Raw genomic sequence first — 64,961 nt, 5'->3', positions numbered from 1 at the left:
CACATTATTCTTTCGTGGCAGGCATGGTTGAGGATCATTTGCGTATCCTGATGTGTGAAACCTACCTGAATTAATGTGTTTTTTTATGCGTTTCAACACCGACCCGCTCGCAGAGAAGGGTGCGCCGCCTCGCCCCGTACAGTACATAATGTGGATTTTGTTTGGCACCGGCTGGGAGGATGTTCTGTCGGGTTTCAGACGGCTGGCTGAATTTGAAAAAGCCCGCCTAGCGCTCCTGTAGGTTTGACTTGGCACGACACTGTATGCGCACCACTGTGATTTTTCCCCCCCCCCCTGCTTCCTGCATATTTGCCATGTCGTTGAAGCCAGAATCCATTAACCTTTAAACCTGAACTATTCCTGTTTTGGGAGTGACCTCAATGTTTGGGAGTTTGTTCCATGACCAGGTCAGACAGAGCATCTTTTTTCCTTCAGCAGAAAGACCTCCTGTTCTCTCCCGGTGGTGACTCAATGGAAATACACAACAGCAGCTCAACAAGCTGTTTGCTAAACTACAAATCACGGCCTTGTGTTTACGCGAGGCCCATTCATGTACATGAGCTAGGTGCCATCTGCATTCAGAGTACGGAGCAAGTTTTCCAGTTTAACACATTGACTGCCAGCCGTTTTTTTTTGCTGTAGGTAGCTTCTGCCAAGCCGTTTTTTGAGGATTATGGCTCATTTTACAAGAGCCGAGGATTCGTTTCAGCTTGGAGTTTGTGAACATACAATATCTCAAAAGTACTAATAGAATGTGTACTTTCTCTGTCTAAAAGAGTTAGTTTGTAGAGTTAGTAGTTATGTAAGCATTAGCAGTTGAATACAGCATGGTTTTAGCGTCAGAAAGAATATTCAGAGATAAACGGCTTTTTGTGAAATTGGATGGAACAGTCACTTTAACCATTCATTTTTGGCTCTCTCTCTCTCTCTCTCCCTCCCCCTCTCGCTCTCTCTCTCTCTCTCCCTCCCTCTCGCTCTCCCTCCCTCTCTCTCTCTCTCTCTCTCTCTCTCTCTCTCTCTCTCCCTCCCTCTCGAGTTGCTTCAACTCCTCCCTCCGTGGGCGGACAAGCTTGTCACCAGTCAGTGCTTTGCTGCTCTCCTGTGCCTGCATGTCTGCACGGCCGCTGTTTGAGGAAGTCGGGATGGACTCGCTCGTTTGGAGTTTTGGTTGAGAGAAGCTTTTGCGATTCTGGTCATATTTATGCTGCGTGTTTCAAAGTGTGTTCCTCCACCTGTAATCTATCACCCGATCATAGTAGATCGGCTGAATCTATTATGTAAATTTGCAATCCCGCATCGCCAGCAATCAGCGCGAAAAGGAAAGCGTTTTCCCCCATCCATTTTTCATGAGAATGGCGTGACAAGTTAAAAAAAATGCTTTCCTTCCTCTAGCCAGGAGAGCACTGTTGCCACTTAGTGGGTCGGTGGAATGGGTTGTAAACGTTCGGTGGCTCCAATAATTATATAAGAGATGTAAAAGGGTTAGATGCACAACCCACCGTCAAAAAAAAAAAATCGATGCCAAAAACGTGTAAACACGTTGTTGGCAGGCAACAGCTGGATTCTGAAAACGTGTTTACACGTTGTTGGCAGTGAATGTGTTAACTAACACTGATAGTTGTTTGGAGTTAACAAGTCGGCTATTGATTGGAGACTTTGTTTGCCTAAAGTGTTAGATTAACTCTGATGGCATTGGGTGTAGATTTATATGGACATAGCATGTTGATTTTTACACTGAGGTAATTTAATACACTGGTGACTTTGCAGTGTCGTTCTGAGATATTGAGCATCGAAGGTTTTGTAATACAATCCTTTTTCAGCTAACTGTAATTTGCCTTTAATCACCCATTTAGCCTACATAAATATTGCTAAAATGGCAACTTCAGCACTGACGCCCCCCTCTCTCATAGCAAGAGGAGCGTCACATCGTGGAGTCATACGCCATACTCAAACTGTTTATTCTGATTCAATAAAGTTTGTTAAAATGTCTTACGAGTCTCTCAAGATTGAAATCCATTTATAACAACCTGTTTGCAGAAATACGTCATATAAATACATTTAGATGAAGCCTCAGAATTCTAAAGAACATACAGTAACAATACAATTCAATTCTACGTGTTTAACGTAATTTACAAGTTTTGATTGATGTATTTAGATCTGATTTATAGGATTGACGGTACAGACTGCAGATGTGGAGTGTTTTCACCTGTTTTCACTCCATCTAAGTGATCATTTCTGGTTGGTTTGTTATGAAATGTGGTAGGGTGTGAGGGTTAGGTGTGAGTTACACTAAGCGCAGCTGTGGGCTAATTACAGACGAGATGAGTAAGCTTAGTGAAAGAGAATCCACACTTTGATATAATAACACGCCTCGCACACGCAGCCCAGACACGTCAACATGCTGGTGATGTGTGTAAAGACATGTTTAAATGCTCGCTTTACTCATAACTCTCCGACGTGTTTTGAATGACATGGGCTTAAACACAGGCCTCTCGCTGCTACTTTACAGCCACCTTCAAACCTTCTGCTGAGCAAGGCCATCATGATGAGTGTTTTCCTGCTGATCCCTCTGAAGCTACTAAATATACCGTCTGGCAGACGCATGTACAGTAGATCTCCGCAACCTGTGTTTATAGCCGACCCCAGGGTCATTTGGCGTGTGCCCAGCCCGGTGTCACCGTGTGTTCATAATGGTAGACAACATAGAAATGTTGCATTCAGAGAGAGAATGTAATGGCAAGATAATAAAGTTAACCTTTGACTTTGACCTTTGACCATTGTAGTCGTTTAGGCTACGTTCACACAGCCATCCTTAGTGCTTGAATCTAATCTTTTCCCCCCTAAGTGACTCAGGTCAGTCTTTTTCATGACTGTGTGAACAGTACAAGTCACATTGAAAGTGACTTTTTTAAAGACGACCTGGGCTACTTTCAAATGTGTAAAAACATCAGATTCGAATATGATGTTTTGGAATGTGACTCCGGTGACTATATATATATATATATATATATATATATATATATATATGATTTCTCCTTTCATTATGTAATATTATAGTGGCATTATTATACAGCCATGTTAAGTATGATGTCATATTATAGTGGCATTATACAGCCATGTTAAGTATTTGTAAAGCTGACTGTGTCTGCTCAGATCCCTCTGGAAAGCTGTTGATTTCTCTGATGAGAATAAATCAACCACACGTTCCTCTAATCATTCTTGTTCATATTGTCAAGATTTTGTTTACTTAAAGTAAATGAAATGGAGGATAGGAATTCATATTAATAAAGAGAATGCATCTTCATGATGCTTATAGGCCTAAGCAGTTAGTATTTCCACCATGTTGGCTAGTAACTGACAGATTTACACATTGAACGTGTGGTAAAAACTTGAATAGTTTTCAGACGACATGGTGCTCCCTCACCATTGAAGAATCTTAACTGCTATAGGCATGCGTCTAACTCGGGAGAATCCCTCTCACCAGAAATATCTTACATTGCGTGGTGTGTCAGTGGCACTGCTATGCTCTATTGATTGTGTTGTGGTTTGTTGCTGCGTCAGTGCTAATCTGTTTACTACACAATTCAATTATCCTCCAGATTGCCAAATAGCTAAGATGACCATGTCCCCACTCTTATTATTTCCTGTTATGCCACGAGATATGTGTCGGCATTTTCGGTGCCGAAACATATCCAGGGGAGAAGCTAGCAGAGTCTTCCCTCTTATAAGGAGGAGCACAGAAAGGATTTTTTTTAGGTCCTGAATAAAGCAACGTGAAGCTCTTGGTTGGCAACACTGCTAGGATGAGGGGCCCAGTTTCTACAGCGGCCACCAATGCAAAGCATGCGGTCATATACTTTTCTCTGAATGGATAGAAGCATTCAGAAGAATGTCATGCAGGACCGTGCTTTTGAGTTCGGGTCTTATCAGAATGAGACTCGTATAAAGAATGCTAATGTAGAAAGATTGTTGAATTATATTTGTCTGGTCCCGGCTTTGTTTGAGACTCAGACACTGAAGAAGTTAAGTTAAGTTATCCTTTATTTATCCCCATGGGGAAATTCATCCTCTGCATTTGACCCATCCTCTACTAGGAACCTTCCTAGAACTAGGAGCAGTGGGCAGCCGCAGTGCAGTGCCCGGGGACCAACTCCAGTTCTTTTGCCAGTGCCATGGTCAGGGGCACTGACAGGAGTATGAACCCTAACATACATGTCTTTGATGGTGGAAGGAAACCGGAGCACCCGGAGAAAACCCACACAAACATGCAAACTCCACACAGAAAGGACCTGGGACGGACCGGGGTTTCGAACCCGGGACCTTCTTGTTGTGAGGCAACAGTACTAACCACTGAGCCACCGTGTCAAAGGCAGTAGAGCTGAAACGCCTCGCTGTTCCTCGCTGTCCAATGTCAAATAAATATTGAAGGATGTATTAAACAGAGTGGTCCTGAGTGCTTATAGAGTTTTGTGCAATTCCTTGGAACCTACCACCAAGAAAAAGTTGGCTATAGTCCCTCTACCGAGCGTATTGTAAACACGTAATCTGGCCAATAATAATAATGTGACATTTTATTGATTGAAATTCTCCTTTTGCATTCCCTCCCCCACAGGGAGGTCCTCCCTTGAGACTGGGAGGTTGTGAGTTTGATCCCCGGCCGAGTCATACCAAAGACTATAAAAATGGGACCCATTTGCCTCCCTGCTTGGGACTCAGCATCAAAGGGTTGGAATTGGGGTGTTACATTAGATCACCATATGATTCCCAAGCGTGGAGTAATATTCTGGATGAGCTCATGATTGCATCCCTTCTGTAAGAAGCTCTTCTGTGTTGGTATGTGTGTGCGCAGGACACAAACCATTTTGATGATATTCTTCTTATCCTGAATGGAATCTGTCAGTATCTGCTCACAGTGCTGGTTACTTAAAATGAAAAACCACAGACATAAACACAGGAAATGGATTCGTTTCCTCCTTGTATTGAAGCTGTATCAGTGTCTTCTGAGGCTTTGATGTTCAGCCAAATTGCATCAGTCGTGGTTATTCTACTCTGCATAGTTTCTCAGGCATTTTGTATACAAAACATTAAGGAAATGGAATATTTGTGTGGATGTGCAATGACTGGACACATTACTACTAGATAGATGATGAGAAGCATGAGTGCACAGTAGCACTGGGCTCAGTGGGAAAATGGCCGTAGCTAAGGACAGGGAGGTAGTAGAGAGGGGCGTGTCGGGGGGCGAGGCCAGAGCGCCGCGCGGTGCGTCCATGGAGATTTTTCTATCAGCGCGTCAGGTTTTGGCACATTGTCAACATGGACGCTTTTGAGGGAAGACTGTCTATTGCTGTGATCACTAGCTGCATTGCCTACTGCACAAAGACAAATTCCTAATTTTTAATATTACCATGATGGGCAAGCTACTTGGAAAATCTAGTAAGCTAAGCTACTACATAGCTACTACATAGCTTCACTACACTGAAGCTATCGCCAGAGAAATGTAGCAACGAGCAACATGGGAAAAGTAGCTTGCTACACGCACTGACTATGTTCTGTTTTGGCCCGCGCAGAGTGCGCGCGCCCTCCACAGAGCCCCGCCTCCAACGCGTGCGCGAAGAGTATGCCAGACGCTTAAGGGTGGTGTTTGGGAGGGGGGGGGGGGTGGCTGTAGGGGGAGTGGCACCGTAGTGGGTTTAAAGGTTTGCACTTGTTTCATTAGATAATTTTCTTCTTGTCCGGGCAGGAATCCGCTTGAGATCTGGAATGCGCAGCAGCATCTATTTCTGTATGGTAATGATATTGGACTGAGACATTTAAACTGTCCCGGGCTCCCACAGTGGGACATCCTATCTACAGTAACGTGAGTGTAGCCATTTATTTCAGTGGCTGAGTGAGAGAGATCTGTGTGTTTATATACGGCCGTGTGAATGCACTGCAGCAGAATGTCAGCCTGCGTATTCTGGGCAGGGAGACAGACACACTCCAGATGCACTACATACTGAAGATGCACACGCAGATAAACACACATTAAAAAGCACACACGCACACAGACAGACACACACACACACACACACACACACACACACACACACACACACACACACACACAATGTACAGTAGCCATGCTGATGTTAATGCCCTTCTGCTACATGGAAGATTAAATTTCACTCTCTTCTTGTGCGCCCCACCTTGCCTCGCTGTCCAAGCCTTTGCACATTGATTCGTTTAGCGTGTATCTCCACTGCCAGAGGACCCAACCCAGCATCACGATTTATTTGGCTTCTTAAGGTCACAGTCATTTCAATTCCTCCGACCTCCCAGAGTCCCCACACCGACAACTGAGTGAGAACACAACGCAACCTGACCCTCGACCTCCCAGAGTCCCCACACCGACAACTGAGAACACAACGCAACCTGACCCTCGACCTCCCAGAGTCCCCACACCGACAACTGAGTGAGAACACAACGCAACGCTGACCCTCGACCTCCCAGAGTCCCCACACCGACAACTGAGTGAGAACACAACGCAACCTGACCCTCGAGCTCTCAGAGTCCCCACACCGACAACTGAGTGAGAACACAACGCAACCTGACCCTCGAGCTCTCAGAGTCCCCACACCAACAACTGAGTGAGAACACAATGCAACCTGACCCTCGAGCTCTCAGAGTCCCCACACCGACAACTGAGTGAGAACACAACGCAACCTGACCCTCGACCTCCCAGAGTCCCCACACCGACAACTGAGTGAGAACACAACGCAACCTGACCCTCGAGCTCTCAGAGTCCCCACACCGACAACTGAGTGAGAACACAACGCAACCTGACCCTCGACCTCCCAGAGTCCCTACACCAACAACTGAGTGAGAACACAACGCAACCTGACCCTCGACCTCCCAGAGTCCCCACACCAACAACTGAGAACACAACGCAACCTGACCCTCGACCTCCCAGAGTCCCCACACCAACAACTGAGAACACAACGCAACCTGGCCCTCGACCTCCCAGAGTCCCCACACCGACAACTGAGAACACAACGCAACCTGGCCCTCGACCTCCCAGAGTCGCCACACCGACAACTGAGAACACAATGCAACCTGACGCTCAACCTCCCAGAGTCCCCACACCGACAACTGAGAACACAACGCAACCTGGCCCTCGACCTCCCAGAGTCCCCACACCGACAACTGAGAACACAACGCAACCTGACGCTCGACCTCCCAGAGTCCCCACACCGACAACTGAGAACACAACGCAACCTGACCCTCGACCTCTCAGAGTCCCCACACCGACAGCTGAGAACACAACGCAACCTGACCCTCGACCTCCCAGAGTCCCCACACCGACAACTGAGAACACAACGCAACCTGACGCTCGACCTCCCAGAGTCCCCACACCGACAACTGAGAACACAACGCAACCTGACCCTCGACCTCCCAGAGTCCCCACACCGACAACTGAGAACACAACGCAACCTGACCCTCGACCTCCCAGAGTCCCCACACCGACAACTGAGAACACAACGCAACCTGACCCTCGACCTCCCAGAGTCCCCACACCGACAACTGAGAACACAACGCAACCTGACCCTCGACCTCCCAGAGTCCCCACACCGACAACTGAGAACACAACGCAACCTGACGCTCGACCTCCCAGAGTCCCCACACTGACAACTGAGAACACAACGCAACCTGGCCCTCGACCTCCCAGAGTCCCCACACCGACAACTGAGAACACAACGCAACCTGACCCTCAACCTCTCAGAGTCCCCACACCGACAACTGAGAACACAATGCAACCTGACCCTCAACCTCCCAGAGTCCCCACACCGACAAATGAGAACACAACGCAACCTGACGCTCGACCTCCCAGAGTCCCCACACTGACAACTGAGAACACAACGCAACCTGACCCTCGACCTCCCAGAGTCCCCACACCGACAAATGAGAACACAACGCAACCTGACCCTCGATCTCCCAGAGTCCCCACACCGACAACTAAGAACACAACGCAACCTGACCCTCGACCTCCCAGAGTCCCCACACCGACAACTGAGAACACAACGCAACCTGACCCTCGACCTCCCAGAGTCCCCACACCGACAACTGAGAACACAACACAACCTGCCTGTCTCTGACGTATTAAACAGTTGATGAAGCAGATGAAGCGGGTGCTTATTGTCACCAGGGTGAAATAATGAGCTGTGAACTGAATGTGCTTCCATAATGGTTTCAAAATGTGGTTTCAAAAGGCTTATGAGCCGACCATTGTCCTCGCTCTCCTGCATCTCTTAGGGCCATATGAAATCTGTTTTAGTTTTTTCCAAATTCTGCTTTATTTTTCCCAAATTCCATTTAATTTTAATTGAAGGGTTATTTATTTATATATTTTTTATGACTTGGCGCTCTCAGACAGCCTCTTCGACATGTTTCTCAGAGTGAAAACCTTGTGAGGTGACGTAAGGGTCCCACCCAAGACGACGCCCCCCTCTCAAAACACCCCAATCAAATGTTTTATTATTTCTCTATGCCTATTTTACAATTATGAAATAATTTAGGTTACTACAATAATTTGTTTGTTTGTTTAGATCAATAAGAGGTTGTTCTTAATTGACCTGCCTGGTTAAATAAAGTTTAAATAAAATCTCTAGTATAATAATTAGAGAGCCGATGGCCGAGCTGAAGCGGGCAAGACATTGAGGGCAAACCAATTGGGTAGGGTAGAAATGAACACTGCCAGTTCAGCGGGCGTGGCGAGGGATGTTAGAAAGGAGCGCGCTCTGTTTCTAGTAAAGAAAATGAAAAGGTCTATGTTGTATTTTGATTGGCCTACTTTGATCAATTTCAACCAAATGATGGAAAATTCTGCAATATTCCATTCCATGTTTCCATTTCTATGACCAAATTCTATGATTCCGCCTGTTTTTTCTGCATTGCGGAAATCATATGGCCCTATAGTCTCTATCTCCTCCTCTCCTTGACAACCACCAGCACCACCACCGCCCCCTGCTGCTATCATCATCACCTCCCTCCCCCTCCTCCACCTCATCATCACCATCACTGCTGTGCTGCGTCCCGGTAAGGTGTGGCAGGACGCACTGAAGAACTGAAGGCTCTGAGTCACAGTGACGTTTCTGCAAGTGTTGGAGCCGCAAACTGGCCCCGAGTCAAGTGTTGAAACTTGAGATGCTAACGTAACGGGACAGAGTCAAGTGAGTCAATGCCTTACAGGCAGAGACAGATGCAGAGAGACAGCAAAGACACAGGGGACAGAATGTGCAGGATAAGACACAGCAAAGACACAGGGACGGAATGTGCAGGATAAGAAAATCTTCCAAAGATAAAAAAAAAGAGTGCATTTCCTCCTCTAAAAGGTGCGGAGAAACGGAGCGCGGAGTTGAAGGCAGTGAGCCAATGATTGTCTGAGGAGACATAACTCATCGGCACACCCCCCGATACACCCTGCTGGCCTTTTCCTGACATCCCTGCCTGTCTTTCTTCATCTCTACAGCTGGGAACCATCGAGTTCTGAGGAATGATTCATTCAAAATAATCGAATGAGAACGACGATAACAATTCCTGGAATATGATGTAATATGGAAATGTACCTTATTGGACTCTAATGATGAGAGTCTAGTATTTTTCCTATGTTTTCCAGGTTATTGTCTTTATCTAGATCAAACTTGGGCATTATACGGCCCGGGGGCCAGAACCGGCCCTCATGAATGGTTCTGTCTGGTCCGGGAGGGTTAAGACAAACCACACCATTTTACTTATGAAGCTAAGAAAATCAAATGAGATGACATACATTGGCTTGTTTGTAGTGATTTTAATAATGCATGCTGAAGAATAAGTGCACCGTTTGTTTTCTATAATTTAATCTAGTGATCAAATTAGACATTATTTTGGCCCCCTGGCAACAATCTGGTAACCTGGCCCCCTAGGAAAAATAATTACCCACCCCTGATCTTTCACCTAAAATAATTATTAGTCCCAGGACAGCAAGACTTTAAAGTGAGAAAGAGTTAGGCTACATGTTAGCGTTGGTGTTTCTTTCCGGTATGCTGACACAGTTCTGTTCTCATAAATCCACATTGAACACATACCTGAACCAAGGCCGCCTCATTCATGGCCCGACCCTACATTCACTGCACTGCATAGGTTAACCCCCAGGTCTGCTGCCCCCTGTGGCCTTTGCCGGGCTAAATAAAGCAGGGCCCAAAAGAGTTCAGGTCAAAGGGAATGTGAAACCATAAACCAGCAGGAGCCCATAGCTGCTGTAGCCTTGAGAGCAGCCACCACACTCTGTTTACTTGGATGTTTCCTGTCCTCTCTCGGTGACCAAGCGAGTCGCAGCAGCATCAACAGGTTTCTGGCAAATGCTTACGGTGGCCTGTAGCATAAACAATAGTCACATCATCAATAGACCAGTACACTAGCTAATTAAAGCAGAGATGCAACAGCAACCTCTTGATAATACATATTACGGTATATCACAATGAAAACTACTGTAATAATATAATCATGCTTGGTCATGTGCTTTCTTTCTTCTTCTCTTGTGTGTGTGTTTGAGAACGAAATGTCTTGACGCAGGTGGCTCACTTGTAGCACTGTCCTCCATCCTTGAGTAGATGAAAATCCAAATAGCTGGGGGTGGGGGAGGTTTTTGTTCCAAAATTGTACGGGCCAGAAAGCGACTTTTGAAAGCCAGAAATGTAATTTAATCAATTGATATTGACCAACAAACAGATAATATGGTTGTTTTGTGGGACAGTAAAAACCTTTAATTCTGTGCATGTTTGTGTGCATATGAATTTGTGAGAGAGCAGCGTGGTGAAGTGTGAAACAGGTTGTAGATGTGCCACAGCACTTCATGCTCTACAGTCGTTGCTAATGTGGCACCTGGAAACCCCAGAGGTCTAAGGCTTCATATCAGCCAGTTCCAGGCTTCCATATTAGAAGACAGATAAATTACTGACTCGCAAAAACAAACACCATGCAGTCGTGCTTTCGCTTACTCTAACTGGCCTAAATAACAAGTATTGCACAATCTGCAAGTCACACAGAGACCCCATTTACACCTGGCATTAAAATGTGCTTTGGGCGATTAGATTACAATCGGATAGTGCTTGACTGCATTAACCTGATTTATGTGTCTCCAAGTGTCCACATTGAGATCCGATCAGGCAAGCTCCATAGGATAGAGCAGCAGAAAAACAGCGGTGACTGTGGTTGTAGGCTATGTGGATTGAGAACACATTTGCATGTGGTCACATGTGTCCTTGACCATCTGGAGGTGGTTTGGCCGATCGGATCACAATCCATCCTCAATGGGTCTTGGATGCATTTACACATGTACTTTCCTGTGGTCAAGCACTATCCTACTGCAATCTGATCACCCAAAACACATTTGAATGCCAGCTGTAAATGGGGTCACAGTAGGCCTGCCTACAGTGTAGTAGGTAGGTACTAGGTACTGCGAGGAGGTTATCAGTGGTGAGTTAGAGAGAAGGCGTAATGGAAGAAGACTTTTCTAAGTCCTGTTTTCTTTCTCCTTTGTGTTTTTCAGAACCCTGATTCTCTGGAGGGCTCCATCCAGAAGCTGCTGTCGGCCCTCTACCCGCCCTTTGAGGCCACCGCCCCCACTGTTCTCAGCCAGCTCTTCCAAATCATCGACAGCCGTTACCAAGGAGACGCCCTGCGGTGCCTGCTGGACTTCCTGGTTCCAGCCAAGCACATCTTAGACAGTGTGCAGCAGGCTGCATGTGTAAGCCACCAACGTCCAGTTACAGTCGAGGTCACACTACATCTTCATAAGGTTGTCATGTGAAAACCTCTTCACTCCGATTTTGGTGATTGTCATGTTTTCCCTTTAATTTAAGGATTCCAGGTTCCCCTGTGGGCCGAGAAAATTCTACCGCCCCTTGGGTTTATAAAACTTTTTAAACCTCCACTGAATAAACTCTAAAAGTCATGGTGGTCAAGCTGAAAACAATTCTCTATTTCTTAGTTTTTACTTGAACAGTTGGCATTTTGTAGATCAATGATTTTCAACTGACAGCAACGATGCCATAAATGGAACAAAAGCTGTATTAAATGCATTTTTATCATGATATTTCTAATAAAACCCTGTCCTGTCCCTTTCTCACTTCAGGCCCAGTACTCGGATGTCATCTTCCTCTGTGAAGGCTGGCCTCTGTGTTTGCGTGACCAAGTCGTCATTCACCTCGCTCCCATCAACCCCCTGATACTACAGCCTGGTGACTTTTACCTCCAGGTGGTGCCGTTCTGTGACCAATCGGCTCGCATCGTGGTCTGCAGCCTCCTGGAAGAGGAGGGGCTTAGGGTGGAAGTAGTGGAGGAGACCCCTCTCCCGGAAACGTCCTATCCGTGCATATTCAGCTGTGACTGGCTCGAGGAGATCAATCAGGGCCGCCATGCAACCCCTCTCAGCCAATGCCTGCTCGCCACAGAGCAGGGCGTGCTGAGGGTACCATGGGAGCGGGTGGCCGTGCCTGAGTTTGTGGACGTGCCACAGTTTGCTGGCAATAGTATGGCCTCTGTTCCTCCTCCATACGTCTCACCTCATCTTCCTCTTCGTCCTCCTCCGCTTCCTGATTTTCCTACTGCTGCTGCTCGGAATTCTCCTTCAAACCCTGCACTTCCTCCGTGTCCTCCAAGGGAATCCGCATCGAAACCATCTCCTCTGACCAGACAGAATTCAGCTTCAAAGTCTTCTGCTCACCCCTCTGCATTCTCTGTGGAGACCAGGATATGTCCGGCGAAGCACGGCATCGCTGTGTCGCTCCGCCTGGTGGATATTAGCAGCACTGCTGCTTCATCTAGGCTGGTTAAAGTGAATGAGACTGAGCCTGAGCGTAAGCCTATAGGCTGGGTGTCCCCTAATACTTGGGACAGCCGCTGTACTGGGACAGGTACATGTACAGCTAAAAGTACAAGCACAGGTTCAGGTATATGTGCTCCTGCAAGTATTGGAGATACAAATACATCTGCAGATCAAGGCGATTATATTGACGTACTGCAAGCAGCGATGCTTTTCGGTGGAGCTCAGGCACTGACGGAAGAACAGAAACAACAATTACAAGTGCAGAAGCAACGCTTCGCACAAGCACAAATGCAACTGCACGCACAAATGCAGACGCAACCAGAGGCACACGTGCAAGCACAAGTGCACCTGAGCACACAGATGCCACCTCAAGCACAATCGCAAGCACACGTGCAATCACCCACAAGACCACAAGCGCACGCCCATTCTAGATCAGGGGCTGTTACGTCTTTTAGGCCTAACATGCCTGGGGAAACTGGACCTCCATCCGCTCTCCGCCATTCCCTGCCCCACCACCCTCACCCCGACTCCCATGAAGCCTCCTCTCACTGTGTCCGCAGCGTCCGCTTCGCCGACAAACCCTGTACCCCGTGCATGCAGAGGAGGCAAGGCGAGAAGGTTTCCAGAGCGCAGGAGCTGAGGTGTGGATACAGGGAGTCCTACCAGGCTGCCATACAAAACCCTGTCGCCTCGGGCCAGGAGAAGGATAGAGGGAGTATGTTAGCCGTGGTGGAGGAGGATGGTGATTTCTCGCAGTGTGACGAGAGATGGAGGCCGCCGGAGGCTGACTGGGGGGATCCGTGGTGTCATGCCCAAGGAACGTGCTGTGATCCGGGGATGCAAAACCAGTCTGCCTCCCCTGTCAGTGGAGCTGTCTGTGAGGAGTCTGGAGAAATGAACACTGTTCCATATTGGAAACCAGGAGATAGAAAAAGTGCCCCCTGTGTGGATTACAGGGATACAAATGCTTTCAAATATGGACTGCCGGAGCAGACAGCTGAAAGGAACACTATGCCATTTAGGGAAGCGAGGGACCCACCCTCTGCCAAACCCTATGGCAATTTATACGATGTGAATGGGATGAATTTAGGGGCAGGAACAAGAGTAAACACTACTAAGTCCCATGGAGTTTGTAGCTCAAATGATTCTAAGCAGGCAGATGTGAACTCCACCAAACAACATGGATTCCCGGGGATGAACGTGAGCATCATTAAGCCTCTTGAAAGACTCCAGAACAGAACAGACTCCACAGCGATGCAGCTACACACTTTTAAGCCTCACGGAGTACCGCAAAACAGACGAGAATCCATTCAGTCGGATGGAAGAGGCTCCTCTCTGTCCACAGCGGTAGTGGACACCTCCGAGAAGTGTGAGCTGGTCATCGTCCAGGGGCAAAATGTCAGGAGAAGAGAAAGTACGGACTCCTGTGCAGAGATGGTTCCCAGGCTCCATGTGGTCAAATGTAAAAACACCACAGCCTTTGGACTGGTGTCACCCAAAATCAACAGGAGGAAGATGGTCATCAAAGGTATAGAGTTATTATTAAGGTTAATGTTGCTCATGTTATTGTCCGCTGTTGTGTATTTGTTGTCTACCACCGAGAGAAAAGTCAGTGTTCATCAGCTTCCCTACCCCAAACATGTTTCCCCTGTCTTTAGATGGTGCACAGCCTGCTAATCCTTCCATACCCAGTAGAAATGGCCACCAGACAGAGACCCAGAGAGAGAGTGACCCTCCTGCAGCAGCGGATATCCACAGGAAGCCCCATCCTGGCTCTGCTCGCCCCAGACCCAACCACCTCCCGCTGGGATCCCCGGACCCCAGAAGCCACCCCCTCTGCCTGGGACTGGCTTCTCTCACAGGTACATTCTGTTTGACAATCAATAAGAATAATCATAATAACAAACGCATAATAACAAACAGATGTATTCATATGACAGAGTTGACACAGTGCTTTACAGAGCACAACATGAACACAAAAGAGAGATGATAAAGATTTCCCAATAATGGATTAGTCAGTAATAAACATGAACAAGGAATTAAGAAACTAATAACGAGTTATTACAAAAATCAATTTTATAGAATGGGTTGTAAGAAGAGTTCCTTATCTACCTATTGTGTACCTATTGTAGCGGGAACTACCACAGAAGCCGTTTTGACTACTTTGCCATGTGTTTACATGTACTGTATGTCTGTGGACAGATTTTGTGAACATGATAACGTCAAAACCGTGCAAGATGCAGTCACAAAACTTTACAGGTGTGCAGTTAATATAAAAATGAAGGTTGAGTTTGAAAATGGGTTTGATCCGAGCAAGCCCCCCCCCCCACACACACACACTTTAGAGAGGCACACATTTGTTTTCAATCACGGGCGTCGCGGCTGGTGTGATCTCTTTTGCAAGATGGTCTCTAGTTTTCTTTCTTTTTAATGCTATTTTATTTTAGTTAAGAACGTCAGTTTAGCTCCTCGGGCAGGTTGTTCCAGAACATACAGTAGGGGCTCTCACAATGTGATTTTCCCCTGATGTCTGGACTCTCTAACGCCACCAGGTGGCAGAGACCGGACGGGCAGGGCCATAGTGGAGGTCTATGGAGAACACCAGGGATGGAGAGCATCTGTAACCAGCCAGGAGCTTTTCCACATGCTGCTCTACTTCCACTCCATCACCAGGTAAGAAGGAACTTCCTGTCATCAAGCAAACAAAGCAAACTGCACAGGATATTTAGAGGCGTTCAGGAAGGCATCTTTGTGGTGTTTGTGTTGTATTGTCTCATTGTACTGTGGGTTTCAAGTGTGTGATACTTTTTTTATTAAACTGCCGTCCACCATTATACTATTTTTTCTTTTTCATCACCGTATGCAGGAAAGAAATTAGGGAATCTGGGATGACGCTCATATTTGATGCAAGGAGGACGGCTCCTCAACCGCAGCTCTATAAGGCCTTGATGACACTTCAGGTAAGAAAGATGCAAACCTCCCCGCAGATTCAGTAGCACGACCGCAGGAGTTCAGACTGAATTGTTGATGGTTGTTTGAGCCTGGCTGGAGAGCTGGAGCGCTGGAGAGCTGCAGTGTGGCTGCTGCCCACGGACGATGAGCTGATGAGGGAAAATGCCAAGTGCTGAGTAATGTATCTGCTCCAGAGCATTGAGACCACATTCAACTGCTTCAGCTTTTCTTTCATTAGACCACTGATGGGTTCCGGTTTGACTGTTTTAATTCGATTAAAATACACTTCCTTAAAATGTTATCATTTCAAATGCTCTCATTTAGAAATCTTCTCATATCTGTAGATATCTCTAGCTATAATAGTCTATAAAAGTCTAGAAATACAATATAGAGATTTTTTTTTAATTATTATAATTGTATCATTAGTAGGTCAATTTCAATTTCAATTTTCAATTGGGTGAATTGAAAGCGAATGGTATAAAAGTGGTACTATTTTTTTTGCTAAGGTACCAGTTGTTAAGATGTTTTATTCAACAAATAGCCTATATGTCATGTTTGCGTGTGTTATACAGTATTCTAATTTTGTTCGCCACTGATAAAATACAATAAAAAAAGTGGTTGAGTTTTCTTTTGATGTATATTTTTTTACTCTTAAAGATTATAATAGTGATAAATAAAATTCAAAAACAGGCTAAATTAAAGATTTATGGAGATATCACAATATGTAGCCGAGTGTAATCCATGTTGTTGTGTTGCAGGAACAGACTCCCCAGGTGATAAACAGTCTGGTGCTGCTGGTGGACAAGGAGAGCAGCCATCGGCCTGAGAGCTGTCCTGAGGTCCAGGTCAGGCTTCTCGCTCGTTAGGGAGGCGTTGGCTGGAGAGTAGACAGTGCATGTTCAGTGTTGGCTGGAGAGTAGACAGTGCATGTTCAGTGTTGGCTGGAGAGTAGACAGTGCATGTTCAGTGCTTGGAGAATGCTTAATGTGGGGTTCTGGAAATCTCAGTGGGCGTTTTTGTTTGGGCCAGAAAGTGAGTTGTATAGCCTATAAGTGTATGTTTTTTTGTTTTTGTTTTTGTTTTTGTTTTTGTTTTGTTTTGTTTTGTTTTGTTTGTTTGTTTGTTTGTTACTTACCGTACTATCAACTGACTTTGCTGTGTTGAGAAGGTTGAAGGTCACTATTGTGTCATAGGAAAACCAAGGAGGAAATTAGTTTTTATGAATATCCAATAATAGCACATGGATGGACAATTAGACTATGGTTATCTTGTGCTATGGGACAGTACAAATCTTACTTATTGTACGTTTACGTTTCCAGTTTATTTCAGCACATCAAGAATATTAAAATGAATGTTCGAGTCACAATATTACAATATAACAGATTGTAAAGCCAGGATTTTAAAGGTTAATAAACAACAGCAGCATTATCTAGAGTCAAAGCAATTCATACGAGACAATATGGAAAGGATAATAATCTTTTTAGTAGCTGAATCACAGAAGAGTCACTCTGTAGTCATACTGCCATTTAGTGTTGTGGTTGAGGAAACTTGCTGATCTTACTTTGTCGTGTGTTACCTGGAAGCAGACTGAAGCGGTGAGCTCGATGAAAGCCTTGTACAAGCTAGTGGAGGCGAGTCAGCTGACCTCCTACCTGGACGGCACATTATCTCACAGCCGTTGTGATTGGCTGGAGCTGCACCAGGTGAGACACTTGCCTTATGGAAGCCATTTTGGCAAGTTATTTCTCTCTCTCTCTCTCTCTCTCTCTCTCTCTCTCTCTCTCTCTCTCTCTCTCTCTCTCTAATAAACACTGAATTTACCTGCTCATATCTATGTCTTTATTCCGTAGAAACTCTTCCCGTTTGTGTCAGATCTTCATGAGGCTTCCAGCCTGCTACTGAGAGCCATTAGTAAGTTAGAGGAGCCCCAGAGGATTGACACTGTACAGGTATCTCAATACTGTACTTTGCCTGCTTTCTTATGTCATTATTAGTGCTACAAAATATAGTGTTCCTCCTGGCACATTGTCAGTGTCCTTAAAAAACTTGCTTTGTGCTCAATTAGATCACTCTGTAAACATCTTAATTGCCGTATATAATGCTGTATGTGTGTTGGTATGATATTAGCTTGTGTAGCTGTGATATTGGTGCAGGTGCGTGGAAAAATGTACAGTAGCAAGCATGCTCGTTTTCTCAAGTGTAACGATGTTCTTCACACCAAAATTCCAGCTCGAGTTGTTTATATAATAGTGTTCAAAGGAGTTATGATTTGTCTTTTGATACAACAGACTGTCCAGCAGTGCATGATGGACCAGAGAACTCTGATGAGGGACGTCCTGGAGGACAGCCGATTGGTCAGTCTACAGAGGGAGGGCGGGTCCATCCTGGCCAGGCTAAGGAAAGAGAGCGACCTCAAATACCCCCACTGTGAGGACCTCAGGTAAACTTTGAGCAGCAAAATGCTGTCACAGACTGTGTTTACATGTACTGTGAATAGCAGGCCATAGTGTGGTTTCTGATTAAGCTGTTTACATGAACCTTCAATGCCCTACAATTGAATATCTCTGTGTTGCCATGGCATGGATAAATGAATAAACAGAATATTCCAGTCAACCTGTGGTGTCCTGTCCATAAAACAGTCCACCAGCAATAAAGTATAGGGGGGGGGGGTGCGGCCACCTCCTTGCTATTTCCTTGCAATAGATGTGTTCCTTGGCATGGGAAATAATGCCAAGTACTGCATGCCACCATGTTTGTTGTTGACATAAAATGTACCTATGGGTGAAAATCAAAATTGAAGGAGTAATATATTTATTACATACCTGCCAACACTCCCGATTTAGGCGGGAGTCTCCCGATTTGATTTGTGTGTGTGTGTGTGTGTGTGCGTGTGTGTGTGTGTGTGGCTGCATGCGTGTGTTGGGTTGTCGTGTGACAAATAAAGACGGGCTTGTCTGTCCAGTTCTTCTCTTCTTCTTCTTCTTCTTCTTCTTCTTCTTCTTCTTCTTCTTCTTCTTCTTCTTCTTCTTCTTCTTCTTCTTCTGAGGAGGAGGAGGAGGAGGAGGAGGAGGAGGAGGAGGAGGAGGAGGAGGAGGAGGAGGAGGAGGAGGAGGAGGAGGAGAACTGCTAACATATTCATGTTCCTCATGGAAGGTGTGTCGGGGGCTGAGCAAGTCAACAAGGCATTTTTTGTGATGTAAATTTTAGATGCTGACTTTGTACATTTTATATGTTTAATTTAATGTTATCATTGTTTTACTGTCAGCTATGAATTTAAGACTAATTTAAAAGTGATTTGCTTTGCGCTTGTATTTATTCTATTAATTTGTGGTGTAGTGTTATATGGCGGGGGGTGGGGGCGTTGAGGGTAGGCCATTCGGCGATACCCCAGAAATCTGCCTCTTTTTCACAGCCCAATGTTGGCAAGTATGTTATTACATTTATTTGAGATTAGCCTATCATTTCTTTGCCATGCCAAGTAACATGGCTATCACTAAGTCAAATAGCGAGGAGGTAGCTGCATTTTTTCATACTTTATTGCTGGTGAACTGTGTTAGCTATGGACAGGACCGTGCCTGTTGTTGACATCAAATGTACCAATGGGTGAAAAACAAAATTGAAGGAGTGAGATATTGACATGCCACAGTGCTGTTAAATATGTGATTGAGCCAGGCATCTTAGCCAGATGTGTGTATAAGGGAGCGTGTCCACCAGTCAAAGTGTAACCACAAACATCCAAAGCTCATAATCATGGAGATGAGGCATGAGTCTTACTCAGAGTGAAGGCTTTTGGCAGTCAAAATGTAATATTTTTAATCAAACAAAGATTCTGTTCTTATACTTGAAGTTGAAACTCCTCTCCATAATTATGCTCTTAACTGGGTTTTTCATAATCAGAGTATGAACACTTTGGTTATTCTAGGTTATGATGTGTACATGTCATCGTGTCAAACTAAAACAGGTTACTTGATTTACTTGGGTGGGTGTTCATTCATTTAATGAATGGACAGTTAAACTGGACACCTCTGATGCAACGGTATAAACCCCACTCTAAATTAATCTTTTTGTACGGCTTAAACACTGAGTAGGAGATTGACGCTGCTCTTTGCTTGCCTTATCATCCTCGGAAGTCCACAGGATGGCGACAAAGACATAGAAAAGCAGCAACACAGCACAATTATAATCCTCAATACACTATAATACTAATAATAACTAACTACTTATACTAATTGTGCTTGTATCCCTCATGTATCTGTCTCTTTACTGTGCAGTGATGCAGTGGACTCGGTGACCAGTCTGTACAACCATGTGGAGGAGCAAGCCCATGTCCTGGTGCAGAGGTCCAACATGTCGCTGGAACACCTGGAGTATCTGCTGCAACTCAGAGAGATGGAGGGACACTTCATGCAGGTGCATATAGGTTTTTAGTTTATCCCTGCTCTTCATCAGATACACGCCTTTACAGGAGTCAAGAAAAGGCCTTACTTTCAAAATCATTCCATACATGATGAATGGTTACAGTCCTTAAGGTCAGGAACACACAATGTTTATAATTGATTATATTTTAATGGTTGGCGCTAAATAAAATGCTATGCACTCAAGTCCAGAATTTAATAAGTGAATGGCTATTCAAAGTAAAGGAAAATGGAAAGAAAAATAAATATTTGATTGATCACAGTCTCAGAATCATCAATTGTCTTTTTGCGCACGAATCAGGGAGAGTGATGCAGTGTAAAAGCTTTCAACACTGCAGAATCAGGGAGAGTGATGCCGTGTAAAATCTTTCATCGCTGCAGATCCAGGCGTGGTTTGATGCGGAGGGAGAGCGCCACCTGCTGGAGACCGAAACAATGGAGGACTCACGAGATGCAGTGGAACACACGCTCAACAGCTTCACCGCTTTCCTTATTGAGGCCACTGTGAGTCTGTGTTTGTTTGTGGCTGTCTTTCTGTCTATTTATTTGTGTTTGTTTTTGATCTGTCCACCTGTCTCACTCATTATCTCTCTGTCTCTGTCTCTGTCTCTCTCTCTCTCTCTCCCCCAGGACCGTCAGCAGCATGCCATGTCTTTGGTGTCAGAGGCAGAGAGGCTCCAAGGAGAGGGACTGTCTTACCCAGAGACCGAGGTCTTCAGGAACCTTGTCTGCACCTTCAAGTCTGGCCTGGAGGAGTTCCTGTCCCGGGCAGGGGCGTGTGGCCGGGAGCTGCAAATCATGGTCAGCGTGTCTGACTTCTGTGAGCAGGTCGGTGTCAGTCGAGTTCACTTTTCAGACCAGGATATAAAGTTGGATAATTCACCCTGGTCTCTACTGCTCTCACTCACTAGAAACAGACATCTGGCTCAGTAGATAGGAAGCACTGCCCCAGAATAGAAAACTGTTTCTGACCTCTGCCTCTTTATCTCTAAATAGGCTACAGCTCTGGCCAAAGAATGCAAGGACTACCTGGATCACACTCAAATCAACACAGACACAGACCAATACTATCATCTTGGCCAGAATACCACCCCTCTCAGTCAAGCTAACACTCAGTCAACGCAACACCAACAGCAAGAGCATGGCTCTGGCCCAACTGCCACCTCTAATGTTTTACTGCCAGGCGATGACACCGCCATCCTCCAGGCTTACCAGGACAGGTTCCTCCAGTTCAGCCCAGAGCGGTTCCAGGAGGTGAAGGGCCAGGCCGGTGCCCTGCGGAGCTCCAGGGGGATGCTGGTCTGGAACGTAGCCTGGTTGAAGTGTCAGGAAGCCAGGCAGCAGCTTCAGGAGAGGATGCAGGATGTGGAAGAGGTTTACCATCAACAGCTGAACACTAGCGCCTGGTGTGAACGCCAGTATGTCAATGAGGTGGGCACTGATGTTCAGACAGTGCCGCCCGGTGGTCAGAACATGGTACTGCAGTCAACACCTGGGCCGCGACACCCGCAGTGGGAGGGCATCGTCTCAGGAACAGTGGACATAGGAAAGAGAAGGCCGATCCTGGGCAACAGCAGCACTAATGCAGCATCTGTAGCCTGCTGTAACGTCGTGGCCAAACCTGATGATGGCAATGATGCTAGAAGCAGCAAGGGTTCAAAGGTCACTCCAGACTCCCCTCACAGGTAATGTTACTTCATTCAACTAGGATTTAGCCAATTTAGGCTTCCAGTGAATCCTGGGGAAGGGGCTGGCATCGTAGCAGGGTTAGTTTAAAAGTTTGTGGATTTGAGAAAAATAAAACAAGGCCTGAAAGGTTTTTTGAAAGTGAATGGATGGCCTTGAAAGTACATGTTTTCTCTCTGGACCTCTCCCCATCTTAGTGTCAACATTTCACATCCTGAGGAGATCCCTGTGAAGATTTGCGCTGATACAAGATCAGGAGCTAAATGTATCAGGCCTCTGTAATGTCTAATTTTAACCCGTGTCAGGTCCAGAAACATGGCAATTTAGAGTCCTTGAGCTTCACCAACTAAGACCTTAAAAGTTCTTGAATTTGCAGGTCTCCAGATGAGTGTGAGAACCGTGTAGTAGACATTCTAGTTGAAAGTAACCCTGTGTTTCCAATGACAGCTTGAAATCTATTTATATTATTATATTATTATATATATATTATATTATTATATATAAATATATTATATATATAATATATTATATATTTTTTACCCTTTGCTGGTGCTGCTGAAAAACTATGCCAAGTTGGAAAATAAGAGCAAAGCAATTTTAGATCCCCTACACCTCCATTGTGTTTGTTGCAACCCACTGTGTCACTCATACAGGTAGCCAGGTCCTTTGTAACACATTAGGTATAATGTACAGTATGTATCTCCTCAGATCAACGAGGAAAATGGAAAGAGAGGCGAGGAGGAGAGAGATGGCCAGCAGAGCGAGGAGTGAGAGAGACGCGGCCGCTCTCTCTCAGTCGCACACCGTGGGCTGCCAGTGGTTTCCATGGGGCCGGGGCCTGAGGGGGCAGCGGTCGGCGAGCGAGGACTCGTGCTCCACAGCAGCGCCGGAGCCGCCGGGCCGGCCCCCGTCGTCCTGCTCGCACCGCGGGCAGCCATCTTGTCGGATCCTGCAGGAGGCCCAGAGGTTCCAGATCTCCCGCCATGGCAGCTTCTGCTCGGACGAGTCCTGCACGGGAGACGAGGGCGCAGCAGCAGCAGCCGGGGCTGACGGCACGTCGAGCTGCAAACACTCAAGCCTGCCCATTGGGAGAAGCGAGGGGACATTTTGTCTGGCAAGTCCACAGGAGAGCGCCAGCAATGCCCTGTGAGTTCGCTATGACTTTTGGTTCATACTGGATCTTGCATTACTGAATAAAAAGAATAAAAAAATCAGCATTGTCATGACATTCCTTGTCAGTTGACTGATTGAGGAGGCAAAAATCAATCTACTGATGTGCTTTTAATTTTTACCTCTGTAGTCTTGGGATTTCATGCAGTCTTTTTTCACACACTTTCTCTTTCTGTTTCTAAGCTTACAATGAAGTACCACAGGTATCATTTCATCTGATAAATTCTATTCTATTCTATTCACTTTACTCTGCATGCCTATTTTCTATAATAGTGCAGGTACGTTAGTTCATGCCTACTGTAGAATAAAATGCCTGTCTGCTGCTGCTTTATTTTATCTTTAATCTGCTGCTGCTTTATCAACTGAAATTGTTGTTATTTTTCATATTCTGCTTGACTTTTTTCTTGATGCATGATAGAAAGTTGGGGTCAAATAGTATTTGCAAACCGTTATTATGGTTTGTTTTAGCCTACTTGGTGGCACAGATGGCTGCGATTTACCACAAGACAATGAGTGTTTGAAAGGTTACAAGTATTTTATTATTAGTACTGTCTGAACTGCTGTCTGAACTGCTGCAGTAAACCCCACTTTATGCAAAGAATTATTTGCAAATACTATTATCTTTATATCATGAAATGCATCATCATTCAAATTAAGTCTGTACTAAGCAACCTCCTGTGAATCCATGTTTTAAATGGATGTATTTGTGATTTGTCCTGTTTATGTTGCCAGGAGGCTGCAGCGTGTGCTGGAGGAGCTGGTGCTCACGGAGAGGGAGTATGTCCGCTCGCTGGGTTACATCCTGACCCACTACCACCCCCTGCTGGAAAGGCCCGACATCCCCCAGGACCTCAGGGGGAAGCGAGGTGTGATCTTTGGCAACCTGGAGAAACTCTATGATTTCCACAGCCACTACTTCCTGCCGGAGCTGGAGGTCTGCCAGAGGGAACCCGCCATGGTGGCCCGCTGCTTCCTCAGACATGTGAGTCAGTACGGGAGCAAGGAGTATTGGAATTATTGTAATATGATGACAAACACTGTGCGTGCACTGCAATGCATATGGAGTCGGCAAAGGCGTAGAAGTAGGGCGTAAAGCCGTAGAAGAAGAATTATCTTAAAGGGGCAGCGTCACGGCATAGTTTTGAAAGTTTGGCATTAAATGTAATTTCCAGGACTTTCCAAGTGGTTCCAGAACTTTCCAACCTGCCCATGACCTTGCCTGGATGATAATCCACCTCCATGCACATTTTCAGCCCAATCGGACCGGCGGTGTGGGCGTGTACAGATGACAGACACACAGAGGGACAGACAGAGGGACAAACAACTTCAACTTATTATGCATTGTAGATGTAGATGTAGATTGTAGATGTAGATGTAGATCATCATCATAGGAAATCAAGAACGCAGATCTGGTATTGTTGGTGCAACATACTGTAAGTGGACAGAAATGTTGGAGCCACATTCATAAATATTCTAAAATGATGTTGTGTCCTTTACACAGATGGAGAGTTTTGGTCTGTATGCTCTCTACAGCAAGAACAAGCCTCAGTCAGACGCCCTGATCCTGCACCGCCGCCATGACATCTTCAAGGTTAGTTCATCTATATTTTCTCTCTTTCTCTGGTTGATAGAGCTTTGGTATCGTAAAGGTGTTTTAAATACATATTTCTTTCTTTGTGTTTAAAGTGCACAAGATATTCATCTATATTACCTTTTCACAAATTCTCAGCTCAGCTCAGCACCTGACACACAATGTCATGCTGCACAACAGGGTCTGTCAGTGTTTTTCTGCAGACTGTAGTTCACATTTTCCCTAGTCTCGCTGGCCAGCCTCCCCTCCCTACCGTGAGAGGAGCAGGACCATCTCACGGTAGCAGCAGCGTAACGAGACAACACCGGGCCCTGATGCAAGATGGTCAAACCGGGCCCTGCTCATACATAGGCTACTGACAAAATCTGGTGTCGGCCGCACCATAACAGATGACAACTGTAACATTCAGTGATGGCGCACCTTGACAGGCAATACATTTTCGGTGACAGCGCACCTGTCCTGACCAGATGAAAAGGTGACGGCGCACCAGACATGAAAACATATTGGTCACAGCACACCGACCGACCAGGCAGACACACAGATTAAAAACACATTTTGGTGACAGCACACCAGTCCAGACACAGATTAAAACATAATCACCAGCAAAACATAGACAACTTTATGTGATCAGATAGACGTTACCCCTCTCAGTGTCACTGGGTGGCGGCCTGCAGGTGCTGCTAGCCGCGGCCAACACTGGCTCTTGTTCGGTGCTACCAGTAGTACTAGTGCTGCTGCTGCTAGCTCATCTTTCTTTTTAAAAAAAGTGGATATCTTTTGAAGCTTCGCTGTCTCTTTCTCCCTCTCTTCTTTCTGCTTTCTCTTGAGAAAACCACTTTTGTGCTTGTAGTTGTCCATGTTGCTTGCTCGCTTGTTTTGCTGATGTGATGCTGACCTGCGCAGTGCATGGAGTACGGTGGCGCAGTCGGTAGCGCTGTCGCCTCACAGTCAGAAGGTCCTGAGTTCGATTCTCGCCTGGGACACTGTGGGCGCTGTGGTTGTGTTCCCCCCCATATCTTCAGTGCCTACTGCCCAGGTGGGGTATCTCGTCGTAAGGGCCTTTCTCTCTGTGTGGAGTTTGCATGTTCTCCCCGTGCTCCCCCAGGGGGGTTCCTCCGTATATAACCCCCCCCCCATTAAAAACATGCAGAAGATCAGATTGTCATCGTCATCCGACCAGTGACGACAACATCCGAAGTCGGTCCCCGGGCGCTGTACGAGAAAGCGACCACTGCTCCTGGCCTGCCCCCCGGAGGAAAGGACAAAGCCAGGATGGGTTAAATGCAGAGGACAAATTTCACCGGCCACCGTCAGCATGTGTGTGTGTGTGTGTGGCCGTCCGTGCATGTGTTGATGTGTAATCGTGTGACAATAAAACATGGGCTTGTCCGTCTGAAATCGTGTTTTTATTTTTATTTTTTATCGTGTGCTCCCCCAGGGGGTTCCTCCGTATATAACCCCCCCACTAAAAACATGCAGAAGATCAGATCGTCATCGTCATCCGACCAGTGACGACAACATCCGAAGTTGGTCCCCGGGCGATGTACGAGAAAGCGACCACTGCTCCTGGCCTGCCCCCCGGAGGAAATGACATGCCTGGATGGGTTAAATGCAGAGGACACTTTTCACCGGCCACCGTCAGCATGAGTGTGTTGTGGCCGCATGCATGTATTGTGGTGTTCGTGTGACAATAAAAGACGGGCTTGTCCGTTACGAGAGTTTTTTGCTGTGCTTTTTCCGTTTTGAGATTTTCCTCATGCACGTGACCACAACATGACCCATAATTCCACGGGCGCACATTTTACCACATCAAATCGCCCATTAATCCCCATATAAACGGAATTTTAAAATGTAATATGGATATATGAGTCCGTAAAACAGGTAGTTTGATGTCATTGTATTATTTATTTGGTGAATGAATGATATGTCACGTAAGTGACACCATGGTAGAAATGCAGATTCACGTAAGTGACACCATGGTAGAAATGCAGATTCACGTAAGTGACACCATGGTACAAATGCAGATTCGTTATGCCTACTTTAAATAGACAGACGACAGTTACGGCTTACCAATTAGGTTCAGCTCAGCAGAGGTGAGCTGCGGCTGGGCTCGGCCGAGCCGGGGCCCGGTGCACGCGCGGTCATATAAATGGTAAATGGCCTGCATTTATATAGCGCTTTTATCCAAAGCGCTTTACAATCAGTAGGTACATTCACCCATTCACACACCGATGGGGGCAGGTTACCAAGCAGGGTGCTGGCACACCATCAGGAGCAATTTGGGGTTCAGTGTCTTGCCCAAGGACACTTCGACATGCAGACTGGAGGAGCCGGGAATCGAACCACCGACCTCTTTTATCCAAAGCGATTAGTGGACGACCCGCTCTACCTCCTGAGCTACAGCCGCCCCATATATACAGTAGGGGCCTGCAGGTGCAGTTACACACGAGCCGTGCGAGCGGGCCCCAACCACGCCGGGCCCCGATGCAGTCGCGTTCCCTGCATATATGGTAGTTACGCCGCTGCATGGTAGGGAGGGGAGGCTGGCCAGCGAGACTACATTTTGCCTGACCTGCACAGCCACCAGGGGGAAGCATCTCGTATTTTTTGCAGACAAGGGGAGCTAGCTAATCTCTTTGAATGAATCCAGCCTCTAACCCAGGCCAACTTTGTTTCTCCTCCCAGAGGAAGCAGCAGGAACTCGGGGACATGATGGACCTCTCCTCCTACCTGCTGAGGCCCATCCAGAGGATCAGCAAGTACAGCCTGCTGCTGCAGGACATGCTCACCCTGGCTGGATCCTACAGGGCAAAAGAGATGGTCCAGGATGAACTGCGGGGGTCAAGTGTGTGTGGCCCGGGCGTGTTTGTTATGCCTGACGTGACGAGCAGCGAGAGGGAGAGGGAGAAGGCTGAGATCCAGGCGGCTGCAGACCTCGTTCGGTTTCAGATGCGTCATGGCAACGATCTCCTCACCATGGATGCCATCCAGGACTGTGATGTAAGATATTAGAATGGTACAGTAGATGAGAGATAGTTGCAAGATTTGTAGCTTTTTACAGATTTGTAGCTCATTTTCTGATGATGGCTGCGTGCAAAATCCTCTCCTCTCTCCTTCCTCCTCTCCTTTTCCAGGTGAACTTGAAGGAGCAGGGCCAGCTGATTCGCCAGGATGAGTTCACAGTCTTCTTCAGGAAGAAGAAGTGCATCCGTCGCATCTTCCTCTTTGAAAGTCTCGTCCTCTTCAGCAAGACCAAGAGGACTGAGATTGGCAACGATGTTTACGTCTACAAACAGTCTTTCAAGGTCTGGTCCTTATTCTACCTTAATATCAGCGTTCATGATATACAAGCGATGACAAAGGTATTTGGTTTTTTTTATGTCAATTAAAGGAGCTGTAAGCGATTCTGGAGGAAGGATTGAGTCAACACGGTTCTCATTCCAAAGTAGTCAAACTGACACTTTAGGTTGCTGGTCCGATCCAGAACACCAACCCAAAGCATCGGTATTTGACTACCTGGGAATGAGAACTGTGTTGACTCAGGCCCAATTCCAATCCGCCCCCTTACTGACTCAAGCCCTTAGAGGCGCGTTCACGTGAAGGGAGCGAGGGTTTAGGGATGTCCCACGGTGAAATCGCAAAGTGAATGAGGGCTCGGAGTGAGCCCTTTCTGCCCCCTTACCGTAAGGGAGCAGCTATGGCCACTTACGGAAAGGGAATTGCCCACAATGCATAGCGTTGTGACGTATAAAACGGGGAAGGCTGCAAATATCTGCCAAAAAAATAAAAGAACACACGCGCGAAACGAACGCGGTGTTTGCGAGTGCGCTGGAATGCCTTAATTGACAATGAAACATTACATTAATAGGGATTTCAGATTAGACAAAAATATTATATCAGAGGAATGCAAGTAGTTATTTGACACAATCCTAGAATAATCATCGATCATTTATTACAATTGCAATCCACAACTTTTTTGATGAATGAGAAATAGTTTTACCGAATCTGTATTGTACAGTATTGACATTGTGTATAATGTTGGGTGACATGTCATTATTATGCTTATTTTAATTATAATTACACATGTTGCAGATTGCAGATTTTGCAGTAGGCTACATTTATTTTTAAATGACCTGTTGTCCACTCTGTAGAGCCAGAGCACAGAGAACAGATCTCATCAGGGAGTCTATCCCTCAAAGCGTCTTGACAATAAACAATATATAGCGAACCCCAAACCTGCCAGAGTCAACATCAGTGCAAAGGGCTCTGCTGTCCCAATCCTCCTATTTATCCAATGTGGATCCCTTCCACACTTGATGACTCAACCACTTTCAGATGGCGGCCATTAGAGGGACTGAGGGTTCAGGGCTTGAGTCTTTAGGGAGCGGATTGGAATTGGGCCTCAATCCTCTTTGTGGAGTTCTCTCTCCTGATTGGATCAAGTGGGATGGGATACCAGAAAAGCAGAAAAGTTCCTCTTCTGTTTTACCACAGAGGGAGTGGGAGATCCATGTTACTGACCACAGACTCATGTGCCACTTTAACTCATGTGACGCCCCTCCCATTGTCTTGGAGGCTGTCCTGGTCAACTCAGCAGACATTAGACCTATTTCACAGCAACCATTTTGAGGTTTATTGTTTATTGTGGATCCTCTTCCTGGGGTCGAAACACATAACATAAAAACCTAATACAGTAACATTGTTGATAATTATAACAACAAAGACAAAAAAGAGAGTGAATCAGCTCACTCTATTACATATCATACATTTCAGAAGTTTATGAATTAGTACAGTGTAGTGTTATATAATATGACATAGCACATTGCAGTACAATACAATACAATTCAACATATGTGTGGTAAAGCAGGAAGTAAAGCAGGTGTAACAATACCATTAATTATGGTTTAATTCTGTTTAGGTGTTCCAGTGCCAGGGCCCTTGTAAAACTCTTTTTATAAGCATTTTACGAAATCTATCTAAGTCTATGGGAAAATAAATGGCGGATGAAAATCTCTGGTACAGTGCTGAAGCAGGAAGTGATGTAGCCTGGGTGAACCCAGCCGCCACGTGACCTCCTCTCAGAGTTCTCAGTCACTACCTTGTGACTGTAAAGCTGCGTTCACACCGACCTATTAAAGTTGGTCGCTGGCGTCGAGTTTACATACAAAGTCAATGCAAACGAGCGATTGAGCGTATATTCGCCTGGGAGAATAATCGCTGGGCGTCCGAGCGGCAGAGACAGAGCGATAGGGAGAAAATACGCTCGTCGCTCAAGATGAAATATTCCAACTCGAGCTAAATTACGCTGGCATCAGTCGCTCGCTGTTCAATGCTGATTGGCTGCCGTGTGAGAGCGAGTCAAGGATCACTCTGGCTTGGAACAAACCGCTGCTTTATTGTGTGGCAACAAACCGCATTGACAGGCTGACAGCTGACATGAAGTGAAGTCTGTACTACCGGTATGCAGCTCGCATTAGGAGCACGCTGATAGGCTTAGCTTGTAAACAATGACGGTGGCTCGTAGTGGACAAACAGCATGACATTGCGTAACGTTATATCCCCCACATGTCCGTCATTTCGTGTGCCTGTTGATGAGCGATTTAAACAGAGCGACAGAGCGATTCCAAAGGGTTGACTTGAGCGACAGAGCGAAAAATAAATATCTCGGTGTGAACGCCCCTTAAGCAGGGTGAGCCTGAGAGCAGGTCACTGGGGGCTGGGTTTACCCAGGCTAGAAGTGACGTTCCACTTTAACTCTCTGTACAGCTGCTTTACTTCCTGCTTTTACCACCTCAAAAGGGTTGCTGTGAAATGGGTCCATTGTCTGAAGGCTCAGGGAGCACACCGTCATAACCACATATTATATTTTCCTGCAGTGAAATTAAACTCAAGCGTTAATTTCTCTGTCTCTCTGTTCTTCCTCCAGACGTGCGACCTCGGGATGACCCATAACTCCAGTGTGAGCGCTCTATGCTTTGAGATCTGGTTCCGCAGGAGGAAGAGCGAGGACACTTACACCCTGAAGGCCCCCAGCATGGAGGTGAAGAAAGCCTGGACCACCGACCTGGAGAGGATCTTGTGGGAACAGGCCTCACACAGCAGAGGTAATTATAACAATAATGTATAATCAAACAGTCGTAATACAGTCATACGGTAAAAAATAATAATTATAGAACGTATCTAAAAGCAGAGTTTACAAAGTGCTTTACAGAAAGGAATAAAGAACAACAATAGTCAAATATGTAATGAAGTATGAAACATAAGAAATACAAGCAAGAGAAAACACTTAAGACCCTCTATTTATGCATGCATCTGAATGTGTCTATGTATGTGAATCAATAAACACACCATATGAATGGATTGATCAATCAAACAATCAAACAATCAATCAATCAGTCATTCATTCAGCCATCTGTATCATGTGATTGATGTCATGTGACTGTTCATGTGACTGTTTATATTCCAGAGCTGCGTATGCAGGAGAGAGTGTTCATGGGTATGGGCAGGAAACCTTTCATGGACATTCAACCCAGTGAAGCTGCCATCTGTGACCGAGCCGTCAGCTGTGTCCTGCCTGGGAGGAGTAAGCAGACCTACACAACACACTCAACACTACACAACACAACACACTCAACACTACACAACACACTCAACACTACAAAAAACACACTCAACACTACACAACACACTCAACACTACACAACACACTCAACACTACACAACACACTCAACACTACAAAAAACACACTCAACACTACACAACACAACACACCACACTCAACACTACAAAAAACACACTCAACACTACACAACACACTCAACACTACACAACACACTCAACACTACACAACACACTCAACACACAACACAACACACTCAACACTACAAAAAACACACTCAACACTACACAACACACTCAACACTACACAACACAACACAACACACTCAACACTACAAAAAACACACTCAACACTACACAACACACTCAACACTACACAACACACTCAACACTACACAACACAACACACTCAACACTACAAAAAACACACTCAACACTACACAGCACACTCAACACTACACAGCACACTCAACACTACACAACACACTCAACACTACACAACACAACACACTCAATACTACACAACACGCTCAACACTACAAAAAACACACTCAACACTACACAACACACTCAACACTACACAACACACTCAACACTACACAACAGTTTCTTAAACTATGACGTTTGGGAGGTTTTCCTCAGGCTCTTAACTGCTTTCACCAACTCAATTCAGGTACAAAAGTATTCTTATAGTAACGATCATGCTTGTGTTATCATGCCTATATTAATTTTCTTATTGACGACGTCTATCCATGTGTGTTGTCAGTCCCTGTGGCGTGTTGTTCACACAGGGGTTTAGAATACCCGCGGCCAGACTCCATTGGCTCCGGCAGCACTGCCTCCACCGTCCTCAGCCAATCGTCTTCCTCCTCCGGCCGCGGCTCCCTGCCGCCCATTGGCTATCCTGGAAACCAGCCACAGGGGGCGGAGATGGGCCATGCCGTCTGCTCCTCCCCTGACGCCGTGGCAGACAACGAGCTCAACAGTCAGCACCTTCAACAGCATCACCTTCATCGTTACTGTGAACCGTGGAAACCGGGCCGCCATCTTCTGAGTGAGTTTATTGTTAATTGTATGCTCAGAAGACAGTTTAAATTTCCCCTACTTTATACAGTACAAGCTTAGTTAACTCTATTAATACCACCCTTTACATACTTTTTAAATATTTTTTTTAAATATAGAACATACAAACTTGTAAGCAAACAGAAAACAGAAAAAAATGCAAGGTAGAGACCAATTCCATGAGAGATAATTTGGGCAGATTCACTTCATCACATCTCTATTACATTAAGAAAGCAGTCATATGTCTTCCTTAAATGCAGTGCCCGTTCGCCCCGCTGCTGCACAAAGCGCTGTTTGCTTGTTTATTCAAAGTGTCTTAATATTGAACGTGTTGAGTGTCCAAATTGCATCAAACATATTTACACAATGATTTTGAACTTGTAGGAGTATGACTGCAGAATATGAGGAAATCTTTCTCTGAAATTCTAATAGGGAAATATAATTCTGAGTGTTTATTTCCCACAGCGCCTCTATATCGGTATAATTCAGCCCGGGATGATGTTATGTTAAGTTTTGGGGATTTTTGATGGGATGTTAAGTTCATTTTTTCATGAGCCCCGCCTCCTTTCGAATCATTCACATGTTTCTCAGTCTTTGCTTCTTGGTGTTTGTTTGCACCTCAGTGGACAGTACCGAATCGTCTGGAGAATGCATCAGCCTCTTCAGCAGCTCGGACCACAGCTGCCTCTCTGCCATTGGTGGAGAGGTCGTCGACTCTTCCTCCTCATTCCTATCCCAGAGTTCCAAGCCCCGCCCATCGCTGTGCCGAACGCCGAGCCTGAGGAGGAACGGCTCGCCGACGGTCACCAGCAAGAGACCGAGTATCGCCCCCAAACCACAGGGCCTGGCTAATGCTCAGGTACAGGAAAAGTCTGGTCTAAGATGTACAGGTTTTAAGGGCCCTTACTCCCAAGATGAAAGGCAAGATTTCTCATTTGGGTCCCCCAAAAATCTTATTGTACACTGAATATGTGAAATCAAGTTTTGGCACAGCAACAATTTCCCCAAATCAATCCAACCAATTTTTTTTATTTTTTTTATCTTACATTATGTCATTTAGTAGTCTAAACGTACCTGTAGCATAAGTACCACCACCATAAGAACCTGTAGCAGTTTTTTTTTTACCACTTTATTGAAGTATTACTATATAAATTATTTGTGTGTTTTGTATCATAGGACAATGACATTATCATTGGAAAATCAACAGAAGTTTAACCTATGGATTGTCTACTGTAGGTAAGTGCACTTCTAATCGTTATACTGTCTGTGTCCTATGGCTAGGCAGTTGCCTATTATTATGCATCTATTATAATATGGCCAAAAACATAATTTGGTGAAAAAGAGGTGACTAGCCTTTTGTGAAGAAGCGAACCTGTATTGTTATACACAATTTTTTATTTTATTTATTATGTTGTTTCAGATCATTGATGTCAGGTCCACTGAGTCTGTCCAGTCCTGTCTGAGGTCTTCTCGTCACCCTTCAGTCCTGACCAGACCAGACGCAAACTCATTTGAATTAAAAGCTACACTAGGCATGATATTGTCCGATCAGATGAAGGCCTTGTTGTTTGAATCAGTTTGTTGACATCACGCCTCAATCATCAACTGCCAGCGGGTTGATTTCTGATTATTTTCCAACCAATCCGTCACGCTGCTCCAGCTGGAAGGGAATAGGATTGTCTATTGATCACTGATTGATCGAGACACCCTGCTCTTCCTTGGTCAAATCTCTCTTGCTTGTTAGGCAAAGGATGGAGAGAAGAAGAGATGCTGCATGGAGAGAGGAATGGGTGATGATGTGGTCGACTGACGCACAGGTGCAGTGACAGCAGCAGCCTGGTTGTTTTAGCCTGTGGGCAATGTTTATTGTCATACCATCACTGATGATGTAATCAGTGATGTCATACATAGGCATTGTGACATCAATGATGATGTCATCAGTGACACACACATGAGAGAAACTGAGGGAGAGAGAGGAGAGGGTGAGGGAGAGAGAGGGCGGGAGAAAGACTGAGGGAGAGAGAGAGGGAGACATTGCGCGCCAATAGGGCAGGCGAGGCCACACAGCATTTGAGCTGCGGGTGAGGCCGCGTAGCGGCCGAGCTGCGTATGCGAGCTGCAGGGCCAGCTCGGTGAGCCCGTGCAGCGGGCGAGCCTAGGAATCGAGCGTGCACAGCGCTCGAGGTGCCTAGTCATTTGAGTAATTGAGTCAGCTGCTGTTATTGATTACAAACCTTCATGTGGAAAACAACTTCTGTTTGATCTCTTGAACAGAGCAAGTGAAAATGCAGAGAAGCAAATTGATGTGTTTAGTGCACCAACTGTTACTGACAGCAAAAACCACTTCCCCACCCCGTATAAACAGTAAATCATAAGCAACGGGTGGCTCTGCTGCAATGAGACGCCTCAACACACAGGATGCTATGTCAAAATCTTATTGTATATAGACGGTTTTCACTGAATTGTGTTTCTAGGGAACAGTTTGAAACCTAGTTTATTTCCTGTCAGCTATTGTATTGGCAAACACTGCAACAGGAAGTAAGCTAGGAGCAAATTAGAATGTTTATGTTAAAGTTAAAACCGTCTATAAACATGTTTATAGATCCTCTGTGCTGTGCCTCCTGTACAATTATTGATATGCAGGGATCAAATAAGAGATTATTGTATCGACTATAATGTGTTTCTATTTAATTTCTTTTTGGCATTTTTTTATACTACTGTTGTCTTGGGAAACATTTGCATGTATCTGTCTGGTTGTGAGATTTCTACAGGAATTATGTATTTATATTAAGGTGAGACCACTTACTTAGGCCCATTTACATTGGCGAGAAATAGTGGGTTTTTACACCTGGATTTGAAAAGGGTGCCTCACAAAGACTGCAACAGATAGGGAAACCAGTTATTATTATTTAGGGTCCACCATTGGTTCCAAACTGATCAATTTACCATTGTGAAAAATGACCATTATATTAGGATACCATTTTAGGATATTGTTTATTTCATTATTTTGTATTTATGTTTTCTTTACAAATAATTGTAATGAAAAGTATAATTTCTTTGTAAGCTCTTTTATTTGATTGCCTGTGCAACATGCACAGCATCCAAATGTTAGCAGGATGCTGAGACTTATTTTATTTTATTTATTACAGGGGAGTTTTCCTGAGAGCAATGCTCTCTTTTTCAGGAGCGCCCCGGTTCACATTCACTCACACATTCACACCTGGAAGCTGACCAGTACAACCGCCCTGTTCACATTCACTCACACATTCACACCTGGAAGCTGACCAGTACAACCGCCCTGTTCACATTCACTCACACATTCACACCTGGAAGCTGACCAGTACAACCGCTCTGATCTGCTGGCCACTGAGCTGCTTAACGGTTTGGGGTTAATAGCCTTGCTCAAGGGCACCTTAGTTGTGGTAATGAGGGAGGGGCCAAGCACTGCTTTTCACTCTCCCCACCCAGATTTATCCTGCCAGTCCCAGGGATTGAACCTACGACCTTCTGGTCGTTCACATGATAGGGCATGCCAGGCCCAAAAAATTATTTCTTAATTTTTTTTTTTGCTTGATTGTTTTTTCTTCTTCAATGTGATTGCAGATTATCTTGTGCAGTGATTGCACAGTGATTGATTGCTATTGCAGTTTTTTTAATGGAAATGAAAAGTTGGACTATTTGACCTTTTAAACTTTTGACTGTTTGTTTGACGGTTTGACTGGCCGTCTCCACCTTCTGCAAACCAGCTGATTCAGAAACACTGAATAACATGAGGATGTGACACCAAACCATGTGTGATGTTGCTTCAGCAAAATGGCAATACTTCCTTATTCCATAGATACATTCATGACAAAAATAAGGTCCGAAAATAATGTGTGAAAAATGTTCTGCTGCTTTGTAAAAAATATATATATATATTATAATGCTGAGTTGCATTTTCAGTCTAAACTGTTAAAAACTTACATAATGTAATTACTTAATTATGTAATTCATATTTTGATTGCTTTTGAATTGTAACGGTTTTGTTTATGTTGAATCACATAGTAATATATGTTGCAAAATGGCATAAATGATTTATGACCTATTTTTGTCTGTTTTATTTTTCTATTAACAGATATTCTATGCTATTATGCTGACACTATAGACTCTATAGAGGTTTCATTCCAACATTATACCCATGACACCTACATTATCCTTGACAATTGGTACAAAGTAAAATTCAAATAACTAAAGACATATTCTTGCAAATTTGTAAAACTTAGATGATACAGTATGAGTTGGTTTGTTTAGGTAGGCTATATTGAGAAAAACGTTTTTATATGGAAATGTGCTGTTTAGTAATGTAATCCTTTACTAACTGTACTGTACTCCTTTAGCTATTTCACAACCTGACAGCTTTAATGGCAACAGTCCAACTGAAGAAAGAGTCTGGCCCTCCCATAACTAAAAAAAGGGGTACTGACGGGCACACAGACAGACGGCGGCATCCTGTTTCACATGCTACAAATAAACCCTCACTGGCTGTGGCTGTTACAGCAGGGTCGTTAACCTACCGGCTGCAGCTGAGCTTCACTTAGCCGAGGGACAGGAACTTTGCTGCAGACATGACTCAAGGTAAAGGGGAAAACTTTTCTGTCTCACATTGTAGGACTGGAGTTGATTTCATGCATTATCTAGAAATACAGATGCGGTTTCTACAGTGTAGCTGTCTTCCCTCTTTGAAACATAATAGTCAGACAGACTTTCTACTTTGATCAAGTGTCAGGATTGATAGTGGAGCCTGAAATGCGATGAGCAGGAATGGAGAATGACATGAGATAAGATCTATAGGCTAGGTTATTTTAGGTGCAGAGTAGACTGCAGTGATACAGGATCCCTACTGGCAAATGTTTGCATATTATTTCTTGTGATTTATCATCTGAAGCACTACAATATGAGTAGGATCAAATTTTGATAAAGTCATCGATAGAACATCACTTATCAAGACAAATATTTGTGATACGTATGGCAGCCTAGCCTTTTCAGACATGCTTGTGATAAAGAGCTAGAATTTACCTGACAAATTTAATTATGTGTCTATTTTAAGCAATATATGTGATGCAGGTGATTTTAAAGGGACGGGTGCAGTCAACACTGCACTTCCTTGGGTCCCCAGCAAGTGCAGTGCCCGTTTGCCTCGCTGATTAATGTTTGCAGTGTGTAGTGTGTGATTGGAATTTGGAAACCCTCATTAGTGTTTTGCTTGCACCTGTGTTTACCCTGCCTTTTCGACACAAAATGGCCCCCGTGAAAAAGGTCTATTGCAGCAAATTCGACACTGCACTTCCTCGGGGTCCCAGGAACACACCCACCAAGTGTAATGTCGATCAGACGAACAGTCCTGGAGATATGTGATAAACACACAGCCATACAGACAGAGATTCCCCTAATTAGTAGAGAGACAAGTGAGAAAAGTGATTTATAAGTGATCATCAGTCATTGATTTTCTTACTTTCTGTCTGTCTGTCTCTGTCTGTCCACAGTCTTGGAAATCGAGCGTTACGATCTAGAGATCAAGAGCAACAACAGCAGCCATCACACAGAGCTGAATGGAGAGGAGCGCTTGATTGTCAGAAGGGGGCAGCCCTTCAGCATCATTTTATACTTGAAATCTAGCAGCCAGCAGTTCACACCCGGGGAAACGAGCTTCACACTCACAGTCGAGACAGGTACCATTGCCTTGTCCTCCACAGATTAGATTTGTGTGTGTGTGTGTGTGTGTGTGTGTGTGTGTGTGTGTGTGTGAGAGAGAGAGAGAAAGAGATTTTGCAGTGCATCATCTAAGTGTGCTTGTGGATTTGTGTGTGTCTGTAGGCTATTTGGATTTTTAAAATCTATACATTTCGTGTTCCTGTCGGTCTCCAGGTCCGTTACCAAGGAAAGAATCAGATACCAAGGTTTCCTTTGGTCTGCGTGACTCCACAGTGGACACCGAGTGGAGCGCATCCGCCACTAACGGTCCCTCTGAAAACACAGTGTATGTGTCCATCAGTTCCTTCCCCAATGCCCCCATAGGAGTCTACTCTCTGACTCTGGACCAAGAAGGAGAGAAGACCAGCTTAGGACAGTTCATCCTGCTTTTTAATGCTTGGTGCCCCAGTGAGTACATTAAAACGTTTCTTTCTTTCTTTCTATCTATCTATCTATCTATCTATCTATCTATCTATCCATCTTACAGTATAGAGACACTGCGTAACGCGTCATCATTCAGAAGCCACGCCCAAGACGGGGGAAAACAGAAACCCCCCCTCCAATCCTGGCATTCTCCTATGTTCGTATCCTATGTTCGAAAATCGTATATACGGAAGATGAACACTCCAACTTACTTCCTTGACAGCTAGATTCACATTTTTCTTCTCGCCAATTCTCAATGGCTTCCTCGTTTTGCTCAGGAGTACAAAAAAAACTTTAACCGGCGATTTTTTTACATTTGTTGTCTGCACAGCCCACCACACAACAGCTTTTAGCTATGTTTAATTCAAGGAAAATGACGCTGGTGTGTGGAAATGAACAGAGCTTTTCCCCCGTGATGGGCGTGGCCTATTTCATGCAGCGTCTCTATAGTTTTAATCCCTATCCAACATGCTAACATCAAAACATCAGATGGATGTGAGATGTTAAAGGCTAAATTAATCCGTGCTTTGTCTGTACTGTCTCACAGGAGATGCTGCTTTTATGCGGAGTGAGCAGAAGAGACAGGAATATGTCTTAGCTCAACATGGGCTGATCTACAGAGGCACAAATAAACGAATCAAAGGGTCTCCTTGGAACTTTGGCCAAGTACAATTCTCATTCATTTACATCAATACCACATTCAGTAAGCTGTGTACACAATTGATGGTTGAATTATCCTGTTCCTAGAGATTTTGAATGTTTTTTTTACCTCACTGAAAAACACATCTAAAAAAGTTTTCAACCCTTACATTTCACTCAATCACATTGTCACGGACTGAATTGAAATCAAACTGACACAATTCCTCCACACAAATCCCCCTCTCCTCTGTTTGTGTGTCTATCTACAGTTTGAGCCTGGAGTTCTGGATATCTGCCTCAAGATGCTGGACGATAATCCTAAATTTGTGTCCGATGCTGACCAGGACTGCTCTGCCAGGAGAAACCCCATCTACGTGACCCGGGTGCTGAGTGCCATGGTAGGTCTGTGCCCTGGCCCGTGATGGGAGAAAGCATGGAGGGGGACAGGGAGAGTGTGAAATCTCGTTAGCCATTTACCCGCTTGTGAAGGGCCCTTATCACCATGGTGCTCCTTCTCTTCTTGCCTGCTGCTTTTCGGTCTGACTGTTTTATCGTTCTCTTTCCCTTCAACTCCCCTGGCAACTTTTGTGATAGGAACAAGTGAAGTTGCAGTCGAAGAAAGCGGTTTCAGTTTCCATTGATTGACTGCATTCCAAACAGATGGCAAAGACTGCCGTAAGAAGGAAAACTCCTGAGTCAAGATAGCCGCTACTATTATGATAAATGAGATTTCCAGGGCTATTTCTTACAGGAAACTACAGTGTGTGATAAATGATATTTTCAGGGCCATTCCCGGTCAACTTTGGTAATCATGGCAGGATTGTGCACTAGCCTACAGTATATATAGGCTGGCTGAAAGGTATGTACTTAAAATAGATAGAACATATCGAGGGCTCGGAGCCAAAGGGGTGAAAGGGCGATTTTGAAGTCAGAAGTCAATGGACGAACAATACAACGCTGTAGGGATAGGAAGGTCGGAGAGAGTCGGGATTGGAGGGGTGGGTGTAGGGGGAGTGGCTGGGGGGGATGTGGGTGGTTCAGGGTCCTGATCCAACTAACGACATTTGCATATCATAGCAGACTGGATGGAGTATTGGCCTGGACGGAGGTCTGCTCTCTCCGAGTGCGCTTCTAGTTGTTATTGTTTTTATGTTGCTTTTTATTGTTTGACGGTTATTTCATTGTTTGACTGCCATTGTTTTTTACTCTGTAAAGCACTTTGAGTTACATTTGTACGAAAATGTACCTCATAAATAAAATTATTATTATTATATATTACTATAGTGAAATACCCGTGCAGTGTATCAAGTGTAAATGCGTCCCTGTGACCGGTGGAGGCTGCGCAGCCATCGCAGATTTGGCCATTAATCGGCCCTAATTACCTACAGTAATTTAAAAAATCCATTAGGTCAACCGCAGGGGTGCTCTTTACGCTTTCTGAAAGATTCAGCACGATCGCACGTAAAATGGCATAACACAACTGCTCACTCACTCACTCTCACTCTCTCACTCTCTCACTCACTCACTCTCTCACTCACTCACTCACTCTCTCACTCACTCACTCACTCACTCACTCTCTCACTCTCTCACTCTCTCACTCACTCACTCTCCCACCCACTCACTCACTCACTCACTCACATGCAGAGACTTTGCATTCTTGTCATTAGGGTTTTTTGTGTTAAAGGGGCCATGGGGGGTGGGGGGGGGGGTTCCCTCACGCACACTAATCAGTTTGGCTGCTGCTGTTGTTCAACATTGGCCCTTGTCCGGATGCTCACAGTGTCACAATGTTGTCATTGTGTTAGCACGGCTAACGAGGCTAGCCAAGATGCTCATTACGGAGGCAGCTAGACCTCTGAGTTGGCACAGACATGACAGTTGTGATGGGTCTGATGTTAATTCCAGTAATGATTCTGGCCACAGACGACTGAAAGTGTTTGAAGAGTTGACCAACAGGTTGAGACTCGCCAAAAACTGTCACTTCCCAGCTTGAAGGGAGTAGAGTTGTTTTTACTCTACCTTTTAGTCTTGCTCATGTAATTAAGGGTTATTATGATCCAATTAAAATTGCCTGATATCAACGTTAAGGATTCTGGTGCTTCTGTTCTGCTGTGAAGTCTTAGAAAGATAGTTAGTTGCAATTGTCACTAAGAGTGCAGCTACATCGGTGTCACCTCATGATGCATTCATTTCCCGATAGTTACCATGTCCTTATCTGCAAGACACAAATCAGCTACCCAGCTACAGTTACAGTCATTTCAGCTGTATGTCTGTGGTTTGGCTTTAACCAGAGAGCACCACAACTAAGCATTTATGGGAGATTTTGAAATTGTGTCTGCAAACATGTTTTCCGTCACCATTGTATAGTTGTTGACACCAGATGACCATTTATGATAAATATGCTACTGGCAATCATTTCCATTCGTGAAGCATCTTCAGTGTTTGTGTTGTTTTGATTATAGCTTGTACTTGTCAAATGACAAACCTCTAAACCAGTCGAGTGATTAAAAGTGGTCAGCACCATTTGTTTGACTTGAAAGCAGAAGTAGGCTACCTAAAGGCAAGTGAGCTACTGACAGAGCCAGTTGTTTGAAAAGAATCAAGTAACATCAGAAGAAAGGAAAAAAGACAGACAAACGTACTGAAAGAACAAGGATTTCTTTGCTCTTGTTATTAGTTGTTACTAACAGAATATCCGTCCCTGAGTGACTGGGCATTTTAGTCAGGCCTTGCTCACAGAGTTGGCATCAGAATCAGAATCAGAATCAGAAAGACTTTAATGATCCCCGGGGGGAAATTGGGATGCAGATTCCTCTCTCTCCCCAGAGAGAGAGAGAGGAGAGAGAGAGGAGAGATTCTTGTGCAGATGACGTGATCCTCATGGCCCATTCCAAGGAGCATGCCAACTCCAACACAGTACAGCTGTAACAAAAATGTATTACTGTATAGACGGTGTTAACTTGACAACAAAAACATTCTAAATTGAACCCCCGCTCACTTCCTGTTGCAGTGTTTGCTATGGACATAAAAGAAAAAAAAACATTCAAGTGCAGGACTGACCATTCCGTGAAAACCGTCTATACAGCTGAGTGGCGAAAACAAAAGTAACGATGTCGAGTGAATATTTCTGCCGAATGCTGAGAAAAAGGAAGTGCTGTGGGGTTGCGCTCTGGTGAAAACCGTCTATACTAGCTAAAGTTTTAACAGAAAAATATTTCAATTAATTTGAACATTCCATGTAGCCTATATGTATAAATGTATATGTAGCCTATGTATATGTATGTACTGCATTATGTAGTAGCCTTGGTGAAAGTTGCAGCTGAGCATTACTTCAAGATAAAGATATTCATTCTGATCTTGTCAATTGATGTGTAATTTCTAGATTTGTATTAAAATGTGTTTTACAATTGACACATTTCCACAAACCAATTTTGCTTAAGCAATCTTGAAAAAAATGCATCTTGATTTTTTTTTTTTAACTTGAAAAAATGAGCATTTTAAGAGCCTGCAGATTCAAGTTTTTCAATAACAATTGCAGAAACAATAGCAGGTGGCGGTGGGAGAGATGGGAATTGAACTACCATGTTATATTTGATTGATTTCCCCTCTCTTCTCCATTTTGCGCCACAGATCAACAGTCAGAATGACAGTGGGGTGCTGGTGGGGTCGTGGTCTGAGTTTTCGGGTGGGGTCCATCCCACGACGTGGATCGGCAGCGGAGACATCCTGCGGCAGTGGAAGGAGAGCGGCCCGGTGCGCTATGGCCAGTGCTGGGTGTTCGCTGCTGTGGAATGCACAGGTGAGTGCAGTATGCTGTGGAATGCACAGGTGAGTATGCTGTGGAATGCACAGGTGAGTGCAGTATGCTGTGGAATGCACACGTGAGTGCAGTATGCTGTGGAATGCACAGGTGAGTGCAGTATGCTGTGGAATGCACAGGTGAGTATGCTGTTGAATGCACAGGTGAGTGCAGTATGCTGTGGAATGCACACGTGAGTGCAGTATGCTGTGGAATGCACAGGTGAGTGCAGTATGCTGTGGAAAGCACAGGTGAGTGCAGTATGCTGTGGAATGCACAGGTGAGTGCAGTATGCACCTCGCTGCTCGCTTTGATTCATTGTGTTCATTCACTCTAATCAGTCATTCATTAGTTTCTTCATGTGTTCATTCGGTGATTCATTCACTCATTCTGGGTCATTCTTGAGCTGGACTGTTGAACACATGTTGTTGGTGTCTGTGAGTGATTGTGTTTAATTGAGATGTTTCAATCACATGTTGCAGTCACTTGTTTGTTCATTCATTCATTCATTCATTCATTCATTCATTCATTCAATTATTCATTCTTTGAATTAGTAATGCTAAAGCCTGTGTGTGTGTGTGTGTGTGTGTGTGTGTGTGTGTGTGTGTGTGTGTGTGTGTGTGTGTGTGTGTGTGTGTGTGTGTGTGTGTGTGACCGAGTGAGAGCAGAAATTGTGTCCACCCACAGCTATGGCATTTTACGTGCGATCGCGCTGAATTTTTCAGGGCAGGAAGTGTAAAGAGCACCCCTGCAGGTGACCCAAGGAGGACAGATTTTTGAATTAGGTAATTAGGGCCGACTAAATGGGCAAAAAAATGGCAAATTAGTGGCCCAAATGTAGTCTTTCAAGCCAGTCTATCTCTTCCATAATCTTCAAATGCTCCAGAGACAGTCTGCAGTTAAAATTGGGCCACCAGAGGAAGTTGTCATCTTCCAAAGAAAAAAAACGCATCAGACCGGAGGAAGTTCGATGGTATTCGACCAATCACGAGTCACGACACATGTACCTAAACAAAATCAAGGCAGGTGATTATATCCTTGAAGTACAGACGGGTAGGCGGATGCATTTGCAAATTGCGGGAGCTGGGACCTTGAAGTGTTTATGTCCTGGGGGGGTGGGGTCAGTCATGAATAAATAAATAAATAAATAAATAAATAAATAAATAAATAAATAAATAAATACAGTGTGAGAAACTGTGTTCTGGTGCTTTTGTCCTTTAACACCAATAATGTTTTCTAGTCCATCCCACAGCCTCTATATCAACCCTACCTCTGTGCCAACAAGACCCAAAATTAGAATCTAATCTTTGAAGCTGTCTGCCCCTGTCTCCACTTTTTGACATCTTTATTATTTCATGGCACCAGCTATCTCAAGTGTGTGTGTGTGTGTGTGTGTGTGTGTGTGTGTGTTTTGAAGTGTGACTCTCTCCTCTCTCCCGCCCAGTGTCTCGTGCCCTGGGTGTCCCGTGTCGAGTGGTTACTAACTTTGGGTCGGCTCACGACACCAACGCCAACCTGCTGATAGAGAATCTTTATGATGAAGACGGGGAAAGAATCTCTGGGGGGGATTCAGTATGGTGAGTCTCTCTCTCTTTCTCTCTCTCTCTCTCTCTCTCTCTCTCTCACACACACACACACACACACACACACACACACACACACACACACACACACACACACACACACACTCTTTCGCGCTATCTCTCTCCACACTAACCATATCCTACCACCTGTCAGGTCAATTTGATTTGTACTGTAGTCTGTAGCACATATTATAGACAGGTAAGCTCAATGTGCTTCACATTAAAAAGAGAAAGTGACAATAAACAGATAAGGACATACAATACGCCAGTGTTGTAGTCAAGTCACTATATCTCGAGTCCACATCGCGTCTCGAGTTCCCAGCGTTCAAGTCTGAGTCCAAGTTCGACGGAGTCACCAAAGAAGAGTCAGAGTCAAGTCCAAGTTGAGTCCCCCTTACCTGAGTCAGAGTTACTGAATGTGCTCAAATCCACATGTAGGTGGAACACACGTGCCTGGCCTGGCATGACATTGAATAAAGTTATGGTACTAATATAGCTATCAATATCTTTTGCCAAAATGATTAGGGCCTATTACAAAATACAAAAATGGTCCGAGTCTGACTCAACTCGATACAACACTGCAGTATGCATATATAAAATACACTCCACGTAAACAAAATACCATTTCAGCCGCATACACTATACACACATACATAGAATACAGCTAATCTGTGTGTTATGATGTACATTTTGTCTATATTGACAAAGTAAAGTGCTCAAGTTGTACCTCTGCATTACCCTATACACCATATGTGCCAGGAACTTCCATGTTTGGGTGGACAACTGGATGACTCGTCCTGATCTTGGGTCAGAGTATGATGGATGGCAAGCCAGCGACCCAACCCCGCAGGAGGAGAGTGAAGGTGAACGTCCACTTGCACCTTAGACTTTCCCACTAAATTTCACCCTAAATAGCTTCAAAGTTAGAAAAAAAACACACATTGTAGGACACTATCTATCGTTGCATCGGCGCAGTTTCTAGGCCGAGCGGCAGGCGCAGATCAAAGCAGTGGGCGTGGAAAGGCGCACTTGATATCGTCCTGCTGGCGCTAGATGCAGCCCAAAGCATTACAACCACGCCTTTTAGGCGTAAAATTATGCACCGTCATGCTCATTGGATAAGTGCAATAAACGAATCGCACGCTTGCCTTTTTAGCTCCAATTCCAGTGATCCCGCAAAACCAGACGAAAGCCAAACGCTCTGCCCCCCCCCCCCCCTCCCTTCATCCAGCCTGTCTGTCTGCATTATAGGCTATTATTCCATATTATTATGCTTCTCAAACCAATCTAACTGCAGTTTCAATACTGCAAGCATGTAAATACGCTACACTATAGCAAGATCAAAGTGAAAATAATGTTCTATGCATCAGCTAGAAAAATATAGCCTATTAGATTGGTGAAAGTTTGTCCAGAAAGATATCATTTTCTCTCGCCTGCTGCAGGAAGGATGATGCACATAAATATACCCTACATTATGTCAAGTCATTGCATAAATGTGTTTTTATTGTAAAACTAAATGTGAAATAGGGCCAAGTTATTGGACGGACATCACAGTATAGCAGATGCCATTAGAAGCGCGTTCCGAAGCGCGTTCCGCTGTTACTTCTCTAAATCACGTTAACTCGACAAGGGGTATATATATGCCCAGGAGGACATATATGTTTCACATAGGGTGGTGTTTTCATTTCGAGGTTTTATTTGGTCCAATATTGAAATGTTGACAATGGCAGGCTGTGTTACCATTACACATTAATTTAGAACTACCTTTTATATCTATTTTGGCTCATTTGGTGGCTATTTAGTAGCGAAATGAAGAAACACAATGCATGCTGGGAACTCAGAGAGAGAGAGAGAGAAGGGTGACAGAGAAGAAGCAGTGAAGGCAAAGAATAGGCCTGCTTTTGAAAAGCTTTTGAAAAGCTTTTGAAAAGCTAAATGTAGGCCAGCTCCCAAGATATGACTAGGCTGGTATTTAGCGCCGACACGCCCACTTTGGGACTGCGCCACGCCCATTCGGCCTAAAGCGCATTTGGCAGCCTAAAGCCTATTGCTATCTTGCCGAAACAGGCGCAAGGCACGTTTTTTTGCGGTTAAGGCCCGTAATAGCGCCGATGGCCTGTGGGAGAATAGAGCCCATGGCCCCTATCGTTGCATCGGCGCAGTTTCTAGGCCGAGCGGCAGGCGCAGATCAAAGCAGTGGGCGTGGAAAGGCGCACTTGATATCGTCGTGCTGGCGCTAGATGCAGCCCAAAGCATTACAACCACGCCTTTTAGGCGTAAAATTATGCACCGTCATGCTCATTGGATAAGTGCAATAAACGAATCGCACGCTTGCCTTTTTAGCTCCAATTCCAGTGATCCCGCAAAACCAGACGAAAGCCAAACGCTCTGCCCCCCCCCCCCCTCCCTTCATCCAGCCTGTCTGTCTGCATTATAGGCTATTATTCCATATTATTATGCTTCTCAAACCAATCTAACTGCAGTTTCAATACTGCAAGCATGTAAATACGCTACACTATAGCAAGATCAAAGTGAAAATAATGTTCTATGCATCAGCTAGAAAAATATAGCCTATTAGATTGGTGAAAGTTTGTCCAGAAAGATATCATTTTCTCTCGCCTGCTGCAGGAAGGATGATGCACATAAATATACCCTACATTATGTCAAGTCATTGCATAAATGTGTTTTTATTGTAAAACTAAATGTGAAATAGGGCCAAGTTATTGGACGGACATCACAGTATACAGTATAGCAGATGCCATTAGAAGCGCTACCTAACCACTGCTCGTCTGTACAAGTCGACGAATCACAGGGCGAAGTCAATCTTTCTAAAGCCAACCACATGCCGAGCCTAATCTTTCAAGAACCAACCACATGGCGAGCCTAATAATTCAGGAGCCTATCAAATGACCAAGTGAATCTTTCACAAAGCCATCCAATCAGAAGGCGAATCCAATCTTTCATTCAGCCAATCCCAGCGAATCCGACGGCCGAGAGGTCACCGCCCTCTTCTTCTTCACCGGAAGTACCCCAGTGTGTGGTTTGTTTGGCTAACGGATAGCTAGCCATTAGCTCTTATTATTATCCCTACACAACGTTACAGGTAAGCAACTGCCGATCCTTTTCATGTTTTAATTAAATACACATATTTCACGTCCACTTTGGCCATATCGTTGATATTTGCGCATATTTTTGATCGCGGTCTTTGACGTAAATATCACAGCATAACGTAACGAGAAGCTAACTAGCGTTAGCTGTGGCTGTGTTTTCGCTATCTGAACCCAAGTTCACGTTAACGTTAACAGCTAAGAAATAGTAAACCTTGTTATCAGTAATCTGCATAATGAGAAACTCATACACAGATAAAAGTAACAGCAGGTAGGCCTACTGATATAAACATTAAATGCCTGTCTATGCCTGTGTTTCTGTTTGTATGTTTTTAGTATCTAATGTATGTTTGTTTATTGCTGTAAGTATAATTTAGTCTACTGTACATAATTTCAGATGTCATTACGAAACAACAAGGCTATGGCAGGTGACACTGAGTGGCTCTCTACTGGGGTGTCTGGTATGGCCATCCACAGTGAGGGAAACATACCTGCTCCTTGCCCAAAAAAAGAGAGATGGCATGACCTTTATAAGGTAAGATTATATGGCTTATCCATGTTCAAGTTAACAACATGACCCTAACACAATACACTGTAACATCAGGTACAGTATGTGATGGTACATGTATGCAAGTCCAGTTAAGTTACCGTATGTGCATTGTGTGTTTCAGACTGCCACAGCCAGGTATCTGCACAGCTCAGGGATTACTGAAGTATCCCAGCAAGATGGAGCAAGGTGACCCTCTACTCCAAGCAGGGCTTCAGGTATGACCTCACCTTCACCCACTCATGCCTCCTTGGCCAACAAGGTGAAATAGTCATATTTAATTTCACTGGGACTTATTTTTCCCTCTGTGTATCTTTCTCAAGGTGAGCGCCTACACTCCAGACAGCGTGTCCCAGGCATTGGAGTATCTGAAGGAGCTCCTGCTCGTCATCCAGCAGCACACCACATCTTGTCTGCACAGGCACACATCCCACCTGCTACAGCGAGCGTGGACCAGCCTGCACGACTCCTGACAGTGAGTACCTGATTGTGTCTCCTGTCCAGATTGTGTTAAAAACGTTTTAACAACCTCACACAGACAAGACTCAAGTCATTACTATTGCTTCAGACAAAATCATTTCCAAGGTTGTTCAGTGTTTAACTGTATGGTCTAATCTTAGAAATATTGGTGTTATTTTGATCAGGCTATGTCCTTTGATCAAGTTAAGTCATTGTCCTGTACATGCCACCCCCCCCCCCCCCACACCCATTTTAGAAACAAACACTCAGGTCTGTTGTGTCACACAGATTATTATTGATGCCTTTTGTATCATCCCACCTGGAGTACTGTAATTCCCTTTTGACATGCCTCACCGGTCCCTGGACTGTCTACAAATGGTCCAGTACACTGCTGTTGACTAAGGCCGCATGCCCACAGGGATTGTTTTTTTGTTTTTTGTTTTTTTCCCAGGTCAGAATGCTTTGGAAATCATGTCCAGAGTGCTTCCAACGTGCACAGACACAGCATTTATTTGTTGCTGCTGAAAAAAATTGACATTGTGTAACTTTTCTCTGCTTGAGGCGCCCAGAGCACCCTGCCCAAAAACACTAGCCATCGAGAGCGTTTAAACACCAGGTGCGGTGCTGGGAAGAGGAGCGCTCCTAGAGCGTCCTTACCATAGAGAATGAATTGCAGAAAGGCGCTGGCAGCTCAAACAGACGTTCCCTGTGGACACAGCTGCTTAGTCCAGCACGACATGTCACATCACATCCATCTTAGCTTCCTTACATTGGCTTCCATCAAGTTTAAGGTTCTTGTAATCACTTATAAAGCCCTGCATGGTCAGGCACCTGTGTAAATCTGTGACCTGATCCATCCCTACATCACCAGTCAATGTGACTGCTCTGTGAAAGGTGCTATATAAATAAACGTTACAAATAAACGTTACTTTCTTAGTTAATTGCTTACTTACTTAGCTGGATTCAATTTACACCTGGCATTAAAACAGGTCCAGGATCTACATCAAAAATGTGATTCATCCTGTTTAATCCATGCCAACTATGTCTCTTTTCATCTATCAGTCTGATGTGTCCCATGTTTGTGTTTTCCCTACAGTGGTGAAGTGTCAGTGTGGTGTCTGCAGAGCCTGCTCGCCTCCAACACAACCCACCATCATCAAGACCTGGACCCAGGAGCTGCTGACGCCAGCATGATGGCAGCATACAGATGCCAGCTTTTTGCACACCACACACACTCGACACTGATCTACACAAAGTTACACTCACCACACACACTCGACACTGATCTACACAAAGTTACACTCACACTGACCCTTTCTGATGCTGCCATTTGGTTGTGTCAGCTCCTGCTCTCTAGCTGTGATTGGACACTCTGGGGTCAGACAAGTGAACTCTCATTCAAAGGACCCTCTCTGTCTCTTTTCTTCTTTTTCTTCTTTTCATTGCTGTTTATTATTATTCATTGTCCACTGTGTTCTTTATTTGATTTAGATTGCACATTGTCTAATCGTTTTGTTTTTGTAAATGATGAATTTATTTGAAATGTATTCTCTCTTCGTGTCTTTGATAATACCATGATATTTAAATCTACTACATAATACATTATAGCCAATACGTTTTATACTTGACTGAATGACCAATAAAGTGCTCAAATCAGTTATCACTCATTCAATCATTACTTTCAACTTTTCTTTAGGGCATTACCCACTTTTGAGATAGCCTAAAAAAACTAAATATTTAAAGTGCATACGGTACTTTCTTTCCCTATTACAATAATAAAGACCCAGTTTTAAAACCATGCATTGCATATTTACCAACATGCTTGAGGTGGGATTGTAAACCTGTCTCTTCCATTTTACACAAGTAGCCTAATGTGATGGTGCATTAAAAGTTGATCAAAATCACATTATAGTTTAATTAGATTTGAGTTGCAGCACATTGACATCGTTTCAGAGCACCAAGGCAATAACTGAATGACATTGGACAAAATTCAAGTAAGTCCACAGCTGGATTCGAACCTGCGTCCTCCCAATTTTTCTTCCTTTTCCTCCTCCTTTTCCCCCCCTTCTTCCCCTTCCCCCCCCCTTCTTTACGGACTAATGTTCCCCAGCCTTTGCGGGTTCCGAAGCGCGTTCCGCTGTTACTTCTCTAAATCACGTTAACTCGACAAGGGGTATATATATGCCCAGGAGGACATATATGTTTCACATAGGGTGGTGTTTTCATTTCGAGGTTTTATTTGGTCCAATATTGAAATGTTGACAATGGCAGGCTGTGTTACCATTACACATTAATTTAGAACTACCTTTTATATCTATTTTGGCTCATTTGGTGGCTATTTAGTAGCGAAATGAAGAAACACAATGCATGCTGGGAACTCAGAGAGAGAGAGAGAGAAGGGTGACAGAGAAGAAGCAGTGAAGGCAAAGAATAGGCCTGCTTTTGAAAAGCGCAAAGCGCTAAATGTAGGCCAGCTCCCAAGATATGACTAGGCTGGTATTTAGCGCCGACACGCCCACTTTGGGACTGCGCCACGCCCATTCGGCCTAAAGCGCATTTGGCAGCCTAAAGCATACATGGGCAACATACGGCCCGCGGGCCGTATGCGGCCCGCGCGCGCCCCCTGTGTGGCCCGCGATGGAATTGCAAAAAAAAAAAAAAAAAAAAAATTTTTTTTTTTTTTTTTTACAGTGCACCTGAACGCAACATGCAAGATACCCACTGAATAAGTGTCCAAATGTTCATGTCATTCTGGCCAATACTCTTCTGTTATAGCATTTCAGTCTGGAATATGGAATATCTTTCAATAATCTTTATGACTAAAGTAATCTCATGTGTAAGAAATGACTGTTCTACATTGAAGTAGAAATTTAAATAATTAACTTGTTGGTTTTGGATTGATTTAGCTTCAAGAGTGCATTTTTGTTCGTGTGACCCTCAACACAGGCTTTGAGAATCCCGGCCACTTACTGATACTTATGCTTAAATTAACCCACTCATATTCTGGTTTATTTTAAGAAAAACATTTCGGCTAGTGGAAATTCTAATTGGCTGGTAACTTTAAAATCTAGCAGCCATATTGGCAGGTGGTGAAAAAAGTTAATTTCAAGCCCTGCAGGGAGAGCAGGTGGTGACATAGGAGTGAGTGAGAAAAGGATCAAATATTGGTAGTTAAGACTGAATAATGACATCACAACTCTTAATTTAAAATGAGTTATTCCTCTAAACCTGGGTTCAAATGCCCCAAATTTTTCGCGCTGGCGCCGTTCAGCAAAATCTGGTAGCAAGGACATCATCAAAGTTGCCCATCCATGGGTTACGGCATGACAATATTTGTTCGGCCCCCGGCACAATCTGGGTTTCTCATGTGGCCCCCCATGAAAAATAGTTGCCCACCCCTGGCCTAAAGCCTATTGCTATCTTGCCGAAACAGGCGCAAGGCACGTTTTTTTGCGGTTAAGGCCCGTAATAGCGCCGATGGCCTGTGGGAGAATAGAGCCCCATATGTATCTGCTCGTTCCAAAGCTTCATAGAAGTAATCATGCTTACTGTATATTGAGTGAAATGTTTGTATTGATGTATGATGCCAATGTGTGTGAATATTTCCTGTCTGTCTGTCTGTCTGGCTGTCTGTCTGTCTGTCTGGCTGTCTGTCTGTCTGTCTGTCTCTCTCTCTCTCTCTCTCTCTCTCTGATTTGATTTATTAGAAAGAATGATACAATATACAGCTATGCCCCTTTGGGCAACAATATATCCATTGAAGCCAAACTCTCTATCTCTCTGATCCATGTGGGATGCTGCAGGTGTTTACCGCTGTGGGCCGGTTCCACTGAAAGCCATCAGGGAAGGAGAGCTGACCAAGAAGTACGACGCTCCCTTTGTTTTTGCTGAGGTGAGTTTGTCCTTGAGCTCCATGTAGACCTGAGACTTTTTCAGTCTGGGGCCCAAGTTAGAGGTGTGATTGTTGGCACTTTACATTATACACACATTACAGGGCAATAACTGTGTGAGTACATACAAATGATCAGAAAGTAACTAGTAATGTCTAGTAACAACAACTATTTATCATTATAATGTGTCATTTCTGGGTAAATGCCAGTAAGTACAGCCGTGGTGATTTTGCTCATGTTGTGTGGAGTCAGGTTAATGCTGATGTTGTGGACATGGTGCGTCTGTCAACCGGAGACTTTGTCAAGTTCGGTGGATCCACCAAGTCCGTTGGCCGCTGCATCAGCACCAAAGCTGTGGGCCTGGATGAGAGACACGACATCACGCACCAGTACAAGTATCCTGAAGGTGCAGCAGAGCCGCATGTGTAGACAGACACATACTCATGAATGGATACAGACTAAGGCCATCTGATTTCCACAAAACGGGGGAAAACGGACGGAATCATAGTTTAATCAGAGTTTTCCATAATTTGGCTCAAATTACTAGGCCTAATGGCCTAATTATCAAAATCACAAGTAGACCTAATTATTGTAAATGATTTCATAATTGTAAAATAGGCCTAGAGAAATAATTTCGTTTTTGATTGGCGTGTTTTGAGAGAGGATATGATTTATTGATTTTTTTTATAAAGATGAGCAGCATATTATTATTATTATAAAAAAAGAACAAAAAACAATGGGAATGTTTGAAAACTATAAATGAACAATAGACAACATGAATACAGCAAGCAATAATTACAAAATATAAATACGTAATCAGACCATATAACACAAACATTACTCAACATTACTGCGTTGCAAATGAGGGAAACCACGATGATTCTCGAGGCTTAATTAAAGTTTTGAATGAATTAGTGGATTCAAATCTAAATGATTACGGTTTTGAAGGAGTCTATCCTGGTGTTTGCTAGGAACAAAAACAAGACTTTGCACTGATTATCCCGATGGTTTCAGGTTCAAAGGAGGAGAGGCAGGTGTTTGAGAAGGCCCAGCACCACAACAAACTACAGCAGAAGGGAGAGGAGCCGGGTCTCCGCCTCAAGGTTTGCTACCGCTCTCAGATGCACAGCTTCAACATCAGGCTGAGATGTGACATCATGTGTGGAGGGATCATTCACTATCACACCTGTAAACCAATGGGATTTCAATTAAGGAGAGAGAGGCAGTTTAATTTGATGGGAAGTGTGTGTGTGTGTGTGTGTGGGGGGGGGGGGGGGGGTAATTGAAGAAAATATGTTGTTTTATCGGTTTGAAATGTATAACATTAAAATACAACCAAATTAATTTGATTTGTGTATATTATGACATGGAAAATTAGCTAACAAGGTGGAGAAAGTCATTCATTTGATGTTTTAAATCCAACAAATTCAGGTGTGTTATTCCTATGATCATCATTTTGATTACTGAATATTATGTGATTAGAGAGACTGAAAGCTCAGATTCTCATTTCAGATCAAGCTGGCCGATAAGATGACCGTGGGCTCAGACTTTGAGGTGTACGCTCTCCTCACCAACAACTGCATGGAGACCAGGACCTGCACCTTCATGCTGTTTGCCACAGCCGTCGGCTACAACGGCAGCCGAGGAGAGAGCTGCGGGTTCACCTCCGAAAAAGTGCAGGTGCCTCCTGGGGAAGGTTGGTTCAACAGCGTCACTCTGACTGCAAACAATCACCTGTGCTGGTTTCACACTATGAACAGCTGATCTAAAATGGGTTATATCAAAAAAGGAATGTTTTACTAACACAGTATGTTTTGTGTTGTTATTCAGAGAAGCGCCTCTCCCTCATACTGAAGTATGACAACTATGGATCATCCATCTCCTCTGATAGGTTGATCCAGCTGTCAGCCATCACCATCGACAGGCAGACCATAGACTTCCATAAAGCAGAGAAGACCATTGTCCTGGATGAGCCAGATATAGAGATCAAGGTACGGACGGATGGATGAAGGAACCTGTCCCTGAGCAATAAATATAATGATACATGTGATGTGATGAAAGCGCTCTATTGTTAGATGTTTGGGAAACGGAGTGAATCACTTCTGGATTGTTGCTGTCGTGGCAGAATTTGAACGACCCCCTCATAACCTTTGACCCCCTCATAACCTTCAAACAAATTAGACTGTTTTTTCTCCATTAAAAAACAAGGGCAACTTCGGCTCAGGACCACGTGCATCATGTAGCAACCAGGCGACCTCTTGCAACTCAAGCTCATTCGAGGAAACTACATCTTTCCCAAGTTTGGCACTGATGACATGACTGATGACATCATCATTCATGACATCACTGACGACATCATCACCGTTTCAACAGCCCAAGTTTGGCACTGATGACATCACTGATGACATCATCACGCTTATCCATTCCTGACTAAATGCCCGACTCACCCCAAAATGCCTTCTCTTGACCACGTGCTGCGCAGGCACATGCAAAAGATGTATTTTGAACACTTGTCACCACGTCTGGGTTAAACTAACCTCGCGTCACCAGGCTCTTCTCGGCGAGAAAGAGCCTGGCTTCCGTTCACAATTGATTTTGTCACCCTACCTGGTTCCGGCCTAGAGCCCGCCCTAGACAGGAAGGGCAGCGTTTCTAGCTCGTCAACTTTTACATTAACTTGACAATTTGACACAAGTATCAGAACGGCAAACAACAAAACAAAAGATGGACGCACCGAACAAAGTTTTTGAAGAAGTTCTTTTAGAAACATTGCGGATTCACAATCTCACATCTTTTAAGCCAATACAGAAGCTTTGAATCAGACAATTAATCGAGGAAAGAGACGTCAAGCTAACGGCAACAAAGATGTTTTTTGGCGCACTGCCTTCCGGTGTTCATTCTGGTTCCGTGGTTTACGCCCCATGACAAAAAGCGGGGTGAAAGGTGCCCAGACTAGGGTTAAACAGCTGCAATGTTGCACCACCTACAGGAGGAAATAAAGACGACTGTCTATCAGTCAGTCGTCTGTCTGCCCTTCTCTTTGTTAACCACATCTGGATCAAACTGTAATTGTAAATAAGTATTAGCATTTTTGTTAACCTGTTTAGGGAAGAAAAGTCTGAAGATCACCTTGTCTCGCGCCCCAGGAAAGCCCTGATTACCATAGTACATATCTCAAATCAATATACGAGTCTGGTTGTAATTTTCTTAATTTTTTCTTATGTCGAACATGATAAAACCTGATTATCTAAATACCTAATTATCTGTTGTGCTCCCTCCCCCCCATTCGTGCTCTCTCCCCTCCCCTCTCCCCCATATTCTCTCTCTCTCTTTCTCTCTCTCTCTCTCTCTCTAATAGGATTGTTCAATCGTGTTTATTGATAGTGCCACTGCTTAGCTAGACATATTCCCTGTAAAGCCCTCTGAGACATGCTTGTGAATTAGGGCTATACAAATAAACTTGACTTGACTAACGTGTCCTGTGTGCAGCTGTTGGGAGAGGCCACAGTGCAGCAGCCAGCGAAGGCAGAGCTGAGCTTGCTGAACCCGCTGCCAGAGCCGCTTCAGGACTGCAGCTTCACCTACGAGGGAGTGGGCCTCACGCAGGGCAAAGCTGCCACCATCAAGTACGTCCGGCGTCCGCTCAGCCCAGCTCTACATGCAGGAGATAGGAGTTTACATTGGATTATGGCTTCTTAGCGCTCCTCTACGTTTTTCCCCTGTCATATTCAGTAAAACATCTCCCAACACTCCAAAAATGATCTTGCACCCCCTCCTAGGGGGTCCCAACCCCCAGTTTGAACCACAGGCTTCATGTACAGGCTGGTGTTTCTGTACTGTAATTATGTGCATGATGTTGATGCAGCAATGAGGTACATCCATACCACCAAAGTACCAAAGTACACGTAATCACAGACTTTGCAGTAAAGAAAAGGGAGTATTATACCATGTATGATTACCAACGCATGTGTACTAACTGAACGTTTTCTTCAAAGCAGTATACAGCATACAGCAGTATACATATGAACAAAGATCAAACGATGCACAGGAGTTGGCATACAGTTCAAACTCATCCTGTTTCATATTCTTCTTCCAGGATTGGAGCTGTGGGTCCTAAGCAGGAAGCCAAGGCCACTGTGGAGTTCACTCCGACCAGCAGCGGCTCCAGCGTGCTCCTGGTGAACTTTGACAGCGACAAACTGAGGAACATCAAGAACTTCATCACTGTTGTGGTGAAGGAGTGATCCAGTGCATTACTGGAACCAGGGCTCCCAAAAGCATCACAGCACTAACACCCATCTTTGTTCCATTGGACTACAATGGGTAATACTCACATCAGAGAGGGGAAGACTACTTTCAAAACGTAATCTTGCACAGTGATTAGTTACTGATTACCTGCCAAACAATTTAATCAGTGACATTAATGAACTAGTAGTGTGTTCAGTTCCAGTATTTGATCATGCAGTATGTAGCCTACTAGTATAAGTACTAAGTTATTTTTGTTTTTATATTTTGAGTTTGTGTAGTAAAAGGAGTTATTCTTCTGAACACTGTTTAACAACTGAATAAAATTCCTAGTTTTACAGAAAAATATTAGCTGCCCTAATTGCTTTCTCCAACAAGCAACACATGTAATAGTTTATAATAATGACCACTGTTTGTGTAGTCTGTATAGTTATCTTACAGACTGTTTGTATAGTCTGTATGTACAGACTGTTTGTGTTGTGTGTATAGTTATCTTACAGACCGTGTAGTCTGTATAGTTATCTTACAGACTGTTTGTGTTTTCTGTATAGTTATCTTACAGACTTTGTGTAGTCTGTAGTTATCTTACAGACTGTTTGTGTAGTCTCTATAGTTATCTTAGACTGTTTGTGTAGTCTGTATAGTTATCTTACAGACTGTTTGTGTAGTCTGTATAGTTATCTTACAGACTGTTTGTGTAGTGTGTATAGTTATCTTACAGACTGTGTAGTCTGTAGTTATCTTACAGACTGTTTGTGTAGTCTCTATAGTTATCTTAGACTGTTTGTGTAGTCTGTATAGTTATCTTACAGACTGTTTGTGTAGTCTCTATAGTTATCTTAGACTGTTTGTGTAGTCTGTATAGTTATCTTACAGACTGTTTGTGTAGTCTCTATAGTTATCTTAGACTGTTTGTGTAGTCTGTATAGTTATCTTACAGACTGTTTGTGTAGTCTCTATAGTTATCTTAGACTGTTTGTGTAGTCTGTATAGTTATCTTACAGACTGTTTGTGTAGTGTGTATAGTTATCTTACAGACTGTGTAGTCTGTATAGTTATCTTACAGACTGTTTGTGTAGTGTGTATAGTTATCTTACAGACTGTGTAGTCTGTATAGTTATCTTACAGACTGTTTGTGTAGTGTGTATAGTTATCTTACAGACTGTGTAGTCTGTATAGTTATCTTACAGACTGTTTGTGTAGTGTGTATAGTTATCTTACAGACTGTGTAGTCTGTATAGTTATCTTACAGACTGTAGTCTGTATAGTTATCTTACAGACTGTTTGTGTAGCTCATTCATTCATTAATTTTATTTGTTCGATAGGGGACAGGTGTACATTAATGAACATTTTAAAAAAATGTAAATGCACGACAATTGCAGTCACAAGACTGATTTCCATTGTTAGTCCCCCTGCCAGATGATACAGGCTTAGAGTCCTGATAGGGGTAAAAAGTATACATAGTGCAACAAAACATATTTAAAATATAAACACAATGCAAAGTGAGAACCTGAGTTAGAGCTCTCCATAGCTCTACATAGCTAAGAGTTCGGCCAAAATCCCGCTGTAAAAAGTTTGACCTGTCTGGTTTTTAAAATGTTACATTTCAGCTGTCAATCAACATAAAGCTGGTGTGTGTGTGTGTGTGTGTGTGTGTGTGGGTGTGTGTGTGTGTGTGTGTGTGTGTGTGTGTGTGTGTGGGGGGGGGGGGGTTCCAGTAGACTATTGTGACACCTTGCCCTAAAGCCTCAAGAGTAAATGTGGAGTGACACCAGAGGTTTAGCGCAGGTTTAAGCAACCACCACCACTCAAGCTGAACGTCCTGATTGTACCTGAAGGAAGCCTCACTTTCATGTGATCGAGAGACATAGAGAGACAGTGAGAGAGAGCGAGACTAAGAGAGTTTGGCCAAAATCCCGCTGTAAAAAGTTTGACCTGTTTGGTTTTTAAAATGTTACATTTCAGCTGTCAATCAACATAAAGCTGGTGTGTGTGTGTGGGGGGGGGGGGGGGGGGGGGGGGGGGGGGGGTTTCCAGTAGACTATTGTGACACCTTGCCCTAAAGCCTAAAGAGTAAATGTGGAGTGACACCAGAGTTTTAGCACAGGTTTAAACAACCACCACCACTACCACCAAGCTGACCACCGTCCTGATTGTACCTGAAGGAAGCCTCACTTTCATGTGATCGAGAGACATAGAGAGACAGTGAGAGAGAGCGAGACTAAGAGAGTTCGCCCAAAATCCCACTGCAAAAAGTTTGACCTGTCTGGTTTTTAAAATGTTACATTTCAGCTGTCAATCAACATAAAGCTGGTGTGTGTGTGTGTGGGGGTGGGGGGTTCCAGTAGACTATTGTGACACCTTGCCCTAAAGCATGAAGAGTAAATGTGGAGTGACACCAGAGGTTTAGCGCAGGTTTAAGCAACCACCACCACTCAAGCTGAACGTCCTGATTGTACTTGAAGGAAGCCTCACTTTCATGTGATCGAGAGACATAGAGAGACAGTGAGAGAGAGAGACTAAGAGAGTTTGGCCAAAATCCCGCTGTAAAAGGTTTGACCTGTCTGGTTTTTAAAATGTTACATTTCAGCTGTCAATCAACAAACATAAAGCTGGCGTGTTTGTGTGGGGGGGGGGACTGGATAGTGTGTGTATCCAGTAGGCTTCACGTTGCTTAAGCAGAAGATCAAGGTTACCAGCTCTTTTGGGCAGATGAACTTTCTCTATAAACCAATACAACGAAATGTGGAGATGTCCGAATCTGACCCGAGGTCCTTTGCCGGGTCATCCCCTCTCTCTATCCTCACCTTTCCTGTCTGCCTACTGTCCTATATCTAAATAAAGGCAGAAATGCCCCCCAAAAAATAATCTAAAAAAAAGAAGACTGCAGGATATTTACTGAAGAGTTTCAGGCTCTTAAGTCTGGTAAAGAACTTCCTAATTGTGAAGCCTAACTTTCTTTTTCAAATCACATACTCATATTCCTCTCTTATCTCCTTCTTGTCAGACCTACTTCAACAGACACAGATCAAGGTTTAAAGCTACAATATGAAAGCATTGCAAGATGAAGTGGGCTGTAGCTCACTCAGATAAACATGTAGATGTTGTGTGATGTTCAAAGGTTGTTTGTTCAATCCCTGCCTCAGGCAGCACCAGTATATTTTTTCATCATCAGCAGTAGAACACTGATAGAAATAAGCTGATGTAGGAGGCGCAACAGTCTCTGACTCTAGCTCAGTCAGATAAACAGCTGCTCACTCGTTCAATTCCAACCTGTCTCACTCTTTATGCTCTGTGTTGTTCAGTGTAAGTTCAAATAAACGATCCAAGACTTTCTCACACAAAACATTTGAACATTTATTTACAAAAACAAAATAGAAATAAGAATATAATAGAAAAATAAAATAGAAGCTGAAACTGATACACTGCATGAACTAAGCCACAAGAAAGAAATTCTCCATTCACTTCCACACACCAGCGCCATTTTCCTTGAATTAAACATAGCTAAAAGCTGTTGTGTGGTGGGCTGCGCAGACAACAAATGTAAAAAATCGCCTATTAACGTTTTTTTTGTACTCCCGAACAAAACAAGGAAGCCATTGAGAATTGGCGAGAAGAAAAATGTGCTTTCAAGGAAGTAAGTTGGAGTGTTCAACGTGACACAAAATGAATCTAATGCTGGCACACCTGTAATGCACCAACAATTGATGTAAAACATATGTATTATTCAAATAATCATGTTTGATCAATAATAATAATACAATAACAATAATGCATCCTGATGAAAATAAGACAACATTTTACTTAATATCATTCATAAATAGATGTAAAACCTGCAACCAAATTAAATAGAACGACCATATTCAAAACATTCAAAATATGATATTCAACAAAACAAAATGGGTTCTCTCATCACTGGCTTTACAAATAAAATAAGTACATTTGGCAGGTTTAATATCTATTCCCCATGACCGTTCCTCTGAAACGCAAATCCTGCTACAGTGAAAAACAAAATATCTTAAGAATTAATGTTTTTTCTTCACAAAAAAAAGATAAAGATGAGTTCAACACAATTCTAAAACACCTAATAAATCTAGTCAAAAACTTGTAAAACCCACTGTTATGTTTTTTTTCCCCTTTAGTAACATTTCACATTTAGCAACTTTTTTTGTATTCACCTGTACAAGTGGTGTTATGACTAGGGTGGGGGTGGGGTAGAGGGGGAGTGGGGCAGGGCTATAAGGGGGGGCGTGGTCCCTACGACCAAGAGGAGGAGGAGCTACAGAAGAGGTTTTTCGCCATTGACCTCTAGAGTTCAGTCGCATCCTGAGGCCGTGTGAAGAGAGGGACTTCTCTCCGCAGGAGCTCCGCCAGTAAAGGAACCACCGGAGGAACTGGAGCTTTTTACAGTCTTTGAATTTCTCTCTCGCTTGGAGAGACGCGAGACCAGTGAACACAGTTTCAACACAAGTCTTAGTGTGCAAGGTAGCCATTGAGAATTGGGGAGAAGAAAAATGTGGATAGTAAGTTGGAGTGTTCAACGTCCGTATATACGATCTTTGTGTGCAACACCCGACCATGCAGGCGACATAGAACGCCAGGATTGGGGCAGAGTTTCTGTTTTCCCCTGCTTTGGGCGTGGTTTCTGAATGCTCCTCAGTGTCTCAGGGATGAGTGGCTTGGAGGATGTACTGGAGCCGAGGATGGAGGCTGATCCTATCTGCTGCAGCACATGAATATTTGTCTTTGACAGCCTGCAGGGAAATATAAGGCATTATTAGGTCATGCTAAAAACATGCATGCTAAAAACAACATTTCATCTTATTGAGACTGCACTGTTTTGGCAACCAACTCACAATAAGGTTGTTTTGCCCGTCGTTCATGGCCTCAATGTTCTCTGCGATGAGGGCCATGATGGGGAGCAGGTGGGCCTCGCTGTAGGTGGAGTAGTGCTGCTGTGTCGGAGACTGCAACACATGAGAGGAGAGATCAATTTAGTCAAGTGATGGTTGATTCTTTCAATCCTGTAATCCACTTTATGAACTTATGTTGACTTGCTTCAGTCAACCTTTGACTCCATTTGTAGTAGGGATGTTAAAATTACTTATTTTCTTCATCTGATTAGTTGCGCTCATTAAATGTCAGCAGTACATAACATAGCCTATATAATATTATAGCCTATGTTTATAAAAAATAATGTAAATAAAAATAAAAATAAAATATATATATATTTTTTTCTTGCCCGGTACCAAATGGTACCAAAGGCCCGGTGGTTGGGGACCACTGGTTTAATCCATGCATCGCGATGCGGACGTGTGAATCGAACAGTTGACAGATGAATCGTTGAATCGTTTATGTTTAAATTTCTGTTGACATTCAGATTTTAAAGCACTTTCTAAGCAAAAAAGGGACTTGATATTTATCTGACTACTTGTATTAATTGATGAAAAAGTAGCCATGTGCAGTAATAATATAGAAAATTGAGGATTTGATACTTAGAGCTGCAATACTTTGAGCTGTATCAAGATGCATCGTGATGCATCGTGGAATCGAATAGAAGACAGATGAATCATAATCGAATGGAATCGTGAGGCCAGTGAAGATTCACAGGCCTAATTTGTAGTCGTATAGACGTCAGTGTACTAACTCACCCAGTGCAGCTTGTGCAGCAGACGCTGCGAGAGGCAGAGAGAAGCGGCAGCAACCTCTGAGGGGCGATAATGCACCATCTGATAATCCAGGAGGGTCACCTCCATGAGGTACTTTGCCATGATGTGCGTCTCGTAATTCGCCTAGACAGACAGAAGACAGTCACTTTTGAGAACCCCAATGACATAAACTACATGAAGATGGGCCAACATTAAATTCATTACATCTATAAATCTATCTATCTATCTATACATCTATCTATCTATCTGTATATACAGTATCATTTACAAAATGCCTTCTGCCAACAGCTATGAATGCATGTAGTATTCACCCCAAGGTGTTGGGTACTATTTAGTAGTCAAACTCACGTGTGCGACTTTCGAAGCCCTCCTCAGGAAATGGAGTGGTGCAGGACGTCCCAAGTCAAAGTTGAGTCCCGTCAAGATGACCCGCTCCATCTCCTGAATCTTCTCTTTTGGCCAAAGACTGTAGTTGTATTGGAAGAATTTTGCCCCTGGACCGTCATCCTCCTCATACTTTGCAGCCAGCAGCAAGGCCGTCACCCCGACCAGCTGCAGCTCTTCAGGAGACACTGGGTGGACCTGCACACATTAAGCACAGAGGAGTTAAACAAGAACACTTTTTAAAAAGAGTTTGTGCCGATCCCTCAATCCCATATGTTCCGCTGCTTCCAAATACGCCACACAGCATTTTGTTCAATCCTACATGCCCAATTGTCCTAATGCACCTCCAAACTCAGTGAGGAAATCCTGAACACACCACCAAGGGATTTCTATGTATCAGAGTAACACTGAGAAGATCAAAGCAGATTGGGAAAAAGAACTTGACATGAGCATATATCAGATCCAGTTTGGAATCAGGCGCTAATTAGGCTTAATAAAGTTGATCATGTGCACTGCTAAATAGAATCAAATTCAAGGTACTGCATCGCCTGCACTACTCTAAATCCAAACTTGCAAATAGATGTCACAATTCACCTGAGGATCTTACACACGTTTTGGCTCAATTGACAATTTTTTTGGGTCGCAATAGTCAAAGTCCTATCAGAGTCCCTCGATTTAGACCTCCTAACCCAATGCGTTGGTGTGAATCTTTGGTGTTCGGGACGACACAGACCAAACTTTAAGAAGTAGATATGAAAGACATAGTTGCGTTCTCAACCCTTTTGGCACGTAAGAATTCTAATGGACTGGAAATCACCTCATCCACCAAACTCCTCTATGTGGTGGTTGAGGGATCTAATGTTCTTCCTGAAGTGGGAGACAATTAAGTTTTCGCTCCAGGCACATCCCACAAAATGTGAATCAGATTGGGATCCGATTATTCAATACTTTGACAAACTGAAGACTAATAGATCCATCACCTTCCTGCATTCTGTTCGCTCTTTTCATTTCTTGTCATTCCTTTTTCCCCTGTACTCTGAGTTTTGATGATGTAAAGTGTTACTTGACAATCAGTGTGACTTATTTGCAGTGTTGGGGGAAAGTTAGAGGTAAGAATTGTTCGGGAGTCGGCAGTGCGAAACCACGCGCATATTGTGTTCTTCATTTTGGTGGGAGAAAAGGGTGGTGGGGGGGTAAAAAAAATTCTTTCAAGCTTTGTATTTGATGTCTTACAATTCTCTAGCTCCTATGGAACAAGGTTGCCTGTAAGCTATTGCACATGTGAAGTATGCTATGCTCTGAAAATCAAATAAACAAAGATGGGGGGTGGGAGTTTGTACCATTAGAAAACGGTCCAAGATGGCGATCGCCAGGTACAGCGTCTCCCGAAGCAGGTGGAAGACGGCGTGAATCTCCACAATCCAGTTGACCAGTTGAGTGCGCATGTGTTCCGTGACATGATATCCCTGCAGGTAGTTGGGTAGCACCCCCTGCTCCACCTGACAGAAGAGACAGAAGAACTTGTCATATAAAATACACACGCTAATACCAAAGAAAGAACATAGCAGCTCAAAATAAACGAATCAGGGTGGCATTAGATTATTATAACACCATGACACATGCTGGTCCTCTTGAATTTAAGAACATAAAGTGGCTGACAGTAGAAAATAGAGTAAGGCAGTTGAAATTGAGGCTTACTTACAAAATCCTTCATTTTTATTTAATGTTTGTGTGTCATAGTAAGTGCAAATAAGAGCATGAATTACCTCAAGGACGTGCAGATAGTCACAAATGTCTTTCGCATATTCAGAGCACAGCTGCGGCTTGTCCCCATCTAGTGCGTCAATGTCCTCTATAGATGTCAGCGTCTCCTCCTTCACGGACACATCAGCCGTCTCTTCCTCTTCCTCCATCACGGACGCATCAGTTGCCTCTTCTACCGCAGGGGGGAGCAGGAGTTCCTCTTCCTCCTTCATGGAGACTTCTGTCTGCTCTACCACCGGGGGGAGCAGGAGTTCCACCTCCTTCATGGACACATCTGTCTGCTCTACCACCGGGGGGAGCAGGAGTTCCTCTTCCTCCATCACAGACGCTTCTGTCTGCTCTACCACCGGGGGGAGCAGGAGTTCCACCTCCTTCATGGACACATC

General features: G+C 44.2%; 2 protein-coding genes and 1 long non-coding RNA gene across 3 annotated transcripts; all 3 read left to right on the top strand.

The window, feature by feature from the left end:
- Positions 1 to 7,787: 7,787 nt before the first annotated feature.
- On the top strand, positions 7,788 to 34,146 carry LOC310780754 (pleckstrin homology domain-containing family G member 4B-like; the record flags this gene model as incomplete). Its single annotated transcript, XM_083641259.1, has 28 exons — positions 7,788 to 8,124; positions 8,986 to 9,077; positions 11,564 to 11,761; positions 12,149 to 12,484; positions 12,676 to 12,770; positions 13,402 to 13,583; positions 14,187 to 14,369; positions 14,500 to 14,703; positions 15,394 to 15,514; positions 15,708 to 15,801; positions 16,552 to 16,638; positions 17,380 to 17,496; positions 17,644 to 17,742; positions 18,082 to 18,233; positions 20,065 to 20,203; positions 20,590 to 20,712; positions 20,839 to 21,036; positions 21,205 to 21,893; positions 22,603 to 23,040; positions 23,797 to 24,046; positions 24,566 to 24,655; positions 27,341 to 27,655; positions 27,790 to 27,960; positions 30,582 to 30,759; positions 31,122 to 31,238; positions 32,041 to 32,259; positions 32,960 to 33,195; positions 34,081 to 34,146. 28 exons carry the CDS (start codon positions 7,788 to 7,790, stop codon positions 34,144 to 34,146), a joined length of 5,526 nt encoding a protein of 1,841 aa, XP_083497385.1.
- A 2,723-nt stretch (positions 34,147 to 36,869) lies between these two features.
- On the top strand, positions 36,870 to 57,042 carry LOC310780894 (protein-glutamine gamma-glutamyltransferase 2-like). Its single transcript, XM_083641411.1, has 15 exons — positions 36,870 to 36,950; positions 37,859 to 38,044; positions 38,241 to 38,474; positions 39,037 to 39,155; positions 39,398 to 39,526; positions 42,759 to 42,927; positions 44,372 to 44,504; positions 45,270 to 45,373; positions 52,427 to 52,515; positions 52,766 to 52,919; positions 53,528 to 53,616; positions 54,026 to 54,209; positions 54,344 to 54,504; positions 56,003 to 56,139; positions 56,610 to 57,042. Exons 1-15 carry the CDS (start codon positions 36,941 to 36,943, stop codon positions 56,755 to 56,757), a joined length of 2,046 nt encoding a protein of 681 aa, XP_083497537.1. The 5' UTR covers positions 36,870 to 36,940; the 3' UTR covers positions 56,758 to 57,042.
- Positions 47,489 to 50,277, top strand: LOC310780895. The gene is made up of 5 exons (XR_014552936.1): positions 47,489 to 47,613; positions 48,015 to 48,152; positions 48,289 to 48,382; positions 48,488 to 48,639; positions 49,720 to 50,277. It is a non-coding gene; the product is annotated as an uncharacterized lncRNA (long non-coding RNA).
- Positions 57,043 to 64,961: the final 7,919 nt, after the last annotated feature.

Source organism: Poromitra crassiceps (assembly GCF_964638095.1).
Source record: "Poromitra crassiceps genome assembly, chromosome: 8".
Taxonomy (NCBI): Eukaryota; Metazoa; Chordata; class Actinopteri; order Beryciformes; family Melamphaidae; genus Poromitra; species Poromitra crassiceps.
The sequence above is the reverse complement of the archived record's forward strand: the minus strand, read 5'-3'. Positions and strand labels throughout refer to the sequence as shown.

Excerpts from the sequence above, each read along its gene's own strand:
- LOC310780894 (XM_083641411.1), top strand. Across the intron at positions 38,475-39,036 it reads TTTTAATGCTTGGTGCCCCA|GAGATGCTGCTTTTATGCGG; the intron begins GTGAGTACATTA and ends ACTGTCTCACAG. Across the intron at positions 39,156-39,397 it reads CTCCTTGGAACTTTGGCCAA|TTTGAGCCTGGAGTTCTGGA; the intron begins GTACAATTCTCA and ends GTCTATCTACAG.